Source organism: Nicotiana sylvestris, chromosome 3 (assembly GCF_000393655.2).
Source record: "Nicotiana sylvestris chromosome 3, ASM39365v2, whole genome shotgun sequence".
Lineage (NCBI taxonomy): Eukaryota > Viridiplantae > Streptophyta > Magnoliopsida > Solanales > Solanaceae > Nicotiana > Nicotiana sylvestris.
The window spans coordinates 185,978,476-186,050,564 of NC_091059.1; the positions used below are offsets into that span (position 1 = coordinate 185,978,476).

Here is a 72,089-nt window from a genome sequence, read left to right on the forward strand (position 1 = left end):
CTAAAGTGACTACGTTTTCTATTTCGTTTGTCTCTAGAATAAAAGAAGAAAAATACCTAATTTATTGACATGCTTGAGAGTTATTATTGAAAAATTTCGAACCTAAATAGTTAACATCGAAGATAGACGGGAACATGGGGGCAGAAAAGTTTTGGGCCCAGGCCCAGCATATCGAGTGCAGAACTGGACCTGGGCCATTTCTATTTTAGCGTCTGGCCTGCTACTTACTTTTACACTTTTTGTTATTCACAATAAGGCGGAAATGGAATCAGCAACTACAAAAACTCCTTTTATGACTCTAAATAAACAAGTCTGCTAACTAAAATAGTTTAAACTACTGATTAATTAACCTAGAGTCTTTATACATATTTGAAACATGCTTTGTAAAGAAATAAACTGAAATATCAGAATGCTACCACTACATTATTGGTTCTTTAAACTAAGATGCAGGGCAGTCTATCCACTACTACTGCTCGATACTCAGTTGTACATAGCAAAGCTACTACATGCTTTTAACAGATGAAACTAACTACTATATTACACAACTTAAAATTTCAGAATATACAAAGCTAAATGTTAAAACTTCAGTTCTTCATTTCATATTCATGCCTCAAATTTCAGACTTACAAGGTTCAGCAAATCAATTGTGTACCTAATATTTGGAAAAGCAAAGAAGGAGAGGAAGAGCAGTAGTGCAGCAGTAAACACACGGCAACAGCAACAGTAGGTTCAGCAACAACCAGCAATACAACCAGTAAAACCAATAACAGGTAACCCATTAGCAGATTGAAAACCAGCAGCAAACTTAAGAATACCCAATAGTAACCACAAGAAAACCAAATAGCAATACCCAAATGAATCCCAATGAAACAAAGCTTGACCAATAGAAAACTAGGGACTAACAAGCTGAAATCCAGTAGTACCAACATAACACAGACAGGTGCAAGAAACAATAATTTCTGATTTTTGTTAAACACTCAAAGGCAAAAACAAGCTGAAATTCTTTGATGTAAACCTTAGCCTATATGAGGATCAGCCAGCCTTAACACTCTTGTTTTTCTTTTCTCTCTCTGGATCAGAAAAACCAGCCCAGCTTTTGCTTTTCAAATTCTAAAATCCTAGTGTTCAACCCCTTACTTTGTTTTAAATGAGCCTATTTATAGGCCAAAATGGGCAAGCACCAGGCTGCCTTCTTACTCTGCCCATACCCCCTTAAAACTAATCAGAAATGCCCATCATTCCTGACAGCCCCCTATCATGTGTCTTGTGCCCCAAAGGTATGGGTAGCTTATAATATTCAATTACCCCCATGCTATCAAGTTTTGTTCCTCACTATTAATAAATAATTGTATTAGTTTAATAACATTTCAGTACCCTACTGTTAGCCCACTTAAACTAACCAATTTCTAAATTTTTCAATCCCCAAACTAACCCTGAATCCACTGATTATTACTGTATTACCCTAAGTTTTAGAAGTCTAAAGTTGAAACCTATAAAAGTTCAAACTCAACAACTGACCAAAACTGATTTCTAACTGTAAGCACGTGATTTTTGCTTCACGAGCAATCACTCCAAAAGGAAAACAAAAAAATAGTGATAAATGGCCTCACTGTACAATTTGTCATTTTTCCGTGACATGTGTTATTAGTCATGTGTGGGTCTGCCCATTTTGCATTTAATCGTACCAATCAAAATACAAAAACATGTCTGTCAGGGTAGTCAAAATCGTAATTCGGTCGTTAAAAAAGAACGAAAATTCAAAATATATGTGCGTCGTTCGTCCTAGGTTGCGATTTAACTTGCTTAAATATTTTAATTTGGTGTAATAATTGTGTTGAAGCGTCACATGGTTGTTTGTTTTCTTTTCATTTTTTGTTTCATTATTTATTTTTGTTATTTTCATTTTTTTTAAAATAAGAAAAACAAAGAAAGGGTTGATTTGGGCCAAAAATGAATTAAAATCAGGCCCAAAACCAGGACACAGGTCCAGTCCAAACAAGCTGCCCGGGTACGTCCCAAAACGACGCCGTATCAGCGTCCCTGTGCTGAGCCGTTGATCTGACTCAAACAAACGGTCCTGATCAGGCCACTCATTTAACCCCAAACGACGTCGTCTTAGGCAATTGATCTGAGCCGTCCAACCCTTTGATCCAACGGACCCAGGTTTTCCCCCTAAACCAGTCCAATTTTTGACCCGATCCAGCCTTACCCGGTCTTACCCACTACTAAAACCCAAACGGCACCGTTTCCCCTAAGTGAATGGATCCTGACCGTTGAGATCATCTGATCCAACGGCTCAGATCTAAACCCCTAGACCATATATAAGCCTTCCCTTACACCCCACGCCCCCTATACGAACACCCCATCCCGTCGTCCCCAAAGCTCAAACCCAGACCTCCCTTTAGAAACCCTAGCCGCCCCATCTCCCTCGCCATTAAAGCCGGCGGCATGGACGCCGGTGGCCACCTCCTGAACACCCTAGGACCACCTCACTGTCCTAAACATGGATCTGCTATCCATTTGCCTCGAATCACCTTCCTTCGTCTCGAATCTTCATTTGAAGATTTGAGTCGAACTCTGATCTATACAAAACCACCCCATCTTCATACCAGACACTCCCTTGACCCTCCTCGTGACCAAACCAAACTTGGTTTGGTCCGAATCTACCCACAACTCCTAAAAACCAGATCTGAAAATCCAAAACCTAGAACACGGATAGCCTTGGAATCCAGCCGACCTTAACAAAGGTTCGAGGTCTAATAGACCTTAATCAAGGTGTTCTCATGTGAGAACACCCTGATTAAAGTTTGTTTGGCCTCAAATGGTCAAAGCTAAGTCGGACTTGGGTCGTTTCGGTTTAAAACTTCCCCAGTAAGTGTCCTCTTTTCCTTTTAGTTTTGATTGAGTTGTCAGCATGATTTGTTGTTTGTTATTATCTGTTATTTTTCCTAATTTCTTCCATCTCTAACAAAAACCTTTTATTTGGTCGTTTGATTTTCTATGTGTGTTTTGAATGTATTCTGTGATATACATGTTCGATTAGATTAGTCGTCAAACGAGTTAATTCATATAGGTTCCCAGTGATTGAACAAAGTTGTCTGAAGTCATTCGGGACTCTGTACGTGTTGTTTATATGAACGATTGATTGTTATGTGTTACGATTAATATAGTCGAGTCGATATATGTCGTCAATTAGTTTCAGTCATTAATGGTAACAACTTGATTCATGTTGTTTATTTCTGCTGTGATCGTATTTGAATCCCATTAGGAACTGAATTGTATTGCCTATTGATTTTGTTCAAATTGAATTAAAGAACATCTAGGGGAAGGTTATAATGGCAGTTCAGACTTTGATTTTAAATATGATGCCATGTTTATTTGGTTTAGACCGTGGGCAGCCTGTGTATGGTTAGCTTTAAGGAATTAAAATAATGGGACAGCATGTGCTGTCAGATTATATTCCTGCTGCCCATATTTTGGTTAAATAAACAAGAGATTAGGACACTTTAACAACAAAAAGAGAGAGGGGCTGTCAGGGATTTCATGGGAGTTTTGTTATTTAAAATAAGTGAGTGGAAAAACAACAGGGAGGGGGAATTTTGAGTTGTCAAACAGACTGTAAAGTGTTAAGGTTAGGCTATAAAAGAGGCAGACCTTCCATTAGAAAAGGAGTTCATTTTTGGAATCTAGAGAGATTCTGTGAGTAAGAAAACTGAAAAAGGAAAAACAGAAATAAATTTCAGAACACTGTGAATGAGTATTGTCTAAAAGAAACTGTGTAAAAGTCCAGTTTGATCAGGTTGTCTTTGTGGTTTTGCTTTTCTGTCGTTTGCCAAGCTTTCTTGTGGTCATTGGATTTCTGTTGCTGTTACATTCAACATTCTGGGTTGTTGTTTCCTACTCTGTTTTTCTGGGATTGTTTATTTGTTGCATCATTGTTGGCTGGTTGTTTGTTGCTGTGTTGTTGCTGTGAATCTGTTGTTGCTGTTGTTTGCTGTGCACTACTCAGCTGATCCTTTTCCTTCTTCTTTTGTTCCTCTATACCAGGTACACAACTAATACTGTCCATGTAATTTGAAAGTCGAGCATGAATACAAAAGGGAAGATTTGAAGACATCTATGTCCACATGTAGTTGCTATATAGATGATCATGTAGTGTGTAATGGTTTACAATCTTGTTTGGGTATTGGAGTTGGTCCTTTCATATAGTGAATACAAAAAATGTAGTATGGTTTAATATCATATGTTGGTTAGGTTGACAGACAAAAGGATTGGCAGTATACTAGGCTATGTCTTGGAAATTAGTTGTGTTTTGTAATTAGCATTCTCTTTTAATGCATGTCAAAGAATAAAACTATCCGCCTCAGTTAGTTTTCATTCTCTTTTGATAAACTGCCTCGTTACAATTATCAAGCCACACCCTTATAACAATTAGCACAAGTCCGCGCCCCTCAACCTTATGAAGGTCGAGCCCAAGTCAAAATAGACCAAATAGACCCACCTCGGATAAACAGTGGCCCAGGTCTGGCCCATTCCGCATGAGCTGGATTTGGGCCCATAATGTTCGATCAGCTGTCCGTATGCATGGTCACGTTTCCTTATTCTGTAAAAGCATTTCGGATCCTGCTATAAATAATCTGCAAGCATGTAAATAATTAAGAGATTTTCTTTTATTTTAGAGACGAACTTAATAGGAAATATAGTCATTATAGGTTTATCCTTTAAAATAAAAATGAGACGAGCCTCGACAAACAAAAATGTAGAAGCTGCGGGGCCCTCTAAATGTATATATTAAATACTTAGATTCCGGGACGGGCCGTTTAGCAAATTTCACGGCCCTTCCCAAAATAATAACACGATAGTCTCTTTAGGTGCGTGTTTAATAATCTACTTTCTTAAAACTTGGGGTGTGCATTTCATGCGACCCAGATCCAAATCCCAAAACATCAAATAAAATATGTTCCAGATTGTGGGTGCATTTCATGTGACGCAGTCCAAAGACATGTTTTAAGCGATGTTCACATCCTTTTGAAATAATAACAATAAAGCGGTAAAAAGTTAAAATTGGCACATTGGTTCATAATGGTATTTAAAATCAGATAAATAAGCCGAATATGACAGTTGAGCGACCGTGCTAGAACCACGGAACTCGGGAATGCCTAACACCTTCTCCCGGGTTAACAGAATTCCTTATCCGGATTTCTGGTGCGCAGACTGTAATATGGAGTCATTCTTTTCCTCGATTCGGGATTAAAATTGGTGACTTGGGACACCCTAAATCTCCCAAGTGGCGACTCTGAAATTAATAAACCAATCCCGTTTCGATTGTCCTTTAATTGGAAAAACTCCCTCGTACCCTCTCGGGTATGTAAAAAGGAGGTGTGACAGCTCTGGCGACTCTGCTGGGGACTATAGACCCAGAACCACTGGTTCAGGGTTAAGAATTCGAGCTTAAAATAATTGTTATTATTTGGCTTTATCTATTATCTGATTTTTACATGTTTGAGCCTAATGTGTTAAATGCTGCTTTTACCGCTTTGATATTATTTGAACTGTATATAAACTGTGCCGAAACCCATATCCTTTCTGAGTCTTCTAAATCATGAAGAAGGGTGTACTTCGTACGACTTCTTTTCTGTATAGTGTCAAATCCCAATTTAGAACGAGGTTCGGACAAGTTGCTAAGCCGGTGAAGCTTCTGTATTCCCGGTACGCTGCCCCCCCTCGGCTCGAGCTGTCCGCTCGGGTAAGCCAGGTCTAGAACAAACACCCAGGTTCTGAACCTAGTATAACAAAGCCACATGCCGGATCCCTAGTAGGAACGTTTATTTGCATCATGTGCATTTGACTTAGGGGACTCAACACAGGGGTTGGGTCCGTCTAGGAATAGCAACCTGAAATAGAAAAGGCCATCCTGATGCATCCTACTCACTGCTTGTGCATTTATTTGCTTCAAACATGCATGATGACCGGTTTTGAATGTTGGGAAATTTTTACAAAAAAAAAATATAAATAAATAAAAAAATGACAAAATGCAGATAGAAGAGAAAATGGGTATATTTATGAGGAAAAGAGAAAAGAGAAAAATAGCAAGCTGAGAATGAGGAATGAGTTTTTATTTTATTTTACTCTATTTTCAAAAAAAAAAAAAAAATAATGATAAATAAATAAACTAGTTAGTTTATCACCCGAACTACGTCGGTTTGATTCTCACCGGATGTGAGATACGTAGGCAACCCTCATCGGGTCCAACTCCCTTTTTCATTTTACCAAAAATGATATACCATAAAGCATATATGTATATATATATACACATGTATATAAATACATATATTGTTTGTTTTTGTATTCAAAGATTTTTTTTTTTTGTTTAGAGTCAAAATAAAGGTTTTTGTTTTCGCCTAAAAGGTCACCTTAATAAATGTGCAGGATGAGCACAGAGCAAAATGAACCATTCTCGGCCCTCAGCGAGGTCCCTCTACAACTCCACATGTGGTGGAATGACTTGGAAGCCGATAGCAAAGGGGTAGTAGGAAGAATATTGGGAGGTTTTGTAAATTTGTTGGGTGTTAGGCCGAGGACAGATATTCTTGAAGCTCTAATACCATTTTGGGACCCAACCCGCAATGTATTCCGTTTTGTTGACTTTGAACTTTCACCGACACTTGAGGAAGTTGCCGGATATGCGGGATTGAATGAGAGGTTAAGAGGGCAATATTTGCTTTCGCCAAGGCTAGTGTCTCCGCATGCGTTTCTGGATCTACTAAGCATTAGTCGGAAGGTACAACATGTCGATTTATCGAGAGGATGTTGTGATCTCCATTTCTTGTATCAGCGGTACGGAACCCCGCAGGGTTTCGAGGAACCGAACCTTGGGCTAACTCACGGCGGGAACAGAAACAAATGGGAAGCAAGACGTACTTTGGCTTTTATCACAGCATTCTTGGGAGTCATGGTCTGTCCAAGGAAGGATAAAAAGATAGAGATAGGTCTGGTAGGGATGGCCGACGTGGCAATCAAAAGAACCAATAGTACTGTGGTTCCTTTGATTTTGTCCGAAATCTACCGGGCTCTGACTATATGCCGAGAAGGAGGCAAGTTCTTCCAAGGTTGCAACCTGTTACTTCAGCTATGGATGCAGGAACATCTCCATCACCGAGTAGGATACATGAACCACGGGTTGACCGAGAGGAATTGTATCAGCGGATTCAAGAAGCGCATGACAGGCGCCAGATTTCCTGAAGGTGTCGAAGCATGGTTTACACGGTTAAGGTCAACAACAGCTGACCAAATTGAATGGGCATTCGGTTGGTTGACTGATACTGAGGTGATCTACATGTCGGCTGAAGAATGTCATGTTCTCTTAATGGGGCTTCGCAGCATCCAGCCATATGCCCCTCATCGGGTATTACGACAACTGGGCAGGTTTCAAGTAGTCCCTACTGATGAAGATCTGAGCAAGCATGCCTTGGAATTAAGCCCGGGAGTCATATTCCCCGAGGGGAAGATTAGAAAACTGTGGCATGAATGTAGATTCTTGGAGCCCAAGACCATGGTACGAGAACTAGCTAAAGGTGAGGTAGACCCAAAGTACGATGCTTGGTTCGAAAGAAGGTTTCAGATTCGGCAAAGACCTGCTAAAAGGGCCCACGTCCAACACTTCACCAATGATTCACAAGAGCAATGGGGATGGTTAAAAAGGGAGAAAGGTTACCGGGTCGAAATCGGGAAGCTAAAGCAACAAGTTGAAAGGCTTGTATTTGAGAACAATGTGCAAGTCGCCTCGGAGCAGGCTGAAAGAAACAAGTTAGCCCAAGAAAACCAAACCTTGAAGGCCCGCCTTCGCCAAACCAGTAAGAGTAACGTTGACCAACAGAAGCGTCGCTCTGACGAAAGATTGATAGCAAGTTTGAGAAATCAGGTCATCCAAAGCCAAGAAGAATTAGAACAATCAAAAGCTTGCATAACAAGGATGAAGGTCAGATGGGCAAAGTACACAATGGCCCGGAAGCAGCGTTTGCAACAGGTCATAAGGGATTATGAAATGAGCGTCGGAATATTAAGGGAGACGAACTCCACTCTACATGATCGGATCGTCAAACAAGCACGAGACGCCCAGGCCGACAGAAGACAGTGCTACGATGCAATGGCCTGCATGGAAAGACAAATGGAGTTGTTCCAGGATCGACTTGCCGACAATGCTCAGGCACTGGGGTTAAAGAACCAACAAATCAGGCAGTTGTTCAGTGAAAGAGATAACATTCGAGCAAGGATTGACGAAATTGGGCATTACATCTACATGAAATGCCTGGCATGTGAGCGAACACCTCGGAAGACCCTCCTTGTTTCCATCATGGGTTGCGTCCACCGGATTATGAACGAGTTGAAGAGCCTGCAAAGAGACCTTACACCTAGAGCCGCGGAAAGGCCGAATGATGCCTCGCGGGCCCTTAAGCTGGAGAATTAGTTTTTGGTCAAGTCCTGTTTATTTGGCTTTTGTTGTTTTCCCATATGTGGTTTTCTTTTCGTTAAACCAAGTTTAAAACCGTGGAGTCTGTACTTTTGCTATTTTTATTTAAAGTAATGTGTAATAGCAAATTTTGATAATGAAATTAAGTGACTCCAGAAGAATTTCTATGTGTCTTTACTTTGAAGCAGAACTACGCCTGGTCTGATTCACGCGGGGACGTGATACGTAGGCAATCCCCATAAGATTCGACCGCTTTTAATAAAGAAAGAAAAGAAAATAAAATAAAACACAGGGTTTCCCAAAATACTTTAAGAAGGGACGAATGAGCAAACCGGGATGACGCATGTTGTTTGAAGCAAAGCATGTAGAAACAGTTAACTGCCTAGGTGCATTGCATCCTCTATGTGTTATGATCAAATCTGTTAAACTCTAACGCTAACAAAGTCTGTTGTTGTCTGATCCAGACAAGTTAGTTGTTAAAGAACTCTGGTAACACACTCATACCAAACCAGATCCAAAGGACCGGTAGCAACAAGCATGACTACTTCAGAGAATAGCAATGAGGAAGAAAGGCCGATGAGCCAGTTGTTAAAAGAAGCGATGGAAAAGATTGAAAGGATGGGACTAGAGATGAATGCAATGCAGCTAGCCATAGCCAAAACACAAAAGAGCCCTGAAACACTGGGACACATGCCAGAATACCCTCACTCCGGCCCTTCCACAAGCCGCCCAAATCCCCTTTATCATCAAGAAAGAAGCCCTCATGATTCCCAAGCTCCACCACCCCATCAACCTCTCCCAACACCCAATATTCCCATTTTTGTGGGACCCACATCAGCCCCTTTGCAAAGAACGACCAGTGAGCCATTGTTTCAGGCTCACGATACACAATACTATCCCCCTGAGCCTACATTCCATGCACCCGAGCCTCAAGCTTACAATCCACATTTGGAAGTGCCGGCAGAGGTTGAGAAGCCAGTTAAGGCCCCTGAACAGGATGAAGTATTGAGAAAGTTCAAAAGCCTGGAGCAGTCCTTCAGGAACTTGCACGGGCTGGGCAATCAAGTCAGCGTAGCATACAAAGATCTGTGCCCTTTCCCAGACGTCCAACTCCCGGCTGGGTTCAAGATGCCTAAGTTTGATTTATATGAAGGGCACGGTGATCCCATGGCACATTTGCGGGGATTCTGTAGCAAAATGAGAGGGGCAGGCGGCAAGGATGAGCTGCTGATAGCTTATTTCGGCCAAAGTCTGAGCGGATCTGCACTAGAATGGTATACCAGGCAGGATGCCAGCAGGTGGTACACGTGGGATGATCTGGCGCAGGCTTTTGCAGGTCATTTCCAGTACAATCTCGAGATAGTCCCTGACCGTCTCACATTATTGAGAACTGGGAAGAAACCCGGGGAAAGTTTTCGCGAGTTCGGGTTCCGCTGGAGAGAACAAGCAGCTAGAGTCGATCCTCCCATGAGAGAGGGAGAGATGGTGGACTATTTTTTGCAGACATTGGATCCAACCTACTTTGGTCACTTGGTGACAACAGTTGGAAAATCTTTCAACGAGGTGGTCAAGATAGGGGTCATGATAGAAGAGGGTCTGAGGTCTGACAAAATCTTGAACTATTCGGCACTCAAAGCCACAACCCAGGCTATTCAAAGCGGCACGGGAGGTGCGCTGAGAAGAAAGAAAGAAGAGGTTGCCACGATCGAGGCAGGCAGTTGGTCCAGGGCTGGCAGGCCGCACTACAACCAACCCAGGCCTCACAGGTCAAACTACCCATACAACCCACCACAAAATTTCTATCCACCTCGAGAACCACATTGTTCCGTACACCAAGCCCAGGTATACACTCAGCCTCCGGTTCGCCCACAATGGCGCGCACCGGCTCCCCAGAACATATATGCACCACCACAAAACACCTACCCTCCACCAAGGGCGTATAGAAACCTTTCAGGGGCAGGATTTCGGGGAAATCTAGATGCTAGGAATGACAGGTTGCGGAAGCAGAGAACTTTCACGGAGCTGGGAGAAACCTACACCGCTTTGTTCCACAAGCTGAGGCAATTGGGTTTGGTTAGTCCTGTCCAGACTCGAGAACCAAATCCCCCACCTCAGAATTTGGATCGATCAATCAGTTGTGAATACTGTTCAGGGATGCTCGGGCATGATACCGAGAAGTGCTGGAAATTAAGGCATGCCATACAGGATCTTATTGACACCAATAAGATCGAGGTCCAGACACCGGAGGCTCCTAACATCAACCAAAACCCACTGCCAGCGCACCACGAAACTCACATGATTGAGTTGGTGTGTGAGGGAGGAGAATTAAGAAAACCCTCACAAACAGTGATGATGATCCAAGCCGCCCCGAAAGAAGTCTTAACCAGTGGAGGAACAAGTGTACAGTCGCAGGGAGAAGGCGTCAAGCCGGTAGTGATATTGGGGAAGAGCCCGTCCGCCATAACAAGCAAACCCGAGCCAAGCAAGTTGGTAATATCAGGAATCCCGCCCACACCGGCAGTCGTGTTAAAAGGGGTATGTAGAGAACTGGTGACCATAAAGCCTGTGGTCCAGCTGCCGATGATTGACAGCAGGGCTGTGCCTTGGAAATATGAAAAGGCGGTGGTGATGTACAAAGGAAAACAGGTGGAAGAAGTCAGTTGTGAAGCACAAGGGTTGACTCGATCAGGTCGATGTTTTGCCCCGGTAGAGCTAAGAAGAACCAACCCAGTTGCAACCAAGAAACCTGTGTCCGAAGAAGAGGCTGAAGAGTTCCTGAGGAAGATGAAAGTACAAGACTATTCTGTGGTCGAGCAGCTGAGAAAAACACCGGCCCAGATCTCACTGTTGTCATTACTGATCCATTCTGAGGAGCATCGTCGGGCCCTGTTGAAGATATTGAACGAAGCTCATGTACTCAGTGAGATTTCTGTAAATCACCTGGAAACCATTGCCAGCAAGATTTTCGAGGTGAACAGGGTAACATTCTCAGATGATGACCTGCTGGTGGAGGGTACGGAGCATAATAAAGCTCTATACCTAGCTGTCAAATGTGAAGACTCGGTGGTAACTCGAGTGTTGGTGGATAACGGCTCAAGCGCCAATATTTGCCCACTATCTACCTTGAACCAGTTAAAGATCGACCACGAAAAGATCCACAAGAACAGTATCTGTGTCCGAGGGTTTGACGGAAACGGAACAGCCACTGTGGGGGATGTTGTACTTGAACTGACCATCGGTACAGTCCTGTTTACCATGGAATTCCAGGTATTAGACGCCACAGTATCTTATAACCTGCTGTTGGGACGACCCTGGATTCATGCAGCCAAGGCAGTGCCATCTACCCTACATCAGATGGTGAAGTTCGAGTGGGAAAGACAAGAGGTCGTATTACACGGCGAGGATACAACGTGCACCATGGGCGGAGCCATTGTACCTTTCATAGAGACCGTTGATGACAAAGGTCCTTGGGTCTACCAGATTTTCGATACAGGGTCGGCCAACAAAATTTCTGAAGGAGAAATCATCCCGCACCCTAGGGTAGCTGCCGCAACAGTCATGATGGTCTCAGAAATGCTGGGTAATGGATTTGTGCCGGGAAAAGGCCTGGGAGTCGAGCTTCAAGGGATTATCCAACCTGTCTCCCTTCCTAAAAATCTGGAAACTTTCGGATTAGGGTTCAAACCAACCGCAGCAGATAGGAAGCAAGCGCGAAAAATGAAGAAGAGGGTCTGGTTTCTGCCTAAACCAGTGCCGCGTCTCTCAAGGTCTTTTGTCAAAGCAAGTGCCAAGGGGTCGCCGGTCCCAAAGATTCGAGGACCTTTGATCGGTATAAATGAAGACCTAAATCAGAGTTTTAAGAGGCTATTCGCGGATGTTAGTATGGTGGAAGCTGGAGAAAGTTCCAGCAGAGCAGAGATACAGTTTGTGGGGCCTGAGGCCAAGACCAACAATTGGACAGTTACTCCTCTTCCTGTCCGAGGGGAGTCTTGGTAGTAGGCTTTGATTTAAGTTTTGTGTGTTTTGTTTTGTCCGGATTATTCAAGGGTGTAATCTAAATTTTACTTTCGTTTTTGTAAATGTGTGAACCCTTTTATCCCGCAAGTTTAATAAAGTTTTTTTCTTTTGTCCCATTTTGATTTTGTTTTGTTCTTTTTCTTTCTGAACAGTTCTCTTTTTACTGGTTCTAATGACATGGCATGCACAACGGATCTTCGACCTAGTCTAATAAATCAATCTGAATCCGACTCAATGATGCAAGAGGTCGTTTGTGATGATGAATCTGAATGTGACGAAGGTGAAGCCTTCGAAGAGATAAACCGAGAACTGTGCCAATTTGAAGAGAAACCCAAGCCTAACCTAAATGACACTGAGGCTGTGAATCTAGGAGACGCTGATAACGTCCAAGAGACCAAAATTAGCATCCACATTGAGCCGAATGTCAGAGAAGAATTGATCAAAACCCTCATGGAATTCAAAGATGTTTTTGCATGGTCATATGACGATATGCCTGGATTAAGCACCAATTTAGTGGTTCACAAATTGCCCACTGACCCGGCATACCCTCCGGTCAAGCAAAAACTAAGGAAATTTAAAACAGAAATGAGTGTAAAGATCAAAGAAGAAGTGATTAAGCAGTTACAAGCGAAGGTCATTCGGGTCACTCGATATCCCGAGTGGTTGGCCAATGTGGTACCAGTCCCAAAGAAGGATGGAAAAATCAGGGTGTGCGTCGACTACCGCAACCTCAACAAAGCAAGTCCCAAGGACAATTTTCCATTGCCCAACATCCATATCTTGATCGATAATTGCGCGGGGCGCAAGATCGGATCCTTTGTAGATTGCTATGCGGGTTATCATCAGATCCTAATGGACGAGGAAGATGCGGAAAAAACAGCGTTTATTACGCCATGGGGAACTTACTGCTATCGGGTAATGCCGTTCGGATTGAAGAACGTCGGGGCAACATACATGCGAGCAATGACTGCTGTGTTTCATGACATGATACACAAAGAAATCGAGGTGTACGTCGATGATGTGATCATCAAATCTTGGCGTCAGGAGGACCATGTAGCAGACCTAAGGAGATTTTTCCAAAGACTCCGGAGGTATGATATCAAGCTTAACCCGGCCAAATGCGCATTCGGGGTTCCATCAGGAAAGCTGCTAGGATTCATCGTCAGTCGACGGGGGATTGAGTTAGACCCATCCAAAATTGAATCCATCCGAGATTTGCCACCGCCAAGGAACAAAACAGAGGTAATGAGTTTGCTGGGTAGACTCAATTACATCAGCAGGTTCATCGCTCAACTCACAGCAACTTGTGAGCCCATATTTCGGCTGCTGAGAAAGGATGTTGCGGTAGGTTGGACGGCAGAAGTGTCAGGAGGCTTTCGACCAAATCAAAGGGTATCTGTCTAATCCACCCGTATTGGTCCCGCCTAAGCCCGGGAAGCCCCTAATTCTTTACCTGACGGTCTTGGAAAATTCATTTGGTTGTGTATTGGGGCAACATGATGACACAGGAAGGAAGGAGCAAGCCATCTACTATCTTAGCAAGAAATTCACAGTACATGAGGTCAAGTACACTCAACTCGAGAAAACATGTTGCGCCCTAACTTGGGTAGCTCAGAAGTTGAAGCACTACCTGTCTTCATATACTACTTATCTCATATCCCGTTTGGACCCATTGAAGTATATCTTTCAGAAACCTATGCCCACGGGAAGGTTAGCAAAATGGCAAATTCTGCTCACAGAGTTTGATATCGTCTATGTGACGAGGACAGCCGTGAAATCCCAGGCGCTGGCCGATCATTTGGCGGAGAATCCCGTTGATGAAAAATACGAGCCCTTAAGAACGTATTTTCCTGACGAAGAGGTAATGCATACAAACGAGTTGGAATTACCCGAGGAACCAGGTTGGAAGCTTTTCTTCGATGGAGCTGCAAACGCGAAAGGGGTTGGAATAGGAGCAGTACTCATTTCTGAAACAGGACGGCATTATCCTGTTACGGCTCAACTACGCTTCTATTGCACCAACAATATGGCCGAGTATGAGGCTTGCATTCTGGGTCTGCGCTTGGCTGCCGACATGGATGTCCAAGACGTCTTGGTCTTGGGAGACTCGGACCTCTTGGTACATCAAATTCAGGGTGAATGGGAAACACGAGATCTAAAACTCATACCATACCGACAATGCTTGCATGATCTGAGCAAGCAATTTCGATCGGTGAAGTTCAAACACATCCCGAGAGTTCACAATGAGGTTGCGGATGCCTTGGCCACCTTAGCATCAATGCTGCACCACCCTGACAAAATGTATGTTGATCCTCTGCACATCCAGGTCCGCGATCAGCACGCCTACTGCAATGCCGTAGAAGAAGAAGCAGATGGTGAACCCTGGTTTCATGATATCAAGGAATACCTCAGAATGGGGATATATCCAGAACATGCCTCTGGAGACCAAAAAGAGCCCTTCGGCATTTGTCGAATGGTTTCTTCCTCAGCGGAGGAATATTGTACAAAAGAACCCCGGATTTGGGATTGTTGAGATGCATAGATGCCAGTCAAGCAACGACGGTTATGGCAGAGGTACATGCTGGAGTTTGTGGGCCACACATGAGCGGATATGTATTGGCAAGAAAGATCCTTCGAACAGGGTGTTATTGGCTCACCATGGAACACGACTGTATCACTTTTGTGAAGGAAATGCCATCAGTGCCAGATACATGGAGATTTGATTCATTCTCCGCCAACGGAGTTACATACGATGTCAGCACCCTGGCCGTTTGTGGCATGGGGCATGGATGTCATTGGGCCCATCGAGCCGGCAGCATCCAACGGTCATAGGTTCATTCTAGTGACCATTGATTACTTCACCAAATGGGTTGAGGCTAAAACCTTCAAATCAGTAACCAAAAAGGCAGTGGTGGACTTTGTCCATTCCCATATCATCTGCAGATTTGGGATCCCAAAAGTGATCATCACGGATAACGGTGCGAATCTTAATAGCAGCCTGATGAGAGAGGTATGCCAACAATTCAAGATTACACACCGCAATTCCACCCCATATCGTCCCAAGGCGAATGGAGCGGTCGAAGCAGCCAATAAGAATATCAAGAAGATACTGCGAAAGATGGTGGAAGGATCTAGACAATGGCACGAGAGATTACCCTTTGCTTTGTTGGGTTACCGCACTACTGTCCGGACTTCCATAGGTACGACTCCTTATTTGTTGGTGTACGGAACTGAAGCCGTAATACCGGCGGAGGTCGAAATTCCGTCCCTCCGAATTGTCGCTGAAGCCGAGATTAATGATGATGAATGGGTCAAAGCTCGATTGGAACAGTTGAGCCTGATAGATGAGAAAAGATTGGCAGCAGTGTGCCATGGTCAGCTGTACCAGAAGAGAATGGCAAGAACATATAATAAGAAGGTGCGCCCCAGGAAGTTTGAAGTAGGGCAGCAGGTATTGAAGAAGATCCTCCCACATCAGGTCGAGGCAAAAGGCAAATTCGCCCCAAATTGGCAAGGGCCTTATATCGTGACCAGAGTATTGTCCAACGGTGCTTTGTGTTTGACAGATGTCGAAGGTAGATGTGTCGACATGGCTATCAATTCAGATGCAGTCAAGAGATATTATGCGTAACTTCTTTAATTATGGCAATTTTTGGTTTATTTGTTTGTATTTGGCATTTATTGGATAATGAGACGACGGAGGCAATTTTTTCTTCTATCCAAACACTTTTTAACCCTTGCTTCCCCCTTTGAGGCTTAAGTTATTCTTTCATACCCCTCTTTTGGAATCACAAATGGAAAAGACATGAAAAAAAAATGAAAAGAAGGAAAAAAAGAAAAAGAAAAATGAAAAGAAGGAAAAAGAAAAAAGGAAGATAAAATCATAAGAAATACAAAACCGTGGGAACTACGTTTGACCTGATTCCTCGAAGAGGATACGTAGGCGCCTCACGGCTCGGTCATAGTGTGCATCATAGTGAATATAGGATGCATAATGTACATAGTGTGCACAATATGGCACAATGTGCGTAACGCACATAGCTCAACATAAGTGTAAAAAATAAAATTCCCCAAGCAAGAAAACTGGGGCAGAGGTTATGTTTTAAGTTCCAACAAAGGTTTGATTCCAAAAGTTGTAGCACATCACCCATCAAATTATTTTCATTTTTATAGCCTTTCTTTAACCCCACACCAAAACCAACATCAACGTCCAAAAGACCTCCCGATCAATGTTCAAGAGATGCCAAGTCCGGCAAATAAGGCCGAGAATAATACACCGATCCCCAGCAAAGAAGAGGATCGTAAGACTGGGAATGAATTGATGGTCAAAGGAATCTCCAGAAAAGAGGGTCGTATCTACAACACCCCGATTCCCCGAAAGAAATAAAATGAGAGAGTCTTATCGGTGAAAACCTTCACAGGCACCGAGAGGCGATGTAAGATGAGGGAACATGAAATGAGAGAGTCTTATTGGTGAAAACCTTCACAGGCACCATAAGGCGCCGGGAGATGAGAGAAAAGAGAGAGTCTCATTGGTGAAAACCCCTCGAAGGGCACTATGAGGCGACAAGACAGATCAACAAAAGCTACCACATTCGAAATGGACACTCCTTTATCATCCCCAGCAAATCAAACCATCGGGCAAATCGATTGATACAAATAGACTGGGTCGGGAATCGGTGGTGCACGTCATGATCACGGGGACCAGTCATGTCCTCCAGATAAGTTCTTTTGAGTTTCTTCTCCCACCAAAATATTGGTTCAGAAAGATTTTCTCCTTTTTCTATCTTTTATTTCTTTTCCTAAAATGTGTCTTGAAAGGATTTTTCAAAGCTTACTACCAGAAACCGGAGGGGAATTCATCCAATGCAGGATAATACAAACAGTCTTAAAGGCCGATCCCAGGCAATGCAGTGATCGTGCCCGGCAATTTTGGAGGAAGTAAGCTCATAAAGGGAGTGGTTTCGGGAGTTAAAAGCAGACCCCCACAGCATGTGCTTAAAGAGAAAGTAGAAAAGGGGATTAATTGAAAGCCTATCCCCAGCAGGCTAGAGACCCCCAGCAGGCAACTCGGCCCACTAATCAATTATGGGGACATAGAGCAAGAAAAGAGAAGAAAGGAAAAATCATCCGCCAGAAAGGCACCCTCTACCACCACGATGAAAACTAATTAAATCCTTTTGTCTGCTGCAGGAAAACAAAGGATTGATGATGGCAGCAAGATGCAACGCCAGGGAAGTCACCAAAAACCGGGGCAGAAAATTTTCTGCCGATTGCCAAGAATTTTCTCGGAAGCACCAGTATAATGCGGGAATACATTTAAGTTCTAGGTTGCCCACCAGTATAATGCGGGAATACATTTAAGTTCTAGGTCGCCCACCAGTATAATGCGGGAATACATTTAAGTTCTAGGTCGCCCACCAGTATAATGCGGGAATACATTTAAGTTCTAGGTCGCCCACCAGTATAATGCGGGAATACATTTAAGTTCTAGGTCGCCCACCAGTATAATACGGGAATACATTTAAGTTCTAGGTCGCCCACCAGTATAATGCGGGAATACATTTAAGTTCTAGGTCGCCCACCAGTATAATGCGGGAATACATTTAAGTTCTAGGTCGCCCACCAGTATAATGCGGGAATACATTTAAGTTCTAGGTCGCCCACCAGTATAATGTGGGAATACATTTAAGTTCTAGGTCGTCCACCAGTATAATGCGGGAATACATTTAAGTTCTAGGTCGCCCACCAGTATAATGCGGGAATACATTTAAGTTCTAGGTCGCCCACCAGTATAATGCGGGAATACATTTAAGTTCTAGGTCGCCCACCAGTATAATGCGGGAATACATTTAAGTTCTAGGTCGCCCACCAGTATAATGCGGGAATACATTTCAGTTCTAGGTCGCCCACCAGTATAATGCGAGAAGTAAAATGCGGGAATCTATAGTCTAGCTTAGCTTCTTGTTTTTCCTTTTAGAACAATGTAACAAGGAGATCGGTGAGCGGTAGCATCCTACAGCAGCATGCAACAGCGCACAACAGCAGCGAGCACTACAATCACACGGTAGTCCCAGCTACCAAAATTTCCCGAACTACATTGACCTGATTCCTGTTCAGCCCAGGATATGTAGGAAACCTCTGAAGCAAAGGTTCGGTCAAATCTTTTTCAAAAAATGCTTCACACGGAGTACTCAGACGAGCAAAAATCGCCCGCTTTATCTTTGCGCGAAAACCCTTCGTGTCTTCGGGCAAAGAGGGGCAGCTGTAAGCACGTGATTTTTGCTTCACGAGCAATCACTCCAAAAGGAAAACAAAAAAATAGTGATAAATGGCCTCACTGTACAATTTGTCATTTTTCCGTGACATGTGTTATTAGTCATGTGTGGGTCTGCCCATTTTGCATTTAATCGTACCAATCAAAATACAAAAACATGTCTGTCAGGGTAGTCAAAATCGTAATTCGGTCGTTAAAAAAGAACAAAAATTCAAAATATATGGGCGTCGTTCGTTCTAGGTTGCGATTTAACTTGCTTAAATATTTTAATTTGGTGTAATAATTGTGTTGAAGCGTCACATGGTTGTTTGTTTTCTTTTCATTTTTTGTTTCATTATTTATTTTTGTTATTTTCATTTTTTTTAAAATAAGAAAAAAAAAGAAAGGGTTGATTTGGGCCAAAAATGAATTAAAATCAGGCCCAAAACCAGGACACAGGTCCAGTCCAAACAAGCTGCCCGGGTACGTCCCAAAACGACGCCGTATCAGCGTCCCTGTGCTGAGCCGTTGATCTGACTCAAACAAACGGTCCTGATCAGGCCACTCATTTAACCCCAAACGACGTCGTCTTAGGCAATTGATCTGAGTCGTCCAACCCCTTGATCCAACGGACCCAGGTTTTCCCCCCTAAACCCGTCCAATTTTTGACCCGATCCAGCCTTACCCGGTCTTACCCACTACCAAAACCCAAACGGCACCATTTCCCCTAAGTGAATGGATCCTGACCGTTGAGATCATCTGATCCAACGGCTCAGATCTAAACCCCTAGACCATATATAAGCCTTCCCTTACACCCCACGCCCCCTATACGAACACCCTATCCCGTCGTCCCCAAAGCTCAAACCCAGACCTCCCTTTAGAAACCCTAGCCGCCCCATCTCCCTCGCCATTAAAGCCGGCGGCATGGACGCCGGTGGCCACCTCCTGAACACCCTAGGACCACCTCACTGTCCTAAACATGGATCTGCTATCCATTTGCCTCGAATCACCTTCCTTCGTCTCGAATCTTCATTTGAAGATTTGAGTCGAACTCTGATCTATACCAAACCACCCCATCTTCATACCAGACACTCCCCTGACCTTCCTCGTGACCAAACCAAACTTGGTTTGGTCCGAATCTACCCACAACTCCTAAAAAACCAGATCTGAAAATCCAAAACCTAGAACACGGATAGCCTTGGAATCCAGCCGACCTTAACAAAGGTTCGAGGTCTAATAGACCTTAATCAAGGTGTTCTCATGTGAGAACACCCTGATTAAAGTTTGTTTGGCCTTAAATGGTCAAAGCTAAGTCGGACTTGGGTCGTTTCGGTTTAAAACTTCCCCAGTAAGTGTCCTCTTTTCCTTTTAGTTTTGATTGAGTTGTCAGCATGATTTGTTGTTTGTTATTATCTGTTATTTTTCCTGATTTCTTCCATCTCTAGCAAAAACCTTTTATTTGGTCGGTTTGATTTTCTATGTGTGTTTTGAATGTATTCTGTGATATACATGTTCGATTAGATTAGTCGTCAAACGAGTTAATTCATATAGGTTCCCAGTGATTGAACAAAGTTGTCTGAAGTCATTCGGGACTCTGTACGTGTTGTTTATATGAACGATTGATTGTTATGTGTTACGATTAATATAGTCGAGTCGATATATGTCGTCAATTAGTTTCAGTCATTAATGGTAACAACTTGATTCATGTTGTTTATTTCTGCTGTGATCGTATTTGAATCCCATTAGGAACTGAATTGTATTGCCTATTGATTTTGTTCAAATTGAATTAAAGAACATCTAGGGGAAGGTTATAATGGCAGTTCAGACTTTGATTTTAAATATGATGCCATGTTTATTTGGTTTAGACCGTGGGCAGCCTGTGTATGGTTAGCTTTAAGGAATTAAAATAATGGGACAGCATGTGCTGTCAGATTATATTCCTGCTGCCCATATTTTGGTTAAATAAACAAGAGATTAGGACACTTTAACAACAAAAAGAGAGAGGGGCTGTCAGGGATTTCATGGGAGTTTTGTTATTTAAAATAAGTGAGTGGAAAAACAACAGGGAGGGGGAATTTTGAGTTGTCAAACAGACTGTAAAGTGTTAAGGTTAGGCTATAAAAGAGGCAGACCTTCCATTAGAAAAGGAGTTCATTTTTGGAATCTAGAGAGATTCTGTGAGTAAGAAAACTGAAAAAGGAAAAACAGAAATAAATTTCAGAACACTGTGAATGAGTATTGTCTAAAAGAAACTGTGTAAAAGTCCAGTTTGATCAGGTTGTCTTTGTGGTTTTGCTTTTCTGTCGTTTGCCAAGCTTTCTTGTGGTCATTGGATTTCTGTTGCTGTTACATTCAACATTCTGGGCTGTTGTTTCCTACTCTGTTTTTCTGGTATTGTTTATTTGTTGCATCATTGTTGGCTGGTTGTTTGTTGCTGTGTTGTTGCTGTGAATCTGCTGTTGCTGTTGTTTGCTGTGCACTACTCAGCTGATCCTTTTCCTTCTTCTTTTGTTCCTCTATACCAGGTACACAACTAATACTGTCCATGTAATTTGAAAGTCGAGCATGAATACAAAAGGGAAGATTTGAAGACATCTATGTCCACATGTAGTTGCTATATAGATGATCATGTAGTGTGTAATGGTTTACAATCTTGTTTGGGTATTGGAGTTGGTCCTTTCATATAGTGAATACAAAAAATGTAGTATGGTTTAATATCATATGTTGGTTAGGTTGACAGACAAAAGGATTGGCAGTATACTAGGCTATGTCTTGGAAATTAGTTGTGTTTTGTAATTAGCATTCTCTTTTAATGCATGTCAAAGAATAAAACTATCTGCCTCAGTTAGTTTTCATTCTCTTTTGATAAACTGCCTCGTTACAATTATCAAGCCACACCCTTATAACAATTAGCACAAGTCCGCGCCCCTCAACCTTATGAAGGTCGAGCCCAAGTCAAAACAGACCAAACAGACCCACCTCGGATAAACAGTGGCCCAGGTCTGGCCCATTCCGCATGAGCTGGATTTGGGCCCATAATGTTCGATCAGTTGTCCGTATGCATGGTCACGTTTCCTTATTCTGTAAAAGCATTTCGGATCCTGCTATAAATAATCTGCAAGCATGTAAATAATTAAGAGATTTTCTTTTATTTTAGAGACGAACTTAATAGGAAATATAGTCATTATAGGTTTATCCTTTAAAATAAAAATGAGACGAGCCTCGACAAACAAAAATGTAGAAGCTGCGGGGCCCTCTAAATGTATATATTAAATACTTAGATTCTGGGACGGGCCGTTTAGCAAATTTCACGGCCCTTCCCAAAATAATAACACGATAGTCTCTTTAGGTGCGTGTTTAATAATCTACTTTCTTAAAACTTGGGGTGTGCATTTCATGCGACCCAGATCCAAATCCCAAAACATCAAATAAAATATGTTCCAGATTGTGGGTGCATTTCATGTGACGCAGTCCAAAGACATGTTTTAAGCGATGTTCACATCCTTTTGAAATAATAACAATAAAGCGGTAAAAAGTTAAAATTGGCACATTGGTTCATAATGGTATTTAAAATCAGATAAATAAGCCGAATATGACAGTTGAGCGACCGTGCTAGAACCACGGAACTCGGGAATGCCTAACACCTTCTCCCGGGTTAACAGAATTCCTTATCCGGATTTCTGGTGCGCAGACTGTAATATGGAGTCATTCTTTTCCTCGATTCAGGATTAAAATTGGTGACTTGGGACACCCTAAATCTCCCAAGTGGCGACTCTGAAATTAATAAACCAATCCTGTTTCGATTGTCCTTTAATTGGAAAAACTCCCTCGTACCCTCTCGGGTATGTAAAAAGGAGGTGTGACACTAACTATCTTCTAATTGCTCATTTACGGCTATAAACCAACATCCTAATACCAATTCACACAGATTCAATGCAGGAAACTAGACCAAATCAACAAGAGGGGCATCAATCAGAGGGACTGAGTTGATAACGCAAGCAGAAATGAGGATCAATCACATGTTCAAACAATTAGCAGGCTGGTTCTTAATCACAACACTAGAACAGAGACACAAGGTAGGAACCCTACTGAAAAATGGAACAGGATTTCTAGCATCCAAGCATGAAAAATCAATCGATGACACTTACGCAATCAACTATACTAGCTATAACATATAACAATTAATCGATAAACAAATAAGACTAAACAGGCCACCAAATGATTTCAGCGGCTTTGCACAAAACAAGGAACCTACATGAATTAACCCCTTGACGATATTAATCAAATCGAATACGTATCATACCACACGTATTTAACAATGGTCAGAAGAAGAGTTGACCAAATAAAAAGTCTTATGAAAATGGAGAGAATTGAAAGAAAATAACAGAAAAATCAACAAATTAACTAGACATGCTAACAAACACAAATAGAATTCAAACAAGAACATAAGGGAAAGAGAAACTTATCTTGGAAGCTCAAAAACAAAACGACCCAGGCTTGAACCAGACTCGATCATTTGAGGTCGAACGGACTTTAATTGAAGTGTTCTCAACTGACAACACCTCAATTAAGGTCTATTAGACCCCAATCCTTTGTTGATTTGGATAGACCCCCATGGATTTGAGTTCTAGGGTTCTTGGGGCTCGGATTAAGGGTTCGAGCTTTTCTGGTTAGATTTGAACCAAACCAGGCTTGGTTTGGTCACGAGGGAGGTCGGGGCATTAACTGGTGTGAATTTGGGGTCAGTTGGTGCAGGTTGAGGTTTAGATCGAATCTTCAAATGAAGATTCGAGAAGCTAGGGGCTGATTCGAGCCACACGGTTTGTGGATTTGGATTCAGGGTGGCTAGATGGTCCTAGGGTGTTAATTTGGCGATCACCGTCATCGTTGCCACCGTGTTTTGAGCTCAGGGGTTCAATGGCGGCGGCTAGGGTTTGCTGGTTAGGCTCGTCTCTGAGAGAGACGATGATGAAATGGGGGTTTAGTTTGGGGGGGCTGGGTAGAGATTTGGGAATATATTCCACGAAGGGGATTGAATCCCGGCCGTTAGATCAATCAAGATCAATGGCCAGGATTAAGGGAGTTAACCAATACGGCATCGTTTGGTTTAAGTAGGGGGTCAGTTCGAACCGGGCAACAGGTCGGGTACAGGGATGGGTAAAGGAGATGGATTTTGAGCCGTTGGATTCATGGAGGGTCAATGGCTATGATTGATTGCCGTTGAAACGACGTCGTTTCAGTGACCGTGGAAATGGACCGGGCACAAGGGAGTTTGGACTTGGTCTACGTATCGATTTGGGCCTGATTTGTTTGGCCCAATCCGAATTTTCATTTTTTTTAACTTCTTTTTCTTCTTTTAATTTTCTAATTTAAACACAATTCCTAATTAAATTGTAAAATCAAAAATAAAACTACACAAATATTAATTAACACTTACAACAATTAACACACAAATTAAAACCTTAAAATAAAATCACTCAAAGACAACAAATAGAATAAAAAGGTATATATATTTTTATATTTTTTGATTTTCCTTTTAGAGCTAAATGATGGTTTAATTAATTCCTAAATGCATGATTAAATCCTAAATATGCATGCAACATGTATTTTTGTATTTTTCAATTAACTATAACAAGGGTAAACATTTACGGACAAAATAATTACCAAAATGTCACGCAAATTCTCAAAATTGTACACAGATGAAATTTGTTTTATTTTTGATTTCTTTTGGAGTAGTTTTCGTGAAAAAAAAATGCCACGCGGAGCGTGTCACGAGATATATCGCTCTCGGACTTCTTACGGTAAGGCCAATGCACCAGCCAGCCAGTGTGGTGGCGAACACGCTGTGCTCTAAGCTAAGCTGTTTACCTTGTAGACGGAGGAGATATAGAAAGTGTGCCGTGCTTGATTCATAAGATTCTATAATCAATAGCACCAGTATATTATTTTACTTAGCCTGCCTCTCCCATGACTTTCCGGACCAACCAACCCGGATCTGCTTTCGCAAGTCTCTCCGCATTTTGGGAGCAGAGCATGCAGCAAAATCGAGCAATGGATCTTAGAAGAATTCCACTTTGAAGCACGACTCTTTCTATTTCTGTGCTGGCATTTGAGTTGTCTCCCTTCCTCTTTCAATCGAAACACTCGACGCAGATAGCTCCGGTGGCCCCCGCTTCTGCCTCTATCAGGCGGCGACAGCCCCCCCCTCCACACCCACAGCATAGAGGAGCTGCTCCAACATCCGCACTACAACCAAGAAAAATGCTCTCCAGAGCGATATATGATGCTAAACCGAGACCGAGATATAGAGAGGGCTGTCCTTTTGTTGTCTCGAAGAGACAAAAGCACTCATATGAATGGTGCTAATTCCCATGTTCTTTCTAGTCTCGTTTGGTTTCGAGAGCCTCCCTCTCCCCGTCCCTTACTCGTCTTTTGAAAGCCGTCGTCCTGGATTTTCTTTCCGTATGCCGGGGAAAGTACCTCACCCTCACCTTTCTACATTTATTATTATATAGAATTTCCCCGGGTCTCTATAAAACAGAATGAAAAGCCCGGGTGGAAGCACAAACAAAAGGAGAGAGAAAAAGTAGAAAAGAAAGGGGGGAAGAAGTCTAGTGCTAGTTCTTACTAAGACTTCTTTATCTAACTTTCATTTTTGAGTGGTTTCTTTGTTCTCTTATTTGGATTGAAAGAAAGAAAAAACTTCCCTTTCTTTCTCTTCTTTATTTTTGTTTTATCCCTTCGACGAATTTCGGCTATGACCAATGCCCCACTAGCGAAGGCGATAATGTCTTACGATCTTACGATCTCCGCGGAGACGGATACGGAAACCCTCCGCAGATGGGTGGAGAATATAAGGGGGACCTTTATCTCCTAAAGCTACTCATTAGGGAATACCGGCCAAATTAGTCTGTCTGCCGCTTTCTTTCATAACAGAGCCGTTATTCCCGGCTGGCATAGAAGTCTCTCGCGCGGGCGAAGGAGATGCATTTCTGGTACTGGTGGTATTGGACAAGCTCTAAGGGAATAATCTCTTTCTTATTTCTGTATTTCTTTCCCATGACGACTAAGAACAGGCAAATCAAAAATTTCACTTCGAATTTCGGACCTCAGCATCCTGCTGCTCATGGTGTTTCACGATCAATATTGGAAATGAACGGAGAAGTGGTGGAACGTGCGGAACCACATATTGGATTACTCCAGTGCGGCACGAAGCCGCTGATGCCGAGTCGGCTCCTATGCCGCTAGCTATGCCCTGTTTGGTCCCCTTCCCCCGGCACGGTGGAGGTTCTGTAGCATGTCATGAGCTATTATGTTGTCGTCGTCTCATCAATGAGCGTAGATTAATAGCCAAGCCTACCTCTTTGTGCTTGTCAATCTGTATCCCATTCTTCAGGTATAGTTTTCTTTGATCATAGATCGACAGGTGATCCGTTCTTTCTCCCCCTTTCGTCATAAGACGTGGTCTGACTCTGAGAAAAAAAATTCCTGTGTTTAGGTCCCTACTAAGCAGAATTCGTAAACTATGCAAAGGCTCTTTGAATACTTTTGAAAAAGGTTTTAGCAAAAAAAGCAAAAATAATTCTCAACGCCCTTACGAGGTAGTGAGGAGTTAAACTACTCATGTTGGCATGGAAGTCAGCCCGGTAAACTGATTCCATTCTGCTACTAGGGTTCCAAACCTTCCCTTGAACTCTAGAATCTATAAATACCTTTTCAACACAAGAAATGCTAAAGCTATTTAGAGTTGGTATTTCTAACTAAGTCAGAAGGAGGGCTTTGGGCAAAGAGCAGCTCTAAAGTACTTTACTTCAGTCCCAGTACTGAAAGACGTGACTCCAGGAGTGGATTTCGGAAGGAAAGACTTCGTTTACTTCCTGTAAATTGCTTATGTAAGAACTAGTAGAAAGAAAGGAATTAAAAAAAAAAGGCAGCATTGACATTGAATGAGAATGCTTGAATGGGAATCATCTTAGAAACTGACTATAGATATGAGTCTAAGCCGCCGGGAGAGGAGAGACCATTTTCATGAGAGAGGGACGAGCAAGTGACAGATTGGAAAAAAAATAGGTAGGCCTTCTGAGCGGTCATTTAGGGGCCTCGTTAGCGACCCATCATTCTTCTCTAAGCTGTCAGAGTCCGATCGAAGCGAGCAAGAGATAGAGGAATCCTCTCTCATAGATGTGAACTGAAAAAGCAAGCCTGAATTTTTAATTAGGCCCTATAGTCTAGTCCCTGTCCCTGGTAAGGTCTGATTGTTATCCGTAAGTCTTGTTTTGACCGTGGGAATGTGAACTTTTCAAAAGTGCTTATTTGGTTGGGAATAATAGGACTTCTGACTCCAAACCTACCCTACCCGAAAAAAGGTTTCAGCTATTGATGTAGCCTCTTGTCGATACTACTAGTCTTCTCGCTACCTACTAGAAAAATCCCATCAAGATAGATTGAATCGACGACCTATACTTCAACTAAAGGCACAAGGGCGTAGCGAGCACAGAACAGAGGAAATGCACATGGGTCTCCTTGAAGAACGAAGTCTAGGGTAAAGAAAGAAGGGTAGAGTGGGCACACTTTTACTGTGCTTGGATTGGCATGGCTGTCCCCCTTTGCTGGTTGAGGCTCGGCCTTTGACTCCGCTTGCCTCTACTTTTCATGTCAAGCGTACAAGTCTAGTTTAGTGGGATTTACTTCTAAAGACAGGAATTCTTTTTCATCTCCCCTGTCAAAGTCGACGTCTTAACCTGACTTCCTGAGCTCAGTTGATTCTTGAAGCAGTAGCTCTGGATCGAGAGCTGGATGCTTACCTTATTATTATGAAAAGGAGAAAGAGCTCTTTTTATAGATGTTGAGGTGAGTAAGGGGGGGTTTGCTGGCTTGCTGGCTAGCTCGTGCAATCAAGGAAAAATGCCTTCGCCTTCTTTTTTCAAAATGAAAAAGTAAACTACCTTAGTAAGCTAGCTTTGGTTGCTAAGCAAGCCGGGCACTACGCTAGGACGTGGATCGATCATGACGAGAATGGACTTCTCCGTAATGTAATGTAAATGTAATAGAAGAGGCAGAGTCCAGTTCCCCTCCCTTCTCGACCAGACGAAGGAGATATGAATTCCATTTAGGCGGGTCAGGGCTTGGCTTGACCCTGTGTTCTCCCGGGTCGGAGGCGAGAACTTGAAAGTGAATCATTCAGTGGTGGGGTGTTCATAGAACAGAAGGCCTCGCCCAAGGAGTGGCAGATTTGGATGGAGTCTCGCTTTGATGCTGGGGAGATGAGATCCATAGATCTGGATAGAGTCTCGCTCATAGAGGAAGAGTACGCGCGCTAGCGCGCTACGGCTTACGTAGTTGATCGGATCAGATAGCCCTTCCTTCGGGCAAGCAACCAAACCCGGCACATCCAATTCTATTCCGATCAACAACTTGGAGGTATGGCTGAGTGGCTTAAGGCATTGGTTTGCTAAATCGACATACAAGAAGATTGTATCATGGGTTCGAATCCCATTTCCTCCGGTACGGAAATGAAAGGGGCGGGCGAAATTACGTGAGAGAAAGAACCTCTTGGTGGAGTCCAGTCCCCCGGAGGACAGAATAGCACTTCTTAGTGACTAGGAGCGGAGAGCCCGTTGCACCTTGTTTTTCTTTGACCGGCCTATCTTCTTTCTATAAGCAAGCTCCCTCCGGCCGTCCAGTCCCTGGACGGCTCTCGGTTCTTGAGCATGTTGGGGGATTAGGCGGCAGTTGAAAGAGCTGCTCGAAAGCTTGACGAACAAGCGAAAAAAGCCTATCTATTCTATTTTCTTAGTTTAGTAAAGGGCTTTTCCCTTACTAGTCAAGTGGTAAGGTAGGGCGCTATTCGATGAAGAAAACAGACTTTAGGAAAGTGGTTCAGGTAGCTCAGCTGGTTAGAGCAAAGGACTGAAAATCCTTGTGTCAGTGGTTCGAATCCACTTCTAAGCAGGCGAAAGGTCCAAACCGTAGCCGGGAGCGAGCCGGATTTAGAAATGAAAGTGAAAGAGTAAGCAATAAAATGTGAGCGCTCCTGCACTATACGGACGGCTTTTTGGCGGTAGGGTTGGGGTGGCTTGCTTGAGGCAGATTCAAAAAAAAGCGGTTGATTACTCGGATTGGTTCTCGCATCCCTGTGCCCAAAAGGATGGGCGAGTTCGGTTTGAGTGTTCATCGATCGGGTGGATCTATATGCTTCGGGGTGGTGAGACGAGGTGTAGCGCAGTCTGGTCAGCGCATCTGTTTTGGGTACAGAGGGCCATAGGTTCGAATCCTGTCACCTTGATGTGGTAGCCTTCTCCGTGGTCGGACAGTAAGGCAAACAGCGCAAAGCATAAAGTAAAGACATGATGCCTCGACTAAGTAAAGTGTTTTTGCCCCTTATCGGTAGTTCCGTAGCAGGTTGTTTCGTACGTTTTCTAGGATCAGATAGAAGCACCACCCCAGAATTGATCCTTCTTTTCTTCTTACTTTTACTAAGTCTGACTCTAGTTTCTCGTTCAACAAAAAGAAAAAGGAGTGTGATTCTTTTATTCCTAATATTTTTCATCTCTTTCTTTTTCTATTTTCTCCGGATCTACTTACTTTCTCGCTTAGATGTTCTTTTGGCTGATCTTTTCTCTTTTGTTTTGGTTTTGAGTGTGGGGGGAGGGCAAGGACTTCCTCTTCCGGGCCCTTCAAACTCCTCATCGGAAGATTTATTCGGGCTCCAGGTCCTGTCGGAGCCTTGGCCCCCGACTCACAATATAGCCTTGGAGTCATCGATGATAAATAGGATATTGGCAATGGAAAATACCAATAGCATTTTTTTGATGGATAAGGATAGGGGGTCTATTGGGCAGAAGTAAAACATTCACTCAACAATTGTTCCTCGCAAAAGGAATATAACCAATTGATCGAGTTCGAGAATAGGGATCTTCGGATCCGTGAGAAAAAGCATTCATGCTATTCTCTTTTTCAACAAATACTTACTTCACATCCTGCCTTGGCCGAAAATGCCGCCTACACCCCCCAAGAAGCCTTTTGTGACTTTTTGGATGAGAAACGAAGTGAACTTGACCAACAAGGCGGGAATGTATTAGTAAAGGACCAGAGAGAACTCTAATTTTTTAATCTACTGTCTCGCGATATACAAACACATGGCCAAAACTTAGCCTATATAAATAGAATACTCGGTGGATGATAATGAATTGGATTTGCACTGAGAAGTCCCTATGGCGCGGTTGAGGGCAGCTGAACGAAAGGAAAGCAGGTAGGCCGCCTGGGTGAGACAAAGCAGAATAATCTAACTGGAGGAGTGAAAGCCAGGATGGCTTGGTAAGAAAGCAATCCGTTATGTGGGCGCCAACTCCAAGTTCCCTCTCTTCTTTCTTTTTTTGTCACGATCAAAATGAAATGTTATTCTTTGGGCCTGTCTTTTGCTCCCAGAGATGATGGTTTGCGTCCAGCTCGTGAAAGAGTTTGTGAGTATACCTCGGAATGACTTTTTATCCACTACTCATCCTCGAAATCTAGTCTAGTTCAGCCATAGTGGACTTGATACTTATCTTCGACAAACCTCAAGCGGAACGAGTCAATAGCAGATGCGGATTTTATTTAATAGTTGCGCTTATGCCTTCAACCCCGAAAAGGTCGAATTCATGCAAAAACGTAATATCCGAGATTTGTGAACAAACCGGCATGGGATAGAGAAATCCGGATGAATACCACAAGGGGGCATAGGGCTGTGTGAACGTGACTTTCACTAAGAGAAAGATGTGCCTACAATGAAACTGTTAGACCTTTGTTGATGCACATGAATTATCTTTCCAGCCGGTGAAGCTAAGAAAAGAAGCCCTTAGAAAGCAGAGCTAGACCCACACAAATGCTTAATCGAAAGCTCTGTCCTCCTTCCCCTCCTACCAGATCGAAAAGAAGAAGCTTGCTCTTCCGACCCAAAAGGCTTTTGCCGTGATATTACTTCCCCCTATTCGACGATTCACTCTTCCTGGACTTGCTTGACTCGTCCGAAAAAAGAGGGAAAGTGCTAAGACCGCTAATGCAGCTAGGGGAGTTTAAGGACTCATTTCCAAGGCTAGAAGCCTAGACTAGACTAGAAAGGAGATTGCTTTGGTCTTCAGTCAGCTCTACTAGATGCAGTTGCCCAGGAATCCAATGCACTAACTCCTGGAAGCTCCATTCATGCCCACCTACCGACCGAGGAAGACGCTACCGATCCCTGAATCGAGGGACTACGCGCTTTCAATCCCTTACAGCTGCCTTCCAAGCCCTTCCACTGCCCGAACTACCAATCGCCCCACTATCTGCTAGTAGTCGATCTGGTACCTTCCTCAGGGTACTCAACAACTAGAGTCATCTCCCTTTCTCCTTTTAGCTTTAGTCGGTCGAGTAGCTTATTCGAACGTTGTGAACTCATTCCTGCCTTTGCAATACCAGCGCATCTTGTGCCACAGAAGCGGTTGTGCTCTGCCTCTTCCCCTCTATCAGAAGATTGCCTTGTGTGGAAGGTTGACTCTGAACTTCAGTCAATGGGAGGAATCCCCTTATCTAAGGTTCTTTGTATGGCACTCTAAACTCTCTTTCTTACGCGAGACAGAAAGTGTAACTACCGAAGCTCTTTCAACTTGTCCTGTCTTTGGATAAGTATTGCGGTTAAGTCAGTTAACAAGATGAGAGTCGGAAAATTGAAATAAGAACTGTCAAGTGATTCTTGAATGCTTCTACTTATGTAGATGGAGTCCAGTACGCTACTATATATACTTAAAATTCCCAAGACAATATCGGGAGTACCCATCTTATGTGATATGTAACTAGATCGTCAAACTCTTTCCCGCTATACCCAGCCGATTCTCAAGGACAAAAGGTATAGCATTACATTTTAACAGACAGATGAAAGCTAGGTCTCTACTCCTTCTTCATGAGGAAGAAAGGCCTTGTTATCATCTAGATCGACGTAAGGTGCGTAGCGGTGTAGAGTCCAACTAAGACTTCCATGAAAGGTCTCATTCATCTTGATTGAGGAGTTTCTTACTGACCGCTAAACCTGCTCCTTCTGAGAATGGTTTTACCCCGCTCCTCAATCTTATTCTGTTTCCGATCCTGCTTCAGATTCTCTTTCAGTTGTGGAAACAAGCCCCTATTCCTATCGGTTGAGTAGCCCAAGCTCCTTAAGTATTGTCCCCTCTCCTGTGAAAGAAAGAGGTTGATGCACCCAGCTACCCGAAGTAGAGCTTTCTTTGTCCCACCTTTCCTTACTGACTTTCCTAGTTTAGATAGCGTATTGAGAATCATGTCAAAATACACCAAGACCTGGGCCCAGGTTCTCTTTCTTCAAGAAAGGGTAGCTTTAAACAACCCGGTTCCAAACACACCAAACAAGCAAGCGACTCCCCTTCCTTAAAAACAAAGAATCAATGGAATGTCTGTCTATCCATGAACATCTATTCTATCTGTATATCTAGGGGATCTCTCTATACATATAGATTTTTTTTATGGAATGATATGATCGGCTAGCCGTAGCCGCATATCAGCTACGCTCAATGCGGGATTTCTGTTGGATCAGATCTTTTGGGAAGCTTTTGGACCTAGCGAAAAGGGCTCTAAGCCTTCACGCAAGCAAGCGCGAGAGAAGCGGAGCACGAAGCTACCGCTTCACCCGACCGACTAAAATACAACAGTCGCGACCTACTTTGATTCAAAAGAAAGGCGAAGGGTTTGGCAACAAGCAAACGGCTTTCTATCATAGTTGCAAGGGTTCCAAACCTTAACTACTTAAGTACCAAAGGCTGCTTTCGGTTGGTTTCATAATGGGGCTGTTCACTACAAGCTATCAGCGCTCAGCGCTGTCTTAGATTGAACGTTGACTTATCTTATTGCCGTTCAATCTCTAAGGCGGGTTTCCGCTGAGAACGGAATAGTGTTCGTGTCCAAAGGTGAACAAAGCCCTAGCTTCTAGAGTTCGCTGCTTTTCCCAGGCCGGAGAAGGGCTTATACTGCTCGCCTTTGTTTGATATGTTCATTCAGTACCAATACAAACTAAAACTACACCAAAGTGGAAGGGCCAGTATAGAAGCTAGAAGTAGCTAGCCTATAGTAGTCGGCCTAACCAAAGCCTCACGACAACATAAAATTAGCCTTATGAATTGAATCTTAAGTAGGGGGCTTAGCCCGCCCGCCTACCAATCAAAGAGGCTGAGAGTAAGCGTAAGCTCACCCGGAAGCTCGAAGAGCTTCCCTTCATTCGCTTCGCGGGAGCCGCACAGCACATAGCTGGAAGTCAGAGGGCCCATACTACCTGCCTAACCCTTCGCTCCGAGGGACCGTAGATCGGAAAGCGCCTTCTAAACCACCCCATTCATCCAAAAGAGAAGGGAAGGGGCCTATGTATTTGCATGACCCCTGCAAATTTAACCCTATCTATACCCGGAGCCACTCCCCTAGCGGTCCTGCCACCACGCCGCAGAACGGGAGCTCGTGTGGAACCTTTTATTCTGGCGTAACAGCGGTAGAACATAACAAAATATTACAACCGCCTAACATAGGGGATGGAGGTACGGTAAACTCAGCCAAAATATGAGACCCAAAGGGCCCGGCGCGCACAATCCTATCTTATCCGAGTCCGAGTTTACCCCTTGCACTTCGGACAGCCGTCCGTAGCATCATAAGGGGGACCCCCCTTTCGAGGTACAAAAAGAGTACGGTATATAGGAGGTTGGTCTTTATCAACGTGGTGTATAGCACGAAAAACCTTTTGATACAAGATAGGGTCGTTCACATGAAAGAAAAAAATGAATCCTTTCTTATCTTCTTTCCCGAGAGGGAAAGAGAAAGAGGGTCTTATGGAGGGAGGGGGAGGGGAAAGGCTTGGACCTACCTATCCCGATAGGACCCCATAAAAGAACGGGAGCTGTTAAGAGGTTCCATATTGCCGAGACGAAGGACAACACTTCTGTACGTGATCGTAGTATGTCACGTCATCTCGTCCCCACTGCATCGAAAAGTACCTATGCACTATGTTCTGGTTCACTGATAAGGAAGATAGCGTTGGGGTGGGGGTCTACGATGTGATACTAAAGTATGACCAGGGGAGATACATGCTAACTATGGGTAGGAAGCAAGAATCATTATGTAAAATATTTCGGGGGGGGGGGTTACAGATCTCTTATACTACCATCGATCGATAGAGCAGAACGACCAGAAAAAGAAGTTAAGTTAGAAAGTCGTATGATAGGTGGTAACTATCTTGTACGGTTCGGGGGGTAATCGGCGTACTCTGATCAGTGGGGGGAATCTTTGGCTCTATCGAACATACAGGGAATTGGAGGTAGCATTCTACCGATGTCAAGTCATGGACTGATTTCTTCAGCCCTTTTTCTATGTGTTGGTGTTCTATATGACCGACATAAGACTCGCCTGCTATGGTAAACTCGGCCAAAATATGAGACCCGAAGGGCCCGGCGCGCACAATCCTATCCTATCTGAGTCCGAGTTTACCCCTTTCTACAATGCTGGGCATCGCCACCTCTTGAACAGCCATATGTTGCTCCTCTGCCATGTTCATAGTAAATTGAACAAGTGCTAGGAGATTGTTTGTTTCCCTTACCTCCCTCAACCTCCTATGAAATGTTCTCTCAGGTTCGGGGTTAAAGCCTTGAAGTCTGTCCTGGCTTCTGACCCTACGTATTCAATCAAAGTTCCTGAGATCAGAGCAACAATAAAGTAAAGTTAGACTTGACGAAATAAAAATGAAAAGCAAAAACTAGAAAGTAGTTAATATTCAAGTCCCCGCGTCAAAAACTTGTGGCTCTCAAATGCACACACACGTATACGTGGTCGTACAAGTAATAAAATGATAAGTCGAGTGTCGAACCCACAGATACTTATATCAACTACCCACTAAATTCACCAAGTTTGTTATTCAGTTGAGCCAATTCGAGTTCAAGAGTGTAGTTATACTAAACAATAATTCTAAGTAATAACTAAATTATCAAGCAACAAAGACAAATATTCCAGGGTTGTGATCGATTCACCAATACTATTGTGTTCTAGTTAACTCTCCCTTTCATACAATTCACTCATGGTTTCTAATTAATCGAACAATTGCTCGCGTAGCCTTCTCCCGAAGTACTACTCACCTATTCAAAATAGATTAACGCATATATTCCTATGAAATTAATCTATTAAGAACGCATTAAGATTACTGTTGATACCCAATTTTTCTCTATATTATTTTCAAAATGCATATCTATCTTCAAAATAGTACATGAGCATCAATTGATATTTTTTCATAATTTTTGCATTTTCTAATGATTTTTATTAATTTATCTCGGAATTTGTATTATATAAATAATTACTAATTGCATCAGAAATGATTTTATAATAATTTTATGGTTTAATTTTATCATTTATATTTGTAACAAGCTTTAATTATTTCATGAATAGCCACATTTACATTTTTGGGTTATAATTGCAATAACTTTGCAATAATAGCCTATGTATGCATTATTACTTTATTTCACCAGAAAATAGCTTTTTATAATTTTTATAATATTAATTTATTATTTTAAATCATTTTTTATACATGAAAATAATTTTTAATGAATTATTAATTATTTTTAAAATATTTTATCGAATTAATTGAGTATTTAACAAATAGCCCTTTTGATTTTTGTTTTAACTTCAGACCTAGCCAAAACATTACCCCCAGCCCAATTAAAATACCCAAGCCCAATTTCTATCCCCCCATCATCAGATCAAATTCTAGCTGTTGATCTCAAAAGATCAACGGTCAAGGATCACTTACCATTTTTAATTACCCCCTAATACCCTTAAACCCTACCTTTTTTTTTCTAATTTCGCCGCCTCTGTTTCCCTTTCCTCCTCTCTTCTCTCTCAGACGCTCCCCTAACCCTAGCCGTCATCACCGAAAAACTACCCATTCCATGGTGTTCCTCTGTGATTTTAGGCCCCTGTCGACCTCTTACCTCTTCTAATTATTCAATTTTATTGTTATATGAAGGAATCTCGAAGAGACTCAACTCAGATTTGTTCAAAGCCTTTTTATGAACCGACCTATGGTCATCTCCGTCTGTAAGTACTATTATCTTCGTGTTTATGGCTCGAATCTATGGTTCCAAACCAGATTTTCTTTCATCTCTGTCATTCTTTTAAAACCCTAGTCTCTTTCTACTCGAATCCGTTCAGATCCTTATAGATCTGAGATAATTTTAAGTTTATTTGTTATTTCTCTTTCAAAACTTTCTGTGTTTTCTTATTATTAATCGATTTTTGTCTTCTCTAAAGCTAGGGTTTCATCCCTTTAAGTTTCTGAAAAAATATTAATTTTTTTAAGTGTTTAACCCTAATTTTCTTTACTTGTCCGACTGATTCTCATGACTATGTTCTAAACCCTAGGGTTTCTACGTATTTCACTGATTATTTCAATATTTGCCCGTTATTTTTCATCTCTGTCAATTAAAAGAGACTGACTAATTTTATTAGGATTCAAATTATATTTTTCTGTTGAAATTAGTACTTCCCCGTGATTTTCACCTATTTTCCTTATTTGTGATGCCTAATGGATTACTTGCCTTAATTAGTTTATTAGCCTGATTTCTAGGCTTTGATTTACTCTAACCGACTTATGATTTATTTCTTGCCCTTATTTGAATCCCAAACTGAGTTGTTAATTGATTCTCCCAAATTTAGAGGGGGGGTATTTTTCGGATTCTGTGGAATTATTTGATCAAGTTTAGCCCAAATTAACGGGCTGATTGTATTTGCTTGCCTTATTTGTGAACTCTAATTTTCTTACCTTAATTGTCTTCTCTGCTGAATGCTATATAAACTCCATTCTGATTTCTTTCAAACACACGAACACAGACTCAGACACCTATACATGCACACACTGAGAAAGACAGAAACACACACATATTCTTGCTCTTATTCACTACACTCTCCATTGTAATTCTTTCTATTACTTGTGATTGTTGCACTGTCTAGCCGGCTGAAGGCCAATGCTAGGCTCTTGGATACTATTTTCTTCACTTTCATATTGCTATCTCTTAACTGGTATGTCTCCACTTCTGATATCGTTCAATATGCTATGTAATTAGACTTATGTTATTCCTGTCTACTGCTTTTAAACAACATGTCTACCTCTGTTATCATGTCTTATTCAACGTGTTATCTGCTGTAGATATCAACATGCCATTGTTTGCCCTTATGTTTCTGTTAACTAGCATGTTTCAACTCCTGTGAATTTGTCATTTCCAATATGTTAGTACACTTTAGCATGCTCATATTTGATCCATGACACTTATTTACCTATTTCTCAACTAGCATGCCTTAACCCCTGACCTGGTTTTATGTGTTCCTGATTTCTATGCTCTCAACTTTTACTACCTTTCTGTATGATTGTTTGATCAGTAACTTGATCTTAGCATGTTATTCTCTAATTAATATATGCCTATATGTTCACCTAGTAATAGCTAATGGATTAAGGCTATGTGAAACCTTGTTCAAATTAATTGTCACTCTATTTTGTCTGTTGTTTGATTGTTGGAGTTCATGGCTGAACTCCTTCTACTAAATGTGTGCTGCTTGTGGTTCTTGTAGCCTGGTAATTTGTTTCTATGCACTTCTGAAATCCAAACTATTTTTCTAAAAAAAAATTATCTCCTATTTTCATATATTATTTTCAACTCCTACTCTTAGTTGTCTAGGGTCCTGCCACCCTTAGTGTGGGTACTGCTTAGGGTCCATGAGACTCCTCTGAACTTTGACACATTGGGGCTGGTTTTTCAATCCTTGAGAATCTTGTTGAACATCTGATTCTGGTGTGAGCATTGTCCAGGGTCCTTGAGACCCTTGGGAACTTTGACACACCAAGAACCAACTTTATGTGTTATAAATGTACTACCACTATACTCAGAGGTGCTATGTTTGGAGGCTTGGTTCCAAGTTGATGTTGGGCCTATGAAGGCTCTCTATAGTGTAGTAATTTTCATTATGTAATTTATTTATATTGGTCTGTATTATAATTCTTGTAAAAACAAATATCGGGGTTATTAGTAAAAGCTAGGAGGGATTTTTATATATCTATGTTGGAATCGGGTAGAGAACCTGCCTATAGGACTTGATTATGCTAGTATTGTATTATTGGTTTGACTTTGTGCTGCACATCTGCATATTAGAAATCATGTTATAGGGCTTTACATTTATTTCTGCACATTAGATATCATGTTTATAGGACTTGCACGTATGTTTCAATCCAACATGCATTAGTAACCATGTTTGTAGGCTATTGACTGTTTGAATAACCATTTTCTCTGTCAATGCGCTCCAAGAATTCTGCCTATGCATGAATAATAGAGATTTTGCTTATAGGAACTAAGGTCATCTAGATATTATGCCTATAAGGTTTCAAATTAATTTCTGCATTTAGATACCATGCCTATAAGGTTTCAAATTAATTTCTACATTTAGATACCATGCCTATAAGGTTCTAAGATCAGTTTCTGCATTTAGATATCATGCCTATAGGGAATGCATCTAAAATTAGTCTTCTGCATCATAAAATAATGCTTGTAATCAGTCCCAGCACTTAGAAAACATGTCTATAGGGTCTAAAGATAAAATTAGCCTGTTAAAACTGTTTACAGCTTAGGTACCATGCTAATAGAGTTCTGCCCGGTTATCACTTAGGCAAACCAGTAGGATAGTTAAAACGTGAGATTACAATTGTGATTTTTTTGCTGCTTGAAACGTGTTCAAATTCAGTAAGTGATAAAATCAGTAGGCAAACTGATAAGTATTCACTGCCTCGCTTAAATAAAACTATTGCCTATTTTATTCGTACTCATTTAGATATCATGCCTATATGACTCCTAAACTTATAAAACTGCTTGTCTGAATGGCGTGCACTTGCTTTGTGTCTGTTTGTGGAGGTAAATATGAGCCCTTTATTGCATCTTTATGTGATAGTCCTATTTGACTTTTTGTTTGTTGCTTAGTTTTCTCCTTTTAAAACAACATATGTGAGTCTAGAACTTCCTTAAATAAAGGTCCTAAACACCTCCAAGGTCACAGGAAAGGGACGGGTAGTGCACGCATATGATACGTATTCGATGCTGCTAGAACGCTTAGGTAATAATTAAGGGGAGGGTAATCGGGTAGTAAAGGATATGATGACCTGTGCACTAATGCTATGTGTAGCACCCCAATTTGGGCGCGATTACCAAGTATTGCACAAAAGTGATCCTATAGGCTAAAAAACCTAGGACCCCTTTACTCCCTATTTTTAAAGTAATGTCTGTTTATTTATCTGCTTATAAGACTAATTCGCTTAAATTGAGTTTGGCCGGGACCCACCATTGTGGACCTTAAGGGGTGCCTAACACCTTCCCCTCAAGGTAATTTCGAGCCCTTACCCAATCTCTGGTAACGTAAGCTAGTATACGAGTTATTTGTTCTAGGTGCCCTAACGTACCTTAATCTGTTAGGCGGTGACTCTTTAAATCTCATACCCAATTCCCAAAAGGAAATGAGTTGTCCTCAAAATGTCGAAACCCGGACTTCGCGAGGAAAAAGGGAGTGCGACAATTATGATATTTAATTAAGCACGATGACTAGGTATATTCCTATCCTAACCATAAATCCACCCCCCCCCCCGAGTTAAGATTGTGCTCTCTTCAATTCTTCTATAATCTAAATATGTCTTTCCCAAGCATAACATAGATAGTAAATACAACCTAACTATTGGCCAGACAATTAAGCAATTAATTACAGAACTGAAGAAACAATCATATATTAGTGAATTATAATCAAGGTTAAGTCAGTGTTAAACAACAATATTCATGGCTAAATCACAACCCCAGAACTATGGGGTTTAGCCACTCATGATAGTATCAAACAAATTCATAAGTGTTGGATAATTGAAAATACTAAAGAAATGTGAGATATGCTTGCTTCTGAATGTTTACTGTGTGTAATTTCTCTTCAAAGTGGCGTTTCTCCTCTCAAAATAAGCTTAGTCTTGCTTTTATACGCGTTGGATAGGTCTAGGACCGAAATAACCTTGTCCCGGGCAAACTTGGATAAATTTTCCATCACCAGCGTCCAGCCCAATGCCCCACGCTGGCCCTAGCGCTAGCTTATTAAATTTTCTGCCACTGGCACCACAGGTGGCGTGGAGCGCTGCCTGTGGCGCTGAAAATCCAAATTTTTCTTTTTCGCCCGTTTTGGCTCTAATTTCGCACCTTTCGCCCCCAATTGCTTTTGGATGATTCCTACACATAAAAACACCTCGAATTAATATAAATCAATATATTTTACATCCGAAATCAACGAAACACGAGTAAAACATGAGGCGATATACATATAAATATATATATATTTTTTAAGCTAAATATCACCTACTAAATCAAATTAAGTGATATTAATTTTTTTTCGTTTTTTTATAACGAAAACTACTACACTAAGAACTAGTACTACAACTAAGCTAAGATAGCACAGAAAATCACTCAGACAATCTCTTCACCCCACACTTAAAATTGTGCAATGTCCTCAATGCACACTATAAATAACAAGAGGGTAAAAGAGACTCCCTGGTAGGCGAAAAGCCGAAGAATTAGCAGCTCACGGGTACTCAGACTTACCCTAGGTATGATCCCTTGTGCGGGTACCTCACACTTAGTTTCACCAACCAAGCACAATGTTGAAAAATGGTTAGAATGAGGTCCAATGCGCTCCAACTCTATAATCGCTTCACTTTTGATATCCTAACTTTTGCGCACTTCGTCAACCTTGGTATCATTAATAATTTGGTCAAATAGTTGGGATTCATCTTTTTGCTCCATAAGTTGGCCAGTATCTTGCCTGAGCTCAGTTCTTTCGTCTATCAACTGTTCTGCCATATTTGAAAGACCATTACGTAGAAACTTATGAGATTTTACCAGTTGAGCTTGTTCCTCTAGTCAAGATGGGCTCACTATATCTCCTTCTTCAAAATTATCTTCTGGTGGGAACTCGCTCTCTTTAGCCACTTCGTCCGCCCCGGCCTTCATTATCATGAATGTTGCACTAATTCTTTGTATAGCCTTTTAATTTTCATCTTGTTGCTCGGCTACTTGCCTCATCATGTCCATAATACGAGCCACTATTTCCATATCATCCACTTCTTTGCTCTTATCAAATTCATAAACATTATTAGAAATATTCTAATAAAAACTCTGAGAAGGATAATAAGAATTAGGACAACCATCCCAATGGCCGCCTTGAAAACCACACACATTATAAAAATTCCACACATTAGAGTGAAATGCACAATTTTGCCACAAGTATGGTCCTCCGCAATAAGAACAAGGATCACCGTAATAAGAATGACCAATTCTCATTCTAAGATGTCATGTCAACAATGATAATAAATATTAAACTAAGATTAAAAAAAACTTGAATAGACAGAAAGTAAAAATCCAATCCAGTAGAATAGTTAATTTCTAAGTCCCCGGCAACGACGCCAAAAACTTGTTGCTCCCAAACGCACACGCAAGTATACGTGGTCGACAAGTAATATAGGATTGTAAGTCCAGATATCGTACCCACAAGGACTTGTGATCAACTATTTACTAAATTAAACTAAGACATTTAATCTATTCAAGCGAATCTAAAGTGTAAATATTTAACTAAAACTAATCTAAAGTAACAAACTAAGAGATTAAAGGAACAAGTTGGTGAAATTAGAGACGAATTCAATGAGAGAAACTATTCTAGAGCTATGGGTTAACTAACAATTCTGTTGAGTCTTCCACCTAAATTATCTGGTTTATTGATTGACGGGGTTAATATTGCTCGTAGCCTTCTCCTTTAGTATTACCCCTCTATTCAAGCTAATATAATGCATATATTCCTATGGAATTAGGATTAACAAGAATGCATTTATAATTTTCGTATAGTAACCAAGCAAGGCGATTAGGTATATCCCTATCCTAATTGCAAATTCATTCCCGATGCTCGAGTTCAAGATCTTTCTCTATTCAATCTTATTTGCAATCTAAAATTCCCTCTCTCGAGTTCAATCCTAGATTCGTAGATAGTATTCAATCGGTGATCAAACAATCAAATAATTAAGTACAAGATTAAATAAATAAACCAATATAATAAAATAATAAGAATAATTCAAGCTTCAAATGGTAATGTTCATGTAGCACCCCACAACTCTAGAACTAATAAACTATGAGATTAAAGGAAGAGAGGAGAAGAAAAACTAGTTAGAAGCTTCCTCCAAGCGTGGTGTGTGTTCCTCCACTCTAATTCTCCTTCAATGTATGTTCGATCCCCCCAAAAATAAGTTTAGAACCCCCTTTATACATGTTGGGGGCGTGTAGGGTTGAAATCACTAAGTCCCAGCTGAATTAGGACAAAATCCGCCCTTGGGCGTCTCGCTTGGCGCCTGGCGCCAACCAAGATAGCAAACTTTTTGGTCTTCTATTTTTGGCGTTTTGGTAGGTGCTTGGTACCAACCTGGGCACCAAACTTATACTTCCTCCAAATTCTTCCATTTTGACTTCAATTCGCATGCAAACTTTTCAAATCACTTCCAGTTAACTCCTATACATATAAATAATATTATTAAGCTCAACTTATTGAAATTACACATTAAAATAACGAAGAATAGAGCAAAATATGAGGCGATTCATATGCAGAAATACATGCTTTTGGTCGAACATCATGTATATAAGTAAAATCAATTCGTTTTCCTCATTCCATCGAACAACACTTGTGATTTAATGTAAAGTCGTATTGGCCTCTGAAAGCACGAGAAGCCACAAAAGAATAATAATAGAGTTAAATAGTGCATTAGTTTCATACTCAAATTTTGCTTTGACTTCATTTTCTTTTCTGAGAAACTAAATGATGCAAGTAACTACATTTTCTTTTTTAAGTAACTACATTGAGATATTAAACAAAATTGAATTTATTTTAAGGGAAACCCGACTATTTACTATTCACCTTGCAATTATCAGTCAGGCACAAGAAAAACCACGGAATAGTTATTAAACTAGTAAAAAAATTTAGTGCTAGTACACGGATAGACATTAGATAAAGTGCATTTCTAATAATGTGGAAAGGAAAAATAATAATGAGGAAACAAGTACTAGAAGATGTAGTATTTAAACATATCACAGAAAATTGAAACAGAAAAAGACAAATTAGTGAGAAACTACTTAGTCTTGCTTCATTAGGGAATAAACAGCACAAACTAGTCATTGAATGAAAAATAAAAGAATAAAAGTTGTCATTTCTCTAAAGTATTTGATTTAGCTCCATACTTAGACATACTTTAGAAAAGAAGTAAGAAAAAGGTACAAATAGTCTTCTTTCTTATTTTAGTTTTCTTGAAAAATGAAACAAACATAGTATACCTAATCACATTGAGAGAATGAGAGACCCACCAACAAATCAATCAAATAGAAAGCAAAAAAAAATGTAATAACCGTCCAAATGACTCAGTCACCAACATTAATAGTTTGAAGATAATGTTAAAAGGACCCACTCCCCTCTTAAACCTATATTAGATGATGCATCGTGACAAGACACCAAATATTAGTTTCCGATATAACCTATCATCTGCTTTAGCTTATAAACACAAAACAAGCTTTAGCACCAAATCATTGATTATTTTATTAATACTAGTACTAATACAACATGGCCAGTACTTCTCTAACAGCATTTCATTTATAATTTTCATCTTCTCTTCCTTCCTCCATTATTATTTTTGTTTGTTTATTTGTCATCAAGATTAATGGCTGTGAGACACTCTCCTTTGGTTCCTTTCCTAGTTTGGAAATCATCTTCAACAAAAAAGGAAAGGCCTTCAGAAAGAGTGCTGGTGCGTTCAAGCAATCACAAATCTTCAATCAAATTAGCTAGAGATACCACTAGTCCTCTTCAGATCGGATCACCTTCCAACCAAAAGCTTAAGGTTTTCCTTCTCATCTTTTGTATGCTCCAACTGCCGTGGCGGATTAGAGCCAGAAATTCTAACGATGCAAAAAAAGAATTTAATTTTTTCGTATTTACTTATAGTGGATTCGGCTGAACCCTCTTGAGTTCACCTGTCTCCAAGTCATACCAGACGATGGAGTTAACAATTTAACTAATTAATTCACTTTGATAGGTATTTGAAGATCAGTCAACGGGCATAGTTTGTTATAGAGACGCGAATGGAGAGATCACTTGTGAAGGATATGATGAAGGTCCTCGTTTCTGCCAGCAATTGCCAAGGTTTTCTTCTAATTCAAGGTACGTAACTATAATAATAATAATAATAATGTAGTAATCCATATGGGAAAGGATAAGTTATTTATTATGACTCGTGCTTGTGTAAAATATGCAGAGATGAAGAAATTATAGAGCTCCTCCAAAGATGCTGGCTTCATATAGCTGATTCTGCTGAGTTCAATTAGATTCTTGTGAATTCTCAGCTCATTCTCCTGCTATATCACCACTTTCATACTTCTGACAATAAAACAGGGATCGCTTATTTCAGTGTCGAAGCTTAATGAGAATTAATTTTCCCATTTCAACCCATTGTTTTTGTTTCAATCACCTTTTCTCTATTTGGGTTTTCACCTCACTACGTATTAAACAGAATAAATAAACTGGGTTGGGTAAGACTAAAGATTTACAAGCTTCAGTTGTGAATTTAAGTAGAGTATGAGATATGTAATGGCGCTACAATTACTTCTTTAACCATTTGGACCAGAAAAAATTGAAGTCCAGCTTCTAATAGGTTAATTCCATTAACTCTGTTTTCTATTCAAAGAATATACAGTCAAAATGGAGATCAAACCAACGAGGAAGATAGGTAAAAAGTTTCACCTTTCAAAATCACAATTACAAAAATTACACAGAGGAAAGAATCGCGATATACTTGAAACTACACCAGCTAAACTGCTCCAAAATCATGCATTGTATAAAATTGCCAATGATCCTTCGGAACTCATGTATACCTTGGATTTTACACCCAAAGAAAATTGTAATTAAAAGAAAAAGATTTACAAAAATATTTCCACGGAGAGCCACCTAAATTCTATGCAATGGAGACTTTCACTGAAATACAAGCCTCTTACCAAGTGCTCTGACAAGAAATCATGTGTTCTCCCACTTTAGGGAGAATGCAACTGGAACTGCGTTCCAAAAGAATGGGAATCGAAAATATGGGAGATGTATGAACCTGGGATAACCAATGCAAGAAACCCAATTATGTGCTCAATATACAAACAGATGTACAAAATCACTTGGCAGATCATCCACCTTGCATGTTCTCTTCACATAAATCAGTCTGTGATTTACTGGGAATGATAGACGGTGGTGACCATTGATCTGGGACCATGAGAAAATAGGTGGTCATGGCCTTGCGAAACCTCTTTTTGTACTGCTTAGGTGAGATTATAGTGGGCGACTCATTTTTGGGTCCACCAAGGATCCCAGAGGCCTTAACCCATGTCTCCAGGTGCTTATCCCACGTATATTGTCTCATGAAGTCAATAATCCCAAGAACAAGCTCATGCTTCTCTTCATCAACCCCGACCAATAGTGAGTAATCCATCACATCAACTGACTGCAAAGATAATTAACTCAGTTAGTCCAAACCTCACTAATCCTGACCACAGAAGGAATTTGCTAGAAAGTAAACTTATATGCCGCTTATAAGAATGGTAACATATATAATAGCATAATTGTCGTCATTTGGATGTCAATAAAGTATATATATTTCTGGAGAAAATCAAAGCAAAACAGGAAAGGAGTAAACTTTCTTGTATGTCTTTATTTTTTGAAAGGGAAGGAGAATTAGCACTTTTCTTCAAGTTCTGCACTTTCTTTTTGCAGGACTGACTTGCTTCGGAGGATATTGTTTCTAGTGGAAAAGATCCCAACCACTTTCATACTTACCAAATGCACACACCAAAAAACGTGGAATTTTTTGACATACTAGCTCTTTCCTTTCCTTTTTTCTTCACACCCTGACTGAGCCTTAGGTGGGACGAAGATGAAGGCCTTTGTGAAAGGCAGACATCTGAATCTATATTTGGAGGGAAAGCAAAGGTCAAAATAACATCCCCAACTTCATCTTTATGCGTAATAGAAGAGTTTGGAGGAGGGACACTGAACCCCAAATAACCTCTTTATTCCCGTCATAATCTTATTTATTTATTTAGTTTCGGGTGTCGGATATGGGGAGGAGGGAATGATAAGGTTGGTTCAGGCTCAACACCCACCCCCCCAAAAAAAAAAAAAAACCCCACACAGATTCTGCTTGACCACCAATCACTAGATCAACTCCTTATGGTTAAGGAAGGTGCTTTTTCCCCTCCCTATTCCTCCCACACCAAATCCTAGTGCCGTATAAAAACTAACTTGTTCTGAATTGATATTAGAATCTCACTGGTTGGAAGTGCTTCAATCAACTGTAATATGAAACTTGTGATGGACCATGACAGATAGTTAACTGTTACATGATCCAACCACAATAGGTGCATAGTAGTTGACAGTAAATTCATTGTATGTAAGCACAGAACATCACAAACTTACGGCAAGAAAAGCAGTGTCATTCCAGACAGCTCGTTCCAAAAGTCTTTTTGCTTTGTTTCCCACAAAAATAGGTGAAGTTGGCATTGCTTCAATCAAGTTCTGATCCAGCAAGACTTTGTTGCTTCCACTGGAGTCGGGATTGTAACGAGACCTCGCAGAGCCTTTCAGGTCATAAAGCCTCGTCAGGTTCCTCCCAAATAGAAGGTTCTCCATAACAAGCACATCCATTTTGGATTCCTTTCCTCCTTTAAGATGCTTTGACGACACCTTCACACAAACCAAGAAATAAATACACTAAATGGCCTGATACAAAAATAAATTCCACAATGGGCAATCCTGTGACTAGCCAAAATAGCAGAGAGGAATAATGAAGAACTTGTTATTTTAGTAACCATTTGCAAATCAAAGACTGTTCCCTGAAGCAGCAAATATGTCCATTCACCAAAAAGGCCATGTTTTTAATAGGAATCCACATTATCTACCCTATTTCATCTGCCTTTAGATTTAGTAGATGATGATAAAGAAAGTAAATACTAATCTCACACCTCATAAATCAGGAATCCATATTATCTCCCTATTTCCCCGAAGCAAAACTCATCTTTGCCTCACGAATAAATTCTAAATTCACTACTTATTTTGTCCAAATAATAATAATCGTAAAAAGAAATCTGGATTCACAGCAATCAGGTCATTGTTAGTGTTGCAAGTTTTGTCACGAAGAGCTTTATAAATCTTAATCACAAATTTGGGAATCTGAAGTAGTCAACTAATAATATATACCTGATAGATCCCCACAACTTTTGCCAAGCAAGTTGGACTCCCTGAGCTAATTGATTCAGAAAGATATTTGAAATATTCAGGAGCAAATTTCATAAAAGACTCCAGCTCTGTCTTAGTGACTTGCTTGATAATAAATCGTTCATCTAAAGTTTTAGCAAAGAAAACATTGCTCTTGCCTCCTTGGGCTCCCCACTTCTTACAGCGACTAAGAGATCTTATGAACTCCATCTCCGATGGACAACATATCCTCCTCAAGGCTTCAAAACGCTTTGCATAATAACAAGTCACTGTGTACTTCACTTTCCCTACCAATCCATCATCTGCAAAAGAAACTCTAGCATGCAGTGTCTTTGCGTATGAGAGTGGATCCAAATCCAAAGAGCTGCGACTGACGGACAAGGACAAGATACTCTCATCCATAGATCCAAGACTTCTGTAGGATTCTAAAACCATTTCATCAATTGATTGAGGGGACTGCAGATTACCGGAATCCAGTGACTGAATTGCAAAGTTTGAGTCCAAAGTAGCATCCTTAGATTTCTCAAGCTCGTCAGATAGTTGAGCATGATAATCATGTGATGCTAGTGCATAAGATATAATACTAGTGGGCTCATCATCATACACTGGTATAACAGTATCATTAACCCCAATTGGCAGAAGCAATCTTGCACCACTTCGGGCATCTGACTCTCGAAATGAAGAAACATATACTGGATTATATCCAACAAGTGGATCCAATTTCTGAGCACTTGGTAAAAAGCTTTTGTTCAGTGTCCTATAGAAGCTAATAAAAGGCATACCTAACCAGCTCCCAGAGTCTTCCACATTTTCAGAGCCTTTAGAGGACAATAGAGGAGGAGATTGAGACATCTTAGTTCCACTCTCTTCATCCCCATGGTCTTCAGTATTTACTTTTTCTGCCACTCCAGTTGTCAAAGTATCCGCCATACCATCCTTCAGGATTCCAACAGCGGAAGTCGTTTCACCAGTCCAGGCTGCCTCAAGAGTATCTGACAAACTCTCCATGTTCGGGAAATGCCCATCGGATAGTGCTCTACGCCCCTGTAATATGGATTCTGCAGGATGTGTTCCGCAGAAACTTTTTGTTGCAACAGGAAGACCAGGTGGTTTTTCTATTGCACAATTAGCATCAAAACCAACCACCGATTCTTGATGAACAGAATCCACATGACTGTTTTGGCTAACACTTTTTTCTTCATCCGTATTTCCACCAGCCTCGAAATTTGCAGATTCAGAGTTATTAGGATATTTGCTTGAATCAGAGGGATTATCTAGATCAGTGAACTTATCATTACAAACCAACGGTTTCTCAGGTTCCGAAGAGGCCACATCTCCATTAATCCAATGAGTCTTTTCATCCAAACTGGCTGCATATACTAGACGATGGTCCCAAACATAAGATTGAAAAAGAAGCTGTCTTCTCAATCGATTAATCTCCAAAATATCAACAGACTGCCCCTTTTTCACTTCCTTCATAAGAATTCTCTGGAGAGATTCCTGCTAATATTAAAAACAAATTAGAAATATCTTTTAAAATAACATCGATACTAAGCCCCATGAGAATTTCAGTTTAACTGCTAATTTACCGGTCATTAAGATCATGATACACATATTAAGTTCAACAATCATGCAAATGTTCAACAACAACAGCAAGCAATACATTATTTGATGCGTCAAACCAGTGTTAGTAGACAAATCGACAGCAGAGAAGACAATTTCACCACAGTTTGTCTTCCACAAGCACGACAAGGTTGCAAACCCGCAACCGAACCGACATAGGGAATTCTAAAGAGACCTATTTGTCAGAGAGGTCACTGATAGCTCAACTGAAGAGAAAACAAGTGAAAGATTCAAGTGCAGTTTCAAGAGAAAATAAATTAATAATTTCTGCAGGACCACGTAGGCTACACAGTGGTCAATTAGCGATCACTGAACACTATTCACAAGTCCAATTGACTGATCCATACCTCAAATTCTTCTTTCTCCTTCTGCAACATCCTTTCCAAATCAGCAATCTGACGTCTGTTAAGTTGTCTCCCAGATCTTTTCTCCACCAAAACCCGAATCGCATTCAGAACATCAGAAAACAAAAGTTCAGCTCGACCAATGACCTGCTTATATTGAACCATTAAGTCAGTACAGGATGAGATGAGACCGCAGCTACTAAAAATCCAAAGCCACATTCTTCGCACCTCATTAACTTCTTGTTGTATCCATTCCTGATTCTCATAGTAGAAATCCAGTTTTGAGGGAGGAAGGTATACTGAGTGAACATCAATGGATGCATAGCGAAAGCAAGCAACCATCTTCCCAAAGCTGCAAAAGTTCCAAAATGAATATTGCAAAACATACTCAACTACTGAAGGCATTAATGTTTTCCCGACAGATTCCGCTGAATACATATATATTATCATCATAGCTTGGTCAAACATGATTTGACTATTAACACCAGAAAACCATGCCAACATATTGAATATTATGCATGACCAAGGACAACAGATGATTGCAACACTCCTGATGTGAAGTGCTTCATACTACCAAGAGAGTAAGACCATACCCGTAAAAGCGAAGACAATCTCTGTGTAATGAATGACCACAGCTTGCCACCCTACTTGCAGCTGCATGGTTTGAAAAACTAAGTTCTAGAAACTTCCCAAAGGACAAGCCCCAAGCAGCATCAGACATCACTACTCTTCGAGTTGCTGGAGGAAAGCCCTTATTATCCCGTGGACATCTAAGGCACCTGTGCCACATCCATATTTTTCCTTCCTTTTCACCAGGCAAAAGAATTTCCATCAGCTTTTTAACAGAAATAGTTAGAGTACCCTGTCGGTGAGTATAACACTGAACATGAGCTTCTGAAGGCATCTCACATGAACGGCACCTGTAACTCTGAGAATACATATTGAAGAGAAAAAAATTAGTGAAGATCCTTTCAGTCACCTTAAGCATATCAGTAATGTTACAACATAAGGAAAGGGAGGGGAGAAATTACGTGATCAAACAAATGGTCTCGTAGAAAACGACCCAACGGCTTATCAAAGTTCCCATAGTATTTAATCCGAAAGAGATGAGACCTTTCACAGACAGTTCCCTTCCAAACACACCGGGATGACAAGGAAACTAAAATGCTTTGATTGTCAGACGGAGACGGCGGAAACTCTTCCTTTGAAGAATTCAGTTCATCAGGAACATTTTTCCCATCTAGTTGCGAACCACTTTGGTTCACATCCATAGCATTGAAATCATTTTGAACATTCTGTGACAATATGTCTTGTTCAACTTCCTGTGAAGGATCAAAACCAGTAGAAAGGAACTTGTATCCTTGGGTATCTTGGACATCGTAGTCTACTGATGCCTTTGCCCGAGAACACTCCATCATATCCATAATACCTCTGTGAGACTCACTATAAAGAAAGGGCTTGCAGAAGGAAGAAAGTGTGCTTTTAGTGGTACAGAAGCCTGGAAACTCTGAGACACACATTTTCTGAGCACAAATGCTGGCAGCCTTGACCAGGTCTGTTGCCGGAACACTCTTTGACCTTTGTGGCTCACTACCAGATAGTGGCCCTTGAGTTTTTTCACTGGCAGGAATCGTAAAACCAGGAATAGTTGAGATGGATCTGTCGAATGTTGATGGTTTATCTGGCAGTGCAACTGTTATCGGAGAATTCAAAGGAAGTTCAGGAAGAGAGGCTCCTTCATCAGCAAGAAAGGATGTTTCTAAAGCCAAATGATAAGCAGCGAAAATAGAATATTGAACCACACGTTTCACTTTCTTCAATTCATCCCCATTTGCACCACGGAGTAATACCTGAGACATGGTCATTTTAGAAAAGTAGGTTTCACGTAACTGTTTAGATCATAGCAAGTCAATATATACTTCTACCTATGTTCTTATTGTTCTTGTAAATTATAAGAAACTTACGGTGCATCCCAGTGGCTTTGGACAGCCTTCAAAATACATCAGCGTCTTTACCAGTTTCTTTCCACTCTCTCCAGCTGTACCATGTTCTTCTAGAAACTTCTCAACGTGAAACATGTCACAGTATCCTAACTTTTGAGATGACAGTTGGTCTATTGAAGGAACTATTTGACCACCAGTGCAGCGAGCTATACGCTCCAGAACTGGCTTTTTGATATTTAGGACAAGTGATATGTCTTTTTCCAAGAGGTACTCTTGTGCATAGCGAGAAACAGATTTTTCCACCAGAAGGACATCTGGATTGTGTGCATCAATTTTAGCAACAGCCATCTTCAGATGATCCATTTCCTGAATAGCAATAAATATCTATAAGCACAAGAGCTTAACACTATTCTGTACAAGTCTTGGGAAGAAAAGGCAAAATCTTCAAAACCTGCTGCAACAATGTATCGAAACTTGATAAGAGGTTGGAGACGCGCTGGTACTCAAGAGCGCCTTCAAGGATTAATATGCGGGGCTTCTCTATTTTTGATGTCATTCGCCGATGAGCCACATTTTTCTTGCAGACAACCCCTTTCACCACAGCACTATTTAAGGGAAATGTGGTCAGTTGAGAGAAGATATGTCTAAAAATGTATGCAACAACAAAATGAAGTGAAGAAGGGCAGACATAACACAAGAAGAAGAACCAAGAACATTGCCGCAAGCAAGCAAAAGCTGCCATAAGACAAGTTAATCATAGGAAAAAACCAAACTCGATTTTGAGTTTGACAGCTTCTTTATTCATTGTAATGCTACAACCAGTTCATCAAATATTGGTTGAGGGCAAACAATTGAAAGTCTTAATGAGGAAAAGCAAAAGTATCTCACAAGATAAAAAAAACATACGGAGACACAAATGGCTCCCACACAGAGAGGGAGTGAGGGAGGGCCGGGGGGAACAGACAGACAAGGGGAAACAGACAGATATTGAGAGACTGTGCATGCAGATACATGACCCCAAAAAAAAGCTCCTACTCTCCAGTTTCAGACATTGTTGCTGCTAATGTTAGCTTCAATGTAATATAAGAGGCAAGAATTGAACAAAGAGCTTCGAAACATGGTGGACCAAAATGAAAAAATTTACTTGTTCACCTGTCACTACGACGCCCAGATGCAACACACTTCACCTTTACATATCCCCCAGGGTCCATTCCCCCACCTTTGCTTGTATCTGGCTTCAAATGTGTGGCAGCTTCCCATGATAGGGATGTAACAATCTCCAACCAACTCTCTTTGTCATCTTCCTCACCAATGGCAAGTTTTTCAACCTGCATAAGCTGGGATACTAAAGCCCTGAAGTGGCCATCAACAACATTCTTGACTGCTTTCTTTTGCCCTTCAGTCGATCTGTCCCTACCTCTATACTCACCACTTCCAAAACTGCTTGATGTATGCAAATATCCCCACTCTCCTGCAGTGTCTCCATCATCATCATCATCAAACAACAGTCCATCCCGTTCATCTTCTTCGTCTTCTGGTTCAGGTGGGAGCCACAGAATTCCACTGCTTTCAAAATCTACAGGTTCCAGATTAACATCTTGCGCAGCATATAGGGATGATGAAGTTTCACATTCATCACTAATATCCTGTTTTACTATCTGCCGCACTTCTTCAAAAGCTTGGGAATCAAAATTGTTCTGCAAGGACAAGCTGTTCGCACTTTTTTCATCAACAGCTTCCCCATTAGGATGAACTTTACGTGATCCACAGTCCTTATCACTGTCATCATAGCGAACATGACCATAGTAGCCATTAGTCTGAGGATAAAATTTTCCTTGAGAATTTAACTGGTAAACACCATACTCATCATCTTCATCATCACTCCTGATTCCAGAATATAACAAGAAACAGTTAACTGACGTGAAATACTTGTACGACCACAAGTAGCAAGAAGGGCAGTCAAATAGAGCAAATCAAACTTTAAAAATCAAAACATTCTCAACTAGACAAGTGGAGCTGGAATTGATTTTAGAAAAGCAAACCTTTTATACCGCAGACACTATGAGGGAAAAAGCATTATTCTCAATCAAACTCAACAGTAGTCAAATCACTAGAAAAGTGGAGCTGGGTTTCCTATTTCAGGTCTGGACTCATGAGCTCAGACAATTCGAGGAACGAAAGAATAACCATGGAAGTGAAAACAGACTAATTCTCCTTTCCTTCTCTATTCGGCCAATTCTTTATTAGGGTCGTTGGAGATTGGTCAGGTACTATCACTGGATAAATATCTTGCAAGTTGCATCTAAGCATACATCAGATTTCCTCTGACTAGTCGCTGCTTGGTAAACCAAGGGCTTGCAATCACAAATATATGCCTCCATAAGGCCCTTGACCAGGAAACAAACTTCAGCATGTAGCTTTTTCACAAAATTGCTTCTGCCGTTAGGTGTTGGATATTTTCCGCCTAAAGTGTATGATATTTCTACTTTTCTTTTCCGTTACTTTAGAAGGGAAAAAGTTTCAATTATGGGTTTAATTAATGTAACTTTTGGCATCGAGGAAAATCATAGAACCAAGTCCGACAGAGAGAGCCAAGCTTGAGGGTGATCACAAATATCACTAATAGGGCCAACCTACCTGATTCTCCTACACCGTTAGGGCAATTTACCCATTTACATTTGAAAACAAAGAAATAACAAATATTGCAACTTCCAGATGTGACAAGTCAGTAAAGATGTGAGAGAAGAACCTTGTTGTGCAAAATGAAAATTGGTTTGTAGACAGATCCCGGACCCCTGTATCAGCAGGATCACTGCTCCCTTTTGCTGTAGCAACACTTAGCCTCTCCAAAGAAGATTCCATTACTGCTGCTTGGCGTGGACTAAGCACAGAAGAGTGTGGCACTGAAGTAATGGTAATGCTACTACTGTCACCAGTTCCACTAGATTTGATGCTGATAAAACTTGTTGCGGAAAGGAAAGTACTGGAATCCAGGTTGCGAATAGCATGATTAAAACCTTGCTCCCATTGCTTGAAGCAGAAGTGACAGACCCTGACCTTTTCACACTCCTCTTGTACTGACCTTGGCTCACGGGGTGGTGCAGGAACGGAGTTAGATGTACACTTGCTACAGAAAACACGTCCACAAAGTCGACAGTGATGCCTACGGTTAAACAATGTGAACAAAGAATCACACTCGTAACACACCCTACAGCTGTGGTCGGGCATCCAAAAATCCCTCGACACGTTAGCAGAAGACTCCCGCTGAGGGATCCACGATTTCAGCAACCCTACCAGATCAAGGAATGTCCTATCCATCGACAAAACAGACCTTCTGCGCCTCTCATTTCTATAATCTCAGTCCCTAACAAAGCTCATATCCAATTCCTGATACCAAATATCCCTCAAAATTTAGACTCTGATCCAAAATCCCTTAACAAGTTGACCACACAAGGTCTTCGCTGATTAAAGGAAAATCCTTGATCTCTCAACAATCAATAGCAGGCTAATTCGAACTACATCAACAGCCCATTAACATGCAACAGAAACCCTAAATCAGGAGTTATCCGATTTGATAAAACCTGAAAATGAGTCTCCACCCAAAAATTCCAAATTAGGAATCCAAAATATATAGATGAGCAAACCTTTTATTGTAGCGCGGGCAATATATGAGGAGGAGAAGAACACGCTATTCTCTATAAAACCCAACTGTCGTCAAATCACTCCAACGCGGAATCCATAAAAACGCCAATCGATAAAAACCCCCATTTTTTGTCTCTCCGCGATTAAACAATTCTCCCCTGAAACACATGAATAAAATAATTATGCTTGTACAACAAAATAAATCTCATTAAATAGCGCCATCACGTTATATAATAAATATAAATATATTATTAATAAAACTGAGTTAAGTAGGAGGAAAAGGACTTGAAGATAATAGAGCCGCCATGAGTTTACCTTTTTACGCCAATCAATCAATCAGCAAAAACAGATCAGCAGATGAAGACAAAAATTACAGAGAACGGAACGGAACTAACTTCAAATCACTGCGCTGTTTTTATGTAATTGGGGGGGATTGTGTGTGACGCGCACACAAGCTTGTTATCCAAGTTGGCAATGATAAAAAAATGATTATATTACGTCAGTCAAATCTTCTTCTTTTTATTTTTTCCCCCCTTGGCTTTTCCCTATGCAAGTAGTAGATAGAAAATGGAGTAATCTTTTTCGGAAAAGAAAAAAGATAGTAGAAAATAGCCTTTGGGCTGAAAAAGTCAAACTTTACTGAAGAATCCTCCTTTTTCCTTTTTCCTTTTTCCTTTTTCCTTTTTCCTTCTTCTGTATAGGGAAGTAATCAATTACGACTTGCGAGTGCAGGCTAGTAAAAGCAAGGTAAAAACTTATATTAATTTACCATTAATATAATAAAAAAGGAATCTTTGAGTCTCTCCACCTCCTCTATTAAATCTTTTACAAAAATAAAAAGGAAATAAAATAACTTTTTCTAAAAGTGAAATTGAAAATGCACCAAGTAATGTGTGCTAGCAAATATATAGAATGTGACGGTGTCTGTCAGACAGAATCAAAGTTGACTTTATTTTATGACTTAAAAAAGAGAAAGTAAAGCAAATATTAGTGTGTAGTTTAGTTAACTAATTTCCTACTTTGGTAGAAGCAAAACTAATATCAGCAGCACAAATAGTGTGACTATTTAAAATACTACGGTATCTTTTAATTGTGTGAGCTTCTGTTATTTTTCCTAGTAGTATGACACTCACATTAGCGACTGCCAATAAACGTATCCTCGTTCTACCTTATATTGTGTTAACCGCGTATCATTTTGCTTGTTTACTAGTTTACTGACTTACTCACCGCACAAGCAATTTGTCGTGCTTAGCTGTACAGCTGCATGCAAACTATAATACACTAGTTCGTTAGCTTCGAAGATAAGTTATGCTGATATTAATTAATTGAGATTAGTTATATTTGGAGTATTAATTATGGGATTGTTAATTTTACTGTTTTATTCTTTGATAACTTATCATGTGATTACTATTTCACCTTCTGGCAGGTATAAATTATCTCGGTATTATTTTTAATCCTGAGATAATTTATCTCGGTATTATTTTTAATCCTGAGATAATATATTTCAGGATTATTAACCAAATAAGGGATAAGGCGGTACTAAACTTTATCCCCTAATTATTTTTGATTATTCATCATACCAAACAACAACAACAACCCAGTGTAATCCCACAAGTGGGGTCTGCGGAGGGTAATATGTACGCATACCTTACCTCTACCCCGAGGGGTAGAGAGGCTGTTTCCAGGAGACCCTCGGCTCAAAGAGGCAACAAACGGGTAGATACCAAACGAATATATTAAACAATCATACCAAACGGGTAGATACTTATTCATACCCGACATCAAATTATATTATTTTATCATAATTAAATATTTAAAAAATGAATTATACTAATTAATCATAACAAAGTTATACAAGTTTATATTCAAATAAGTGTTATGCATTTATTGGTTTAGCATAGACACCAAATACAAATTTACTACTTGCAATTTAGATTTGATAGAAGGCCTTTATGAGATTAAGACCATAGACAAAAAGTTTTTAAAATCCGGGGGGGAGGGGGGGGATGATTAATCTAGTATTTTGATTAAATGACAGTAAAAAAAATGTAAATTCGATCAATTTAATTATGCCTGCAGTCAGATCGTGTGTATTGACGGCTGAAAAATTTCTCTAAAAATTTTGTACTTGATTAAAATGATCCTGTGATATCAATACTTTATATGATTTTTACACATTGATCAATACTTTTTGGAGCAGAAGAAAATGATCTTCTTTCACGAGGAGTATTATATGCACCTCTAATTTATTTTTACACGCGTCCAAAAATAAAACCCCAAAATCCTTCATTGCTTCTCTGCCTTTTCAAACATGTGGTCGCGGTGCTACTGATGCTTTCATCTTAGGGTAATGCTAATTTCTCTATAATTCAAATATTCTTTTGGAGCAGAACAATGTGACCTTTTTTCAAAAAGAGTATTATATTTTTACTGACCTCAAAAATAGAACCACGGATCTTTGTTCGCTTCTCCACTTTTTCAAAACATGTGGTCAGTGTGCTACGCTGTGCGTTATCTTAGGGACCAAAAGTTTTAACGGAGCCATTTTTTAGTTCGAAATCACTATACCAACACCATCGTCTTCCAAATCCCGGCCGATGAAAAAATATTTATGTAATTTCTTTCCATTTGTCCGAGTTCTAGTAGACAAAATTATCTAATACTTATGTCGGTAGAAGGTAATAGATATGCGTAATTGTTTACCCTAAAAACGGATAACAATTGAATTTATATGTGGTTTTAAGGACACGTAATTTTACTTGGCACAAACTGAGAAAAAATGTAAATTGATATTGAAATTGACTGTAAAGGAACAAATGCAAACCAAACAAATCAAATAGCCTTGGCACTCGAATTCGATCACCCTTGAACCAAGTGAAGATACAGTTGATACAAGAACAAAGTAACAAGATAATGAAAACTACAGAAAGACAATATATTACTTTATGTAACGTGAATGTGATGCTTTACAAATGATCAGACCTCCTTTATATAGTAGGGGAGTCCTACCCTTAATACAATCCTAAATACAGTAAGAAATCTCATGATTAGCTGATTAATCGGCCTCTTCTTGATACGTGCCGAGATCTCTGTGTGATCCTCGCACGATCGCGGATATCTTGGCTTTCCGTTATTTAACTCGGCAGGCTTCCCTCGATCTTGCTCAATCTCTATCCCGCTCGGTCTCGATCTTGGCTAATCTCGATCTCGATCGGTTCATGAGTCACGAGCTTGGCAATCTAACTTTGTGTCATAGTCCGGTATGACATGGGGTCAAACATTGGCTTGCCACGCCCCTGTCTCATTAATCATACAAAAAGGGCAAGCCCGATTTTGACTGTATACAGATAGTCCCCTCGTTTTTTGGAGAGTAATGACAAGAAATGATTTGAGCCCTCAATCTTTACCTCGATACATCATGACTGTAACACCCCGTAAATTCGGCTTAGGTATGAATGTGTTAAATGAGTAATAATGTTATATTTTGGACATGTAAAGTTCTATTGGTATGAGCATGGGTGGAAATAGTTATTTTAGAGTCAAGACGAAAAGTGAGGTGTATAAGATTTGATAGAATCTACTAAGTTTACAAAAGGTCTGTCTTACAGGAGGATTTAGTGACATTATGCAAGGAACTTGGGAAAAATCAAAACATGAAATTGTAGGCCTTTGAAATATCTTTTCAACAATATATTATGGAGCGCTAACGGATCTTTGTGCAAAAAGTTATGTGTGTTTTACAGAGTAGTGTACAATATGCACGCCTAGAGGATCACTTGCGCGGCCGCGCACTTGTGGCAGTGCTACTGCCATTTTGTGCGGTCAGGCCTTCAGGTGCGTGGGGGCGCACCTGGGGGTCATTTTAATGCCCTACTTCGTCCCCCACACCCCAAAATACAAAAATTTGCTCTAGAAAGGAAAGCTCTCAAGAATCTAACTCCTTAAAGGTCCCTCCACCATCCAAGGTAAGTTCTAATGGTAATTCTAAATTAATTTCAATTTTCCAACATCTTATTAACATGGGTAAACCCTCCATATCATTAGATAATTGATTGGGACATCATTGTTGAAAGAAGGAACCCTAGAATTCGAATTCAAGGGGATTGAACTTCAAAAAGGTAATGTCTTCACCGTCTAATTGATTCTAGCATTGGATTAATGATTATAGACTCTAGTTCATAAGATATGAGTTGATGGGTTTGATAGAAAAGCATGAACGGTTATAGGTTTGGATTGTTGATTATTGGTTAAGGGTGTTGTTTACCTTATGGGTGATGAAGAATGATATTGATTATAACCATTTGAGATTTTAGAATTTATCTAGGAGCAAGAGAATGGGTTATTGGGTATAGAAACACCATTAATAAGGACTATGAAGCTTTATTCTCACCAAGTATTTAATAAAATGCTTAAGTGACCAAACCATGAGTATCATAGCTATATGGAATCCCTTTGACTTGTATTGCTATAGATTAAATTTGAAAGGGTTGACAAACATTGTATTACGCTCGAGAGCAGGAATTTAAGGTATGTGGGGCTAACTCTCTACGTTTGGGAATGTCTATGATCCTTCCTACGTCTCGTTATTATGACTATTACAAATTTTCTCAGAAAGTAATTATGCCTCAGTTCCAGAATAGTTGTAGAATTTCTATTCTCTAGATGACGTGGTTTCATAATTCATTCAATACCCCATGAGTCTCAGTTATGACATATCATTTTATTACGAATACGCATTCCAGTTGAGTCCTATTCAGCATTTCAGTATCATGTAACTCAGTGTGGTTCAATATTTCAGTATCATGTATTGCATCATGATTCTCAGTTCCTTATTTTAAATCCTGAATGTCGAACACCTGTATTTGGGCCTGAGGCCGTAGTTTATGCTTTATGCATGTTTGGTCCTGATGTCGTAGTTGATGTTTTATGCATTTTTGGGCCTAAGGTCATAGTTATGTATACGTATACTTGGGCCCGAGACCATAGCTTGTGCTTATATATATTGGGCTAGAGGCTGTAGTTTATTCAGATGAACAAGTTGTTAACCATTCAGAAGAGGGAGTATTCATATCCTTACTTTCATTGTTTAGTTCAGTTATTAGTTATCATTTCAATTATCAGTTATCAGTTATCAGTTTAGTTATCAGTTATCATTTCAGTTATCAGCTATCAGTTATCATTTCAGTTTCAATTTCAACAGTTATTATTTCAGTTATCAATTATCAATTATCAATTCTTCGTTATCAGCTCAGTATTAGTTTCTGCATTTATAGTTCTTTCTCTCAGTTGCTTTACATACCAGTGCAATTCAAATGTACTGACATCCCTTTTGCACGGGGCTTGCATCTCACAATGCAGGTAATGATTTACAGGTTAACGATTCAGAGCGCTAGGACTCTCGTACCAGCTATTTGGTGATCTCAAGTTCTTTCGGGGATTTATATTATCTTACAATCTTCAATATTTTTAGACAGTCAATGTTTTCAATACTTCATTAGAGGCTTCATAGATTAGAGTAATAGTCATACAGAGTCACAAGCTTTTCATGTTAAGAAATGTTGGCTACAAATATGTTTTAGACTTGTATTAGTGTTTTCACACTTTGATTTTTATCATTCGGACTTTCAGTATAACAGCACGTGTTAGTTTATCTTTCGCATCTAGTATATTATGATATCATATGTTGATTCAGCCAGCCAGTTGGTTCGTTCGGTCACATGTAGTTAGGCACTGAGTGACATGTTACATCCAGGTCTAGGTTCGGGGCATGACAATGATGTAAGCAGTAGAGGTAACCAAAATATCTCGTCGGTATAGTTTCTCAAGACTTTAATGTGTGTCAGTCGACGGTCGGTCATTATCGGTTTTGAACTATCATTGAGAAATTATAAATATCCTCCTTCTTCATTTTTCAAACTTTACTTTCAAATCTTCTTCATTCTAATCTCCAAAACCCTTTGCTTCCTTAAAGCCTATTATTTTCATATCTCTAGGTTTCTTTGGTTGTTCTATCCCAAAATACCAAGTACTCCCTTTTTAATTTCTATTCTTCTTCATCCATAAAAATTAAATAGCTAAAACTTCAAAAGTTGTTCCACAAAAGGAAATTGTTTCCTCGTCCTGGCCGGCCGGCGAGGAACCAGTGGCGGAGCCACGCCCTGAAGAGTTCTTTCCCGGAGGGTGTGTCATCGATTCAAACTTCAATATTTAAAAGACCTCCTCGGTTCCGGCTCGATGCGAGCCGGTATCGAGGTATATATGCTCGATACCCGATAACCTCCTCTCCCAGGTTAAAAAAAATTGCAACTAGGGTAAAATATATGTGGTGGTTCCCGCTCCAGAAGAATCAATCACCACCCACGTAGAGGGGTTCTTAAGTTTTTATACTTACCTTTTCATGTTGGGTCCCTTGGATCCGATTATCATAGGTTTCTGCAAGAAGTACGAGGTGACCTTCGGTCAGATTCATCCATCTTCCTAAAGGATAGTGATATTACTTCGTTTCTTTGTAAGCAGAATCGACGGGCTTCCCTTCACCCTCGACCACCTCATACGCCTGTATAACCTCTGACTCTATCGAGGAGGACTAATAAAGCTTCAACGTTGGGCCAATAGGGCACCTTTATCGAGCATAGATGAGGACAAAGACGGGGCTAGATGAGCCAATTTGTTCGAGTGAAGACCTTGGACTTGATCTCGACCGAGAGTATGCCATTCCTTAGAAATGGAATATGGATTGTAAGTACAATTCCGTCCTTAATTTCTGTTTATTGTCTTTGTTTTTCACCATTTCTTATCAGTGTTTTACTTTATGCAACCATTGACTGGATGATGTGTGCGGTTCCCCAACTCGAGGACTCGGTCAGGAGCCTAATATCGCAGTCGACACATGTTGAGCACGGTGGCACGATTTGTCAAAGGGTCGATGAGAGGCTAGTGGTCATGGTAAATTTTTCTTCCTGACTTAATGATTTGACGATTGTTCGAATTTTTTCCCGAGCTTACTCATTTCACTTCTTTTGTAGGTCTCGGGAAGGATGTGATGATGAGGCCCCCATCTGGTGATGAAGAAATCCTTCCTCCACCATCTGTTCCGAAGCCGGTGAGGGAAAAGAAGAGGAAAGGGACTCCGAGTTCATAATCAGGGGAATAGAAGCCCAAAAAGAAGCAAGCTCATAAACCCTAGGGGAACATTATCCTTCTTTCTTTGGAGTCGATTCATCGACTAAGGAAGGAGTCTGAAAAAGAAGAAGAAGAAGAAGAAGAGAAATCTGGGCTGGTGGTCCGTGTGCGAGCCGGTGGCGATGTTCGAGAAACTCCCAAACTCTTGGGAGCTAAAATCGTACCGCCTCGGCCAAGTGAACTTGAGGGAGCCTTAACCAAAGTCCCCGAGCTAGAAAGGGTCGAACATGCTTTTCCTCGAGGTGAGAAAGCTATCAAGGAGACGATCGATGCTGATATAGAAACCAGGCTCTAGGCTTCCCGAGATGAAGGCTCCCCAAAAGATTTACTTGGGGTGATAAATGTCGAGGATTCTCCCTCGTTTCCTTCGTTTACTAAGGCAATGATCAAGAAAGTGAAGGCGGTGGAGACTAGCCATAGGAAGGGGTCCATAAAGTAGAGGACCCATTTGTGGTTATTTCATCGAAGTGGAGGATGTCACCGGCCTGGGTGATTTGGAAGTACCAAGGAAGAGATCGAGCAAGGCTTCCTCAAGCCTTAAACTGACCAGCCAGTTTCCAACTCCAAGTGTCGACCCTGGGCGTAAGCGATCGATTGTCATCTCGGTCCCAGAGGATGCTCGGGTCCTCTCTGCCCCTATGGGGGTAGCTAGCTACCTTCAATGTTTGGTAACCGAAGAGGACCAGGCCAAGATGGACGAGGTGGAAATACCCTGCTTGTTCAATGAAGCTCAGCAAGCGTTAAATCGGGTACCCTTATATCTCTTTGTCAACTTTCAAGTTTTGCACTTATATTTTTTTTATATTTATTCCTTTTTCCGTGTTTGCAGGCTTCGGTGCTCCATCATGAGGCTTTCCTCCGATCCCGAGAGGAGCTGAGTCAGTATGAGGCCGATATCCGGGGGCTTATCGAGAAGAAAGATGCCTTCAAACTTCCTAGTGAGTAAAGATAAGGGGAAGTCAAAAACCTCTGGCTGAGCTAGAAATGGCTCAAGAAGAGCACGCCGATCTGGTCGAGCAGGTAAGAAGAATATTTGAAGTTAATGATGGTGAACCGAGCACGTTGACTAATGGTCAAAACCCGCAGGTTCAGCAAAAGATTGACATAATCGGGCAGCTCCGTGAAGAAGTGGGTATTGTAAAGATCGAGGCCGAAGAATGGAAATAAAAATATGGATCGCCTAGACTCGGAGAATGAGGCTGCCCGGGTCCAACTGTCCTCGGTTGAAGTTCAGCACAAAAATATAAAGGGAAAATCCTTGGTGCAAGCTAAGAAAATCGAGGAGCTCCAGTTTAGTTGTGTTCAGCAATTTCCGATCGGGAAAAGCTGGTCATAGAGCTCGAAGAGGCCAAATAGGAGGTTGAAGCGTCCAAGGCCAATACTAATGTAGTGGTGGCTATTTACCGGGCCGACGCTGAAGTTGCTCAGGTCCGAGCAAAGGAGGTCGCCGAGGCTGCTCAGGTTTGAGCAAATTGGGTCGCCGAGCATGCCAAATACCAGTCTCGAAGGGAGACTCTTGAAGAGATCCATGCTCGGGGATTCGATCTTGTCGCACCCCCTTTTTCCCTCTTCACATCGAAAAATTGGGTTTATGACATTTTAAGTATGGAACAACTCATTCCTTTTGGGAACTGGGTTTGCATTTTCGAAGAGTCGCCACCTAATGATTTAAGGTGCATTAGGACACCTATAGGGTTCATTTCTAAGTTTGTTTGATAACCAGATATAGGGTAAGGGCTTGAAATTATCTTAAGGGAAAGGTGTTAGGCACCCTTCAGGATCCACTAGTGTGGTTCCCGGCCAGACAGTTTTGTGAATTTTGTACAATTAGCAAATAGACAAGTATAGGCTCAAATAGTAGGGGATTTAAGTTTAAACACATAAGAGTTTGAAAACAATTATTAAAAGGCGAAATTTGAAAAAAAGAGTTAAAACATACTTAAGAATGTAAAAGGAAGGAGGGTCCTAGGTCTGTTTATAATATGGATCACATCAATGCGATACCCGGTATGACTCTCCTCAGAAGAGGGGATACACGTAGTATTATCTACCCTTCCCACCCCGTTAAGGTATTAGAGCGCGGATTGGTCTCGACCTCTATTGCATGCTATTACCCGCCCCATTCCTATCAGTCTCGGAGGAATTTAGGACTATTATTCCTATAAGAGAGAGGATTTTAGGCTGACTCTTAGGTTTTAAAGGTAAAAGGCTAAGGCAACATACAAAATACGTAGGACTGCATTTTGAAGGGGACATATAAACAATTAAAGGGCTCATATATACCTCCGCAGACAATGCATATAAATAGCATGACTTAAACACAATTAGGGTTTGAATTCTAAAACACTAAAGCAGGGTGTTTAAATTGTTTAAGAAGACCAAATTTATTACATAACTCATATAAGAAGTCTGAATCAGGTTTGTCTGCTGGTTGTAGCAGTTGCTAAATAAGGGCAAATTCAGTTTTATCATTATTATTACTTAAGGCTTGCCTAGGCGTAATAGTGAGGACCTAGGAGCATGATATCTATTACTGATTAGGAGTGCAGTAAAACAGTAAACAATTTTAAACGAGCGATCTTGATCCTATAGACATGCTTTCTAAACCGTATTAATTATTAGAGTAGGTTATTTAATCTGATTCAGAACAGATAAGTACGAGTCAAACTGATTTTTAACTAAACTGGTTTTTAAATCCTATAGACATGATCTCTATTATAACTGATTTAATTCCTACAGACATGGTATCTAAGTATTAAAGCTAACTTTTGGTCCTATAGGCATGATATCTAATTGAACATGAAGTGAAGCAGGCATGATTTATTTGATCAAAGCGAAATTCCTATAGGTATGATTTCTATTAAAATTGATTTTAATCCTATAGGCATGATCTCTATTAAAATTGATTTTAATCCTATAGGCATGATCTCTATTATTAAAGCCCTTTAGATCCTATAGACATGGTTCCTAATTGTAAAAGTAAGCATGCAGAATTTTATTAAAACCAAAGCAGATTCTATAGGCATGTTCTCTAACAGATCATATCGAAATACATCCTATAGACATGTTATCTACCATTCTAATGGCTAAAGCATGCATAATCACCATATCCCTTTTCACTAGCCAACCCCAATATTTATTACAAATTATTACAGACCAAATGATTGAATTACATCAGAAAAAAGTGCAAAATAAGAAGTTACAACCATAGGAAGCCTGATTCTGACTTCCTCTCTGAGTTATGGAATAAACCACCTCAAATGCCAATGTTGTTCAAAGCCTTTCTCATATCTAGGTGTGTCAAAGTTCCTTAAGGACCTCATGGTATCCCGGGCAGTGCTCACACCCAGATTTGCATAATCAGATAGAATGAGTGCAGTGTGGAAGGGTCAGCCCTTATGTGTCCAAGTTTAGAGGGAGCTCAGGGGTCCCAAAGGCAAGGCTCACACAAGAGGGGCAAAACCTAGGTTCTAAGAGTATAGTGAAAGTGCAGAACACACAGTTTGAAAAAGAGTTTGTTTAAAACTGGACTGGCAAGTCGATTTTTGAAAGTAATTAGTAATAGAAGTGTTTGAAATTAGTTGTAGTAGTAAGCTCAAAACTACACAGAATCAGTAGTCACACAAAGGGGTCAAGGGATTTTGGGAATACGCTTGTTTGCATATGACCACAGTAGGGGTCAGGTTTGGTCATGCACAACAATAGTTGATGCCGGCATGCCCACAAACTAGCCAGAGAACACAAACACATAGAGGGGATATGGGGGTTTGGGATTCATAAGTCAGCAAATATATAACAAGTGACTGACAGAGTACACACATAGGGAAGCATTAATTTAAAAGGGGAAGGGAACATATTGCAGCATGCTGCTAATGTAACTTGACTGCAGAAAACATAAGCAAAAGTAGACAAGAATGAAAGAAATTGGAACAATTAGAGAAACATGTTGTTGTTGGGGCTTTAAAAAATTAACTAGGACATACCAGTAGAGAACAAAGTGCAAAAGGTAAAGTAAGCAGGGTTTCACAGTCTAGCCTTGGCTTTCAGCCGGCTAGGCAAAGCAGTAGCACAAGTAGCAGTAGAGAAAGAGAGAGTTTTGAGTATAAGTACATGTTTTTGAACTCTAATTGTTCGTGTCTTTGAAAGAAGAGAGGGTGGGTATTTATAGTTTTGAAAACGAGTGAAGAATAAGGTAATAAGTAAAGTCTTAACACAAACATGTAAATAATCACAAATCAGAATCAATTAACGCAAGTGATTCCCTTTAATTAAGGAATCACTGCTTAACGGATACTAACAGTGGTTAATTAAGGAAAGAAAATCAATTTGAAACAGATTGATTATTGTCATATAAGGGCAGTAAAAGTATGAAATAAATAACTGAGTCTAAGTACAATATAGGCTTAATTTTGGGAAGGGGTTCGGCAAAGTAAACATCACAGTAATTAAAGGTGGGGAATCAATTAATTTAAACAAACGAGTAAAATTAGGGTTTATAAGAAAGCTTTTACAATCAATCGCAAGATCAAGATCTATCAAGGAAGAAACATGATTCTGCACTTCAATATATAAATAGAGTGAACAGAAACATCAGACATGCGAGACCAAACACATTGGCAAAAGAGATAACACAAACATACAGTAGTAGCAGAAATAAACTAGGATTCAGTAGTAAAGAGATCTACTCGTAGCACAGTAGTCAACAAGGTCAGGTAGTTACATAGAATCAAAAGTGAAGAAAGCATAGCAACAGGTAAAGAGAGTCAGAAACAAGTAGAGGTATCACAATAACAAGTGAGGAAAACCTTTTTAAGAAATTAGGGTATTAACAATAGTTGAGTTTTAAAAATGGTAAGAGCTCAGAATCAAATAAGTCAAACAAGGACAAAGAAAATCAGAAACAAAGAACTTAATCGAACAAATACACATTCAAACAAACAAGGACAATTTCAGAACTCGGATAAGACCAAAAGACCTAGGGTTTTAAACATGCTAAATCAAGTAGAAGGAAAGCATAAACAAGTTGTTTGAACATAGTAAAATCATAAAACAACACCAAACGTTAAAGAAGAGATATTTAAAAAGAAGTTAAGAGAAACCCTAATCGTTGAAAAATGAAGAGTCACTTTGAAAGAAAATCGGAGAACCTTTGAGAAAAACACTTAAGAAGTTTATAATATGCACAAATCTAAGATAGATCTAAAGAAAATTGAAAGATTCTAAAGGTTAGGGTTTCAGAGAACCTAGAAAAAGTGAGAAAGACTTTGAAAGTTACCGATCTAGCCGGAAAAGTCAAGGATCTGATTTGAATAACCATGGATGGCCAGAGAAAGGCCATGAATGGAAGTTGAGCAAGGAATGGACCAGATCTCTTTGAGATCTAGCCATGAAATCACACAAACGGGCCACCGGGAGATGCAAGAGGCCGGTATACATCTTAAACGGCCATAGGAGACCATGGATTAGGTGGGGATTGGGGTGGATTATGGTGGAATTAGGTGGCGGCGGCTAGGGTTCGTATGAGGCTACAGAGAGAATTGAGAGAAGAGGGATTCAAGGGCGGCGTTTGGTGAAAAATGAATTAGGGTAAGAGTCGTTTAGGTTTATTTTAGGAATGATGAACGATGGTCGTTGATATGAATGATCAACGGCCTGGATTAAACGGGTAGGTGGGGAATCTGGGTTTGGGTTGGTTGAAATTGGGTTGGGGTCGGGTTTAATTAGAATTGGGACGGGGAAATTGGGTTTGATTTGGGGTTCAATTTAGGCTAAAAATTAAATACAAATGGGTTGTTATTTAAATAGCCAATTTTCCCCCTTTTAAATTATAAAAAATAGTAAATAAATTTCTGGAAATAAATTGAAAGTACTAAAATGATTCACATCATCTAAATAATAATTTTAAAATATAGGGATTAATTTTATGAATATAAAGCACAATTAAATCTTAAAAAGGCTAATATTGTAATTATATGCAATTAGCTTTAAAAAATACTAAATAAAATTGTAAAAATATGTAAAAATTACATCAGATATGTTTTGGCATAAATATGAAAATACAATAGATAAATTACCAAAAATAATAATTTTGGAAATAATTATTAGGACTTTATGGATATAAAAAGGGAAATAAATCAATTAAAATCTTTTAAAAATTATGAAAAAATAATAAAACACTTGGATATGCTTATATATGCATATGTATGCTATTTTGAAGTTATTTTATATATTAAAAATATATAGGGAAAAATTGGGTATCAACAGATCTTATAACCGAGATCGAGAGCGCTAAGGAGCTCGAAGCTGAAGTTAGGGGGTTAGCTTACTCTGATGATAGCTATTTTTGAGAGCCTGAGGATCCGAAAGTGGAGAAGATCCCGAGGGCGAAGATGATGCTTCCAGAGATGACTAGGCCTTTTAGGATTTCATATATTTTGTGTTTCTTTCGAGGCTGTTTCGGCTTTTGTAAAGAATTTTCATCGGGGCATGTTGCCCTTGTAAATGACTTTTGATGTATATATAAAAAATTTCTTCCTTTTTACAAAGGTCAAAGCGCCTTACAAAATCACAAAGTTGTGCTCTAAGGTCCGAGGTTGAGACGGTAAGGACCAATAATAAGTAATGTCCTCGGTCGTTTCTGATCGATGGACCCCGAATGATCATTCAAACTTGAGCTGAGGTAGCCCTTAGGCTTAATATGTAGATGCAAAAATGAGAAGATTTGTTAGAACCCAAATCAAAGTAGCCTTTAGGCTTTATGATCGAGTGAGGACCTGCTCGAACTCGAAATAAGGTAGCCCTTAGGCTTTCTAGTATAGTGAGAGTGATCTCTCGAAGTCGAAATAAAAGTAGCCCTTAGGCCTTTGTGTTTTTGCTTTCTTTTGTGTCTTTTTTGAGGCTATTTTGGCCGTTGTAAATTTTATATTTGATCAATCTGGCCTTTGTAAAAGATCGTTATATATATATATATATAAGGCTTTCTACCCTTTTCAGCTCCCGAATTTTTCCCTTTGCTTTATCATTCATATTTACAAAGGCTGGAATGCCTTAGCATGAAATAATAAGGTTGTGTTCGAGGGTTCGAACAAAACCTTGCCCTTATTGACTTCTGGGTTAAGGCGTTATCGGGGTTCGATGTTACCGAAGTTTTCCCCCCGAAAATATCTTAAGTTTAAGATTCTGCCGAGGGTAGCCTTTACAACCGGTTATGAATGAATTTTTTCTTTTTTGAAGGCCTATTTTTGTTACGGATTTCGGACATCTCCGAACCGTGTTAAACTAACCGTAGCCTTTTAGTTCGGGTGTAGCCTAGTGAGCTTGTTTCCCCAAGTTATCCAGGATTGCCTAAGACAACAGTTCCAAGTTGGTATGGCCGTGGCCTTTAAAATTCGAGGGTTTCCTAAAAGGTCTTATGCCCTCGACGCTCAATAGTTCGATATGTTCGAGTTTTATTTTTCGGACGGCTGTCTCCGAGTGCGGGAGTGATTTTCCGAACTTTGGTTATGGTTGGCCCTTGATCTTGTTTCCATAATAGATCGAAAGTTTGGAATTGTAAAGTAGAAGAACTTTTTCTAAGACATAAGATAATTGCAAGGAAAAATACTCCTCTTTATTCTTGTGAAAAATGATTACACATGCATACATGTTTTGTGCCAGGGCTTGAGCAACCTATGTGGGCACGGTTCGTTCGATCGTTTGGACTTACAAATCTCACCTATCGAGACCTCGTTATTATGAAGTAATTTCCTCGCAACAAAGTTGACATCCAAGGTAAATGCCCCCCAGTATTCGAGGTTGATTGTAGAGGAACCTCGAATATTGTTAATGTTGTCTTTGACACCGATTCGTGATCGACCTTCAATTCTAAGTTAGCACGATCCACTGTTGCCTCATTAAAAACCTTGCCGAAAAAATCCAATTAGGACAAAAATGGTTCAAGGGAAAAAGAGTACAAGGCATGCTTTCAGACCTAAAGGCTTCGTGCCATTCCTTGTTTAACATGTAAGTGTTAGTCAAAAATAGAAAGAAATGAAATGGGGCCGTACCTCAGTAGTAATATCGTTTAAGATGAGTTACGTTCCAATTGTTCGGTAGTTATTCTCCGTCCATCGTTCTGAGCTTATAGGATCCTTTCCCTGTGATCTCAAGAATATGGTATGGCCCTTCCCAGTTCGGACCCAGTTTCCCTTTATTTGGATTTCGGGTGTTTAATGTGACCTTCCTCAGTACCAAGTCCCCGACATTAAAATATCGAAGGTTGGTCCTTCGATTGTAATACCTTTCGATTTGTTGCTTCTGGGCAGCCAATCGAACAAAGGCATCTTCACATTGTTCATCTAATAACTCCAGGCACGTATTCATGGCCACGTCATTCGATTCCTTTGTCGCATATCAAAATCTAATGCTCGGCTCCTCGACTTCGACCGGTATTAAAGCTTCAGTTCCATAAACCAAAAAGAATGGGGTGGCCCCGGTACTGGACTTCGAAGTTGTGCGATATGCCCAAAGGACTTCGGGCAAGATCTCTCTCCATTTTCCCTTGACGTCGGTCAACCTTTTCTTGAGGTTTTGGATTATGGTTTTGTTGGTTGATTCAGCTTTCCCATTCTCAAGGGTGATAAGGTGTTAATAAGATCCTTTTGATCTTGTGATCTTCGAGAAATTTGGTCACTTTACTGCCAATAAACTGTTTTTCGTTTTCACATGCAATTTCGGATGGTATTCCGAATAGACATATGATGTGGTCCGAAGTCGATGACTTCCTTCTCCCTAATCTTCTAGTATGCATGTGCTTCAACCCATTTAGAAAGTAGTCAATCATAAACAAAACAAATTGAGCCTTACCTGGCACCGATGGAAGAGGGTCGACGATGTCCGTCCCCCACTTCATGAACGACAGTGGCGATAGAACCGAATGCAACATCTCCCTGGGTTGATGGATCATCAGAGCATTTCTTTGACATTTATTACATTTTTGCACAAACTCCTTTGCATCTTTTTCCATATCAATCGAATAATAGCCGACTCTGATTACCTTTCGAACCAATGATTCGACGCCTGAGTTGTTCCTGCATGTGCCTTCATCGACTTCCCTCAAAACATATTCGGTATCTCCCGATCCCAGACATATTGCTAGAGGGCCATCGAACGTCCTCCTGAGTAAGGTTCCATCTTCAGGCAAGCTAAATTTGGCTGCCTTTGTGCGTAGGGCCCTCGATTCCTTTGGATCTGAGGGAAGTTTTTCGGTCTTCAAATATTCTATGTATTTATTGCTCCAATCCAAAGTCAAGCTGGTGGAGTTTATTTTGGTGTGACCTTCTTATACTACCGACCTTGTAAGCTGTACGACTGCCCCCGAGTTGAGCTCGTTGTCTCCGACCAACGACCATAAGTTTGCAAGGGCATCGGCTTCACTATTTTGATATCGGGCACGTGCTACAAAGTCCATTCTTTGAAATGATGCAATGCCACCTGTAGCTTGTCCAAGTACCTTTGCATCCGTTCATCGCTGACCTCGGACGTCCCATTTACTTGGTTTACCACCAGGAGGGAGTCATATTTAGCCTCGATCACCTCCGCCCCCAAGCCTCTGGCTAATTCGAGACCTGCAATCATAGCCTCATACTCGGCTTTATTGTTAATCAATTTTACAGTTCTAATAGATTGTCTAACTATATTGCCAATGGGAGGTTTAAGTACGATGCCAAGTCCGGACCCTTTTACGTTCGAGGCACCGTTCGTAAAGAAGGTCTAGATTCCCAAAGACGTTCCCGAGTTTACCAACAATTCTCTTTCGACTTCGGATATTAGGACCGATGTAAAGTTGGCTATGAAGTCCACCAATATTTGTCATTTAATGGCCGTTCGGGGTTGATATTCAATATCGTACCCACTGATTTCGACGACCCATTTGGCTAATCGTCTGGAGAGTTCGGGTTTATGCATTATGTATCGTAAAGGGTAGGTTGTCACAACATATATAAGATGGCACTGGAGATACGGTTTCAGTTTCCTATAGGCACTTAGCAAGGCAAGTGCCAATTTTTTCTAGGTGAGGATACCTAGTTTCGACATCACCTAAGGTCCTACTGACATAATAAATCAAAAATTGCGTATCTTATTCTTCTCGGACCAGGACTCCGCTTATCGCTATTTTCGATACAGCTAGGTACAAGTACATTCGTTCATCCGCCCCGGGCGTATGAAGCAATGGTAGGCTC

General features: G+C 40.5%; 2 protein-coding genes and 2 non-coding genes across 6 annotated transcripts; 3 read left to right on the forward strand and 1 right to left on the reverse strand.

Moving 5' to 3' along the window:
• Positions 1 to 28,620: 28,620 nt before the first annotated feature.
• TRNAF-GAA (transfer RNA phenylalanine (anticodon GAA)) lies at positions 28,621 to 28,694 on the forward strand. Its single transcript has one exon. It is a non-coding gene; the product is annotated as a tRNA-Phe (tRNA).
• A 259-nt stretch (positions 28,695 to 28,953) lies between these two features.
• On the forward strand, positions 28,954 to 29,028 carry TRNAP-UGG (transfer RNA proline (anticodon UGG)). The gene has a single exon. It is a non-coding gene; the product is annotated as a tRNA-Pro (tRNA).
• A 14,336-nt stretch (positions 29,029 to 43,364) lies between these two features.
• LOC104217992 (uncharacterized) lies at positions 43,365 to 44,329 on the forward strand. Its single transcript, XM_009768368.2, has 3 exons — positions 43,365 to 43,725; positions 43,921 to 44,045; positions 44,140 to 44,329. The coding sequence occupies exons 1-3, from the start codon at positions 43,546 to 43,548 to the stop codon at positions 44,207 to 44,209; spliced, it is 375 nt and encodes a 124-aa protein (XP_009766670.1). The 5' UTR covers positions 43,365 to 43,545; the 3' UTR covers positions 44,210 to 44,329.
• A 278-nt stretch (positions 44,330 to 44,607) lies between these two features.
• On the reverse strand, positions 44,608 to 55,119 carry LOC104217993 (1-phosphatidylinositol-3-phosphate 5-kinase FAB1B). 3 transcript variants are annotated; one of them, XM_009768370.2, is made up of 12 exons: positions 55,003 to 55,119; positions 53,795 to 54,845; positions 52,198 to 52,929; positions 51,497 to 51,650; positions 51,067 to 51,411; positions 50,134 to 50,952; positions 49,696 to 50,030; positions 49,331 to 49,454; positions 49,106 to 49,249; positions 47,118 to 48,638; positions 46,338 to 46,604; positions 44,608 to 45,366 (listed from the first exon to the last, which is right to left on the reverse strand). In XM_009768370.2, the coding sequence occupies exons 2-12, from the start codon at positions 54,361 to 54,363 to the stop codon at positions 45,052 to 45,054; spliced, it is 5,325 nt and encodes a 1,774-aa protein (XP_009766672.1). In that variant the 5' UTR covers positions 54,364 to 54,845; positions 55,003 to 55,119; the 3' UTR covers positions 44,608 to 45,051. The 3 variants fall into 3 exon arrangements, with proteins under 3 accessions (XP_009766672.1, XP_009766673.1, XP_070027370.1); XM_009768371.2 differs by having other exon boundaries at positions 47,118 to 48,635; positions 55,003 to 55,118; XM_070171269.1 differs by lacking the exon at positions 55,003 to 55,119 and having other exon boundaries at positions 53,795 to 54,909.
• Between the last annotated feature and the right edge of the window lie 16,970 nt (positions 55,120 to 72,089).

What these genes read in the sequence shown, in the direction of transcription:
- LOC104217992 (XM_009768368.2), top strand. Translation starts at nt 43,546, where the DNA reads ATGGCTGTGAGACACTCTCCTTTGGTTCCTTTCCTAGTTTGGAAATCA. An exon ending in CTTCCAACCAAAAGCTTAAG is followed by an intron (nt 43,726 to 43,920) that starts GTTTTCCTTCTC and finishes TCACTTTGATAG; the next exon opens with GTATTTGAAGATCAGTCAAC. An exon ending in AGGTTTTCTTCTAATTCAAG is followed by an intron (nt 44,046 to 44,139) that starts GTACGTAACTAT and finishes TAAAATATGCAG; the next exon opens with AGATGAAGAAATTATAGAGC.
- LOC104217993 (XM_009768370.2), bottom strand. Translation starts at nt 54,363, where the DNA reads ATGGATAGGACATTCCTTGATCTGGTAGGGTTGCTGAAATCGTGGATC. An exon ending in AGGAGAAAGAAGAATTTGAG is followed by an intron (nt 48,639 to 49,105) that starts GTATGGATCAGT and finishes TTTTAATATTAG; the next exon opens with CAGGAATCTCTCCAGAGAAT. An exon ending in AAGTTGTGGGGATCTATCAG is followed by an intron (nt 46,605 to 47,117) that starts GTATATATTATT and finishes GTTTGTGTGAAG; the next exon opens with GTGTCGTCAAAGCATCTTAA.